Genomic DNA, 62,617 nt, shown 5'->3' on the forward strand with positions numbered 1-62,617 from the left:
TTGTACTTCAAGAAATGCACGGAAACGTTGCCATCAAGCACGTTGCATAAAAACAGGATTTTCAAATAATTTTGATTTTGTTATTGATACAGTGGCTATAGAAAATCGCATATCATTTTTGATACAGGTGGCATTATAGGGTTAAAGATGAATAAGTATGTTTTAGGGCTGGGCGATATATCGAATATTAACGATATAATCGCGATGATTTTGCTGACAATTAAACATTATCGTGTATATCATGATGATTATAAAATGCTTTCTATTTAACCATTTAGATTCATAAAGAGCATCAATAGACTAATTTCACAATCCAGTCATAATAAAAGCTCCGGGTGAAAGTGACGTGTCATAATAAAAGCTCCGGGTGAAAGTGACGTGTCAAAATAAAAGCTCTGGGTGAAAGTGATGTGTCAAAATAAAAGCTCCGGGTGAAAGTGATGTGTCAAAATAAAAGCGGCGTGTGAAAGTGACGTGTCAGAATAAAAGCTCCGGGTGAAAGTGACGTGTCAAAATAAAAGCTCCAAGTGGAAGTGACGTGTCATAATAAAAGCTCCGGGTGAAAGTGACGTGTCAAAATAAAAGCTCCGGGTGAAAGTGATGTGTCAAAATAAAAGCGGCGTGTGAAAGTGACGTGTCAAAATAAAAGCTCCGGGTGAAAATGACGTGTCAAAATAAAAGCGGCCTGTGAAAGTGACGTGGCAAAATAAAAGCGGCATGTGAAAGTGACGTGTCAAAATAAAAGCTCCGGGTGAAAGTGACGTGTCAAAATAAAAGCTCCAGATGAAAGTGACGTGTCAAAATAAAAGCGGCGTGTGAAAGTGACGTGTCAAAATAAAAGCTCCGGGTGAAAGTGACGTGTCAAAATAAAAGCGCCGTGTGAAAGTGACGTGTCAAAATAAAAGCGGCATGTGAAAGTGACGTGTCAAAATAAAAGCTCCGGGTGAAAGTGACGTGTCAAAATAAAAGCTCCAGATGAAAGTGACGTGTCCAAATAAAAGCTCCTAATGAAAGTGACGTGTCAAAATAAAAGCTCCGGGCGAAAGTGACGTGTCAAAATAAAAGCTTCGGGCGAAAGTGACGTGTCAAAATAAAAGCTCCAAGTGGAAGTGACGTGTCAAAATAAAAGCTCTGGGTGAAAATGACGTGTCCAAATAAAAGCTCCTAATGAAAGTGACAGTGACGTGTCAAAATAAAAGCTCCGGGCGAAAGTGACGTGTCAAAATAAAAGCTCCGGGCAAAAGTGACGTGTCAAAATAAAAGCTCCAAGTGGAAGTGACGTGTCAAAATAAAAGCTCCGGGTGAAAGTGACGTCAAAATAAAAGCGCCGTGTGAAAGTGACGTGTCAAAATAAAAGCTCCTGGTGAAAGTGACGTGTCATAATAAAAGCTCCGGTGAAAATGACATGTCAAAATGAAAGCTCCTGGTGAAAGTGACGTGTCATAATAAAAGCTCCGGGTGAAAATGATGTGTCAAAATAAAAGCTCCTAATGAAAGTGACGTGTCAAAATAAAAGCTCCGGGCGAAAGTGACGTGTCAAAATAAAAGCTCCAAGTGGAAGTGACGTGTCAAAATAAAAGCTCCGGGTGAAAGTGACGTGTCAAAATAAAAGCTCCAGGTGAAAGTGACATGTCAAAATAAAAGCTCGGCTGAAAGTGACGTGTCAAAATAAAAGCGCCGTGTGAAAGTGACGTGTCAAAATAAAAGCTCCGGGTGAAAGTGACGTGTCAAAATAAAAGCTCCGGATGAAAGTGACGTGTCAAAATAAAAGATCCGGGTGAAAGTGACGTGTCAAAATAAAAGCTCCGGGTGAAAGTGACGTGTCAAAATAAAAGCGCCGTGTGAAAGTGACGTGTCAGAATAAAAGCTCCTGGTGAAAGTGACGTGTCAAAATAAAAGATCCTGGTGTAAGTGGCGTGTCAGAATAAAAGCTCCTGGTGAAAGTGACGTGTCAAAATAAAAGCTCCTGGTGTAAGTGACGTGTCAGAATAAAAGCTCCAGATGAAAGTGACGTGTCAGAATAAAAGCTCCGGGTGAAAGTGACGTGTCAAAATAAAAGCTCCAGATGAAAGTGACGTGTCAGAATAAAAGCTCCAGATGAAAGTGACGTGTCAAAATAAAAGCTCCAGATGAAAGTGACGTGTCAGAATAAAAGCTCCTGGTGAAAGTGACGTGTCAAAATAAAAGCTCCAGATGAAAGTGACGTGTCAGAATAAAAGCTCCAGATGAAAGTGACGTGTCATAATAAAAGCTCCAGATGAAAGTGACGTGTCAAAATAAAAGCTCCGGGTGAAAGTGACGTGTCAAAATAAAAGCTCCAGATGAAAGTGACGTGTCAAAATAAAAGCTCCAGATGAAAGTGACGTGTCAAAATAAAAGCTCCAGATGAAAGTGACGTGTCAGAATAAAAGCTCCGGATGAAAGTGACGTGTCAAAATAAAAGCTCCTGGTGAAAGTGACGTGTCAGAATAAAAGCTCCAGATGAAAGTGACGTGTCAGAATAAAAGCTCCAGATGAAAGTGACGTGTCAGAATAAAAGCTCCAGATGAAAGTGACGTGTCAAAATAAAAGCTCCAGATGAAAGTGACGTGTCAGAATAAAAGCTCCAGATGAAAGTGACGTGTCAGAATAAAAGCTCCACCTTGATCATTCACAAAAAAATATATTTAGGTTAATAATGCTTTTTTTTAAGCTACTACGTATAATTTTATGTAAAATAAAATTGTGCATATCAATGAAAATTCTCCCTTGTGTTAATTTAGTGCCTTTATTATTTTAAAATAGATTTTATTCAGTGCCTATTAATAAATGGATGCAATGGCTGTTTGGAGGAAATTATGGTCCATCTGATTTAAAGAAAAAAAATTAATCACTTTTGAGCCATTTCAGAGCAAATACATAATTATTGAGAGATATTATTGAAAATCGATTTTTTTTTTGCCACATCGCCCGTCGATGCTGTTACATGTTTATGTCATTTTGCACATTATCGTCAACATAAACATGTTATTTTTGTCGACTTATATTGTCTGTCATGTCAAACTGACTATAATGAATGATTGTGGCATGATGAAATATTGACAAAAATTGGTGTGAAAATTAACACCGCATGAAATGCTTTACTAAAGATACACACACACACACACACACACACACTAAGCTCATCTCCCTAGGGCACTAGAGAGGGATGTTTTAAGGGATTTTAGAGCGGTACATATCTCTCTGTCTCTGTGGTATCAAGGTGCCCACTCCCGTTTTCAGATGCTTTTGAATTACACGGCTTTCCTTCTTATCTGCACAACTCACATTAGCGAGTCCAACAGGCTTACACACCGAGTCTTTGTCTAACACACACGTGACACACACGTTACTGCCCCGAGTCTTATGAGAGATCTGAGAGAAATCAAATGCCGCTTGCAGCCCATTTTATGTGTGATGTCATCCAAAAAGTAAAGCCGTTTTGATGAAGACTATGTGGAATAATGTGCACTTATGAAAAGTTAAAAATACAGCCAGGACAGGATATTTAAAAAAGTCACTTTGGATGTCATGTGCAATGAATGTTTTATCAGGCATCTGTGGGCAAACATTAGTAAGTAATCACAACTAACATCAAAACGGTTACATGCACACTTTCATCACTTCTCATGTTCTCTTCTCATTCCCACATGTGCATCACACTCGTCGCCTGTGTCTCTCCTCCTCCTCCTCCATCCCTCCTTCATCTCTCCCTCTGGCCTGCTGCACTCCTCCGCTGCTCCTCTTTCTCTCTCCGCTGACGATTCTTACAGAGTGGAAGTGAATCAGCGGCCATGATGAGTGTTTCTCTGACTTCAGTAGATGTGTTTCTCTCTCTTCTCAGTTTAATATGAATCCTTCTGTCCTCGGAGAAACCACAGACCCTGTGAACTGATCTAGTTTCGCAATGTTCATGTGCCGGAAAACAAATGTGCAAATCAACTAAATCTGTCAGGAAATGTTGTATTTCATATTTTGAATTGCTATAATGTTTTATACATGTATGCTGTATTGTTTAAATTATATAGTGCATTGAAACAGTACAATTGTGCGTTTACTGAATGTAATCATTGTGCCTGGACAGGATGATTTGACTGATGTATTATAGTGGGAATGAGATTTTCCATATCTAATTGCAGAGGATCAATACGGCATAATATTGATTAAAAAAAATCAATATTTGCATGTTTATTTTAAAGAAATATTCTGGGTTCAATACAAATTGAGCTCAATCGTTCATCTGTTTCTTTAAAAAAAATAAAAATAATCGTTTTTTGTAAATAAGGTTACTTACAATGGAAGTCAATGGGGCCAATTTTTGGAGGGTTTAAAGGCAAAAATGTGAAGCTTATAATTTTATAAAAGCACTTAAATTAATTCTTCTGTTACAACTTGTGTATTATTTGAGCTGTAAAATAGTTTAAATCAACATTTTTACAGTTATTTTATAGGTTTAGTGATTATAGCATTACGTCGTCATGGCAACAAGTTGTAAAATCGGATATAACTTTCCACAGATGTGGTTAGTAAGTGATATTATCACAGTAAAATCATGTTAACACACGTATTGTTTATATCTTGTGTCTATACGTTTGAAACCGTGAGTGTTTTAACGTTTACCGTTTGGCCCCCATTGACTTCCATTGTAAGTGCCTCACTGTAACACAGATTTGTGCTATTTAAAAAAAAAAAAGAAAGGAGGGATGAGTCAAAATAAATGTTTGTGGTAATCACCATTATGCAAAAAATGCTGTTGATTGAGCTCAACTTGTATTGAACCCGGAATATTCCTTAAAAAAATGACAGTGATGCACTTACAATGGAAGTCAATGGGGCCAGTGTGTAAACATTAAAATACACACCGTTTTAAAAGTAAATTTAAACCACAAGACATAAACAATATGCGTGTTAACATGATTATAATGTGATAAACACATCCTAACCTTTTCTGTGTAAAGTAATATCCAATTTTACAACTCCGTTGCCATGACGACGTAACACCGGTAAACCCTATAAACGATTTTATCACACCAAAATCACGTAAAACAAATTAGATCACACTAAAATCACATATAATGTATAGTCTTGTGACTATTTCTTTTGAAATGGGGGAATATTTGAACGTTTGTCGACTGGCCCCATTGACTTCCATTGTAAATGTTTTATTGTAAAAGCAATTTTTTTTTTACCGAACTTGCACTGAACTAAGATAATTCCTTTAATGCTCCTAAACTAGTCTTACTTTCCTTTATACAAAATAAAATTTTTACTCTTCAGAGCAACTTTTGTGCAATAATATTTGACATTTTGGTGTGTTTCAGCTCTCTTTAATCTGATCCCGGTGGGTTTGCGAGTCGTGGCGATACAGGGCGTGAAAGCGGGACTTTATGTTGCCATGAACGGAGAGGGTTTCCTTTACTCAACGGTAAGAGAGAACTTGTATCTGTGTGTGAATACATGCATATGTACCTGCGAATGAGTGCTTTGTGTGATTATAGTGTCTGTTTTGTTTCTTTCCTCTGTAGCGTTTGTCAGGGTATGTACAATTATGCAATTTTGATGTAGTGTATGTGTATTTCGTTGCGTGTGTTTGTTTTGGATGGCAGGACGGACTGTGTTACAGTTGTGATATTGTGTGTTTTCTTGTGTTTTCAGAGGGTGCTAGATGTTATGGTATTGTAGTGTGTTATTATTGTGTGTGAGGAGCTGTGCTTTTGTGTTTTGTTGTGTTTACAGCAGGACAGTGATGCACAAAACAACACAATCAAAAATGAGGATTTCAGGAGACCAAAAACCTTTCAAAGGTTTCAAAATCTAGCGAGCTGCCTATCTAGACAGCATAGACACGGTTTCAAAGCATGCTCATTAAGGTAGGCAGCAACATCATGCTGCCTTTTCTAAATGTCCCAAATAATCAGTTAACTGTGTTTTACGTGTCCTAAACTTTCCTGGACTGTTCTGTCATTTTTGACCGATTTCAGTTTTGTTTTCTGAATAAAACTAATTTCCTTAATCTGAGTGGTTCAAGAATTTGTGACTTTTCCTAGATCTGCAATCCTCAAATGCAGAACTCACACAAACAGAAGTGAGGGGTTGAGACCATAATACACCCTAAATGTAGAACATGCACACACAACCTCACAAACACATACACACACACAAACAGACACACACACAAACAGACACACTCACACACACACACACATACATACACACACACAAACATACACATACACACACACACAGACACATACAGACATACACACACTCACACAAACAGACACAGACACACACACACACAAACATACACACACACACACATACACACACACAAACATACACACACACACACAAATAGACACAGACACACACACACACACACACAAACATACACACGCGCACACACACAAACAGACACACACACACACAAACAGACACACACACACACATACACACACACACAAATAGACACAGACACACACACACACACAAACATACACACGCGCACACACACAAACATACACACACACACACAAACAGACACACACACACACATACACACACACACAAATAGACACAGACACACACACACACAAACAGATACAGACACACACACACACACACAAACATACACACGCGCACACACACAAACAGACACACACACACATACACACACACAAACATACACACACACACACAAATAGACACAGACACACACAAACATACACACACACAGACACACACACACACAGACACATACACACACAAACAGACACACACACACAAACATACACATACACACACACACCCACATACATATATGTACATACACATACACACACACACACACATACATATATGTACATACACATACACACACACACACACATACACACACATACACACACTCACACACACACATACGCACACTAACTCACACGCACACACACACACTCACACACACACATACACACACTAACTCACACGCACGCACTCACACACACACATACGCACACTAACTCACACGCACGCACTCACACACACACATACGCACACTAACTCACACGCACGCACTCACACGCACTCACACACACACATACGCACACTAACTCACACGCACGCACTCACACACACACACACATACGCACACTAACTCACACGCACTCACACACACACACACACACACACACACACACACACACACACACACACACACACACACACACACACACACACACAGAGATCAAAGAAATGCTTATTCTATGTCTTCTTTTTATAACTCCATGTTCATGTTGGACTGTGAACATCATGTGACATTATTGCAGAAACTGACACTTCCAAACGATTTAAAAAGCTTTGAAAAATAATAGTGTCATAAATGTCTAAATATAAATCCAAACTTTTGATAATTTAATCTTAGGCAAACAGACCACACAGTCTCTGCAGCATCTACTGTTGTTATTATTATTATTATTATTATTATTATTATTATTATTATGACATGATTTTCAAGTCATGTAATCGTTTTTATCAGATATCAGATTTATAAATGCAGTGGACAACAAGGCAGCACACTAGGTTTTGAAACTGACCTTTTTGTCAGAAGACGTTATTCATGTCTACATTCATGATTCACACACTTGTTGAGGTATCGCCCCTGAACTTCAAATGAGAACAAGCAAGCAGTGTAAACTGCCGGCCGGTAGGGAACTCATCTGCCCCCTGGCAGCGGCTCTACCGCTCCGGACGTTCAGCAGCTAGCCCCTCATGGACGGCGGCTGTTCCTCTGACCCAGCCGCGTTTTGGCAGGTGGTAGAGAACTCCTCCGCCCCTGGCAGCGGCCCCACCGCTCCAGGCGTCCGGCATTGAGCCCCTCGCGGACGGCAGCCGTTCCTCCGCATCCAGGCGGCCGGTAGTAACTCCTCCGTCCCCCGGCGGATGGCTACAGCTGCAGCTGCTCCTTTGGGGTGGATGGTAGTGGCGAGGACTCTACGACGGTGCATCTCTCCTCCTTCCCGGGCGTTCGGCAACAATGTAACAGGGTTCAATGGAAAGGAGGAGGCGGAGCATCAAAGTAATACACACAAACATAAACGCATACAGGGCAGCTGCCTGTAGCTCTCTCTCTCCCGAACTGCCACATCTCGTTGCACTTATCCCTCTCCTCGGCCTATTAGCCCGACTGGGAGCCTGGTGTGCGTGCATAGTCATGGCCAAGCCCCGCCCCGCCCTGCCCCGCCCCGCCCTCCTCCTTGTCATGCATTTTGAAATACCTATGGAGAAAATGTATGGAAAACGGCAGTTTGATCTTTGTATGACTTATAAAGCTTGAACTTGCCCCAAAAATCCACATTAGTGAAAGTTTAGATTTTAGTGTGATGTAGCATTACACGTGTGTGTGTGTGTGTGTGTGTGTGTGTGTGTGTGTGTGTGTGTGTGTCAAGATCAGATGTTGGGAATGTTGTTCTATCTTTGGGGGTGAGAAAGTGTTAATTAACACACTTTATGTGTGACTGTGAACTGCTACAAATGTGTGACAGTGTTTATGTGTTCATGTCTTTGTGTGTATTCCTGTGTATGTGCGTAATGAATGCATGATAAGGTGTATACGTTAGGAACAATTGACGACTGAATGTTTAATTATTGTAAATGAATGCACATGCATGTGTGATGTGAAGCACACACTGATATTGCTCAGTGTATTTCAACAGGAGCTACATCAAGATTAATTCAACAATGCCAAAGAACATTTATTTGTACTTGTTTGTTTTTTGGGGGGATTTTCTCCCCAATTTGGAATTTACATTTACATTTATGTATTTGGCGGACGCTTTTATCCAAAGCGACTTACAGTGCACTTATTACAGGGACAATCCCCCCGCAGCAACCTGGAGTTAAGTGTCTTACTCAAGGGCCCAATGGTGGTGACTGTGGGGATCGAACCAGCGACCTTCTGATTACCAGTTCAGTGCTTTAGCCCACTATGCCACCAACACTCCTATTCCCAATGCGCTCCAAGTCCAAGGAGGACGAATCTCAGTTGCCTCCGCGTCTGAGACCGTCAATCCGCGCATCTCATCACGTGACTTGTTGAGCACGTTACCATGGAGACGTAGCATGTGTGGAGGCTCCACGGCATCCACGCACAACTTTTATTGTTTTGATCTGAATTTTTTATTTTAATCTTATACTGTCGCTCTCTTTAAAACTTTTGGCCTGTCGTGTGTTCAACAGATCCATGTTTAATCGGTGCAAATCGATTCACTTTCAACACGAATATTCAAACCCCATATATATAAATATATTCAACTGTTACTTACTGCACTCTTTCGTCTGCGATATTGCTGTAAAATATTTCTATATATTTTGACAATCCACTAATTGTGCTGAAAGAGAGATGTGTGTGTGTGTGTGTGTGTGTGTATGTGTGTGTGTATGTGTGTGTGTGTGTGTGTGTGTGGGTTCTGCTCTGGTTAATGACAGTTTACCCTTCTCCACCTGTTCATACTGAAAACTCTAAAAAGAAACTAGGACAAAGACTCTATAAACACACACACGCACACACACACACACACACACTCACACACACACACACACACACACACACACACACACACACACACACACACACACTCACACACACACACACACACACACCTGTTAATGTGTTTTAAAGGAATTATTTCTGCCATTATTTCCTCACTTTCAGCCCATGAGACGTTCTTTCTTCTGTGTAATGATCTGAAGATTGATCAAATGGACTACATTATATTATTACTGTACTTTTATGGTGTTGTTGTACATTTAGGAGCTTGACACAAGTATAGATCGTATTTCCGCCTAACATCTCCTTTTGTGTTCCACAGACAAAACAAAGGAGAGTTTTAATTTCGGGGGGAATTATCCCTTCAACACTGAACACAGTCATGACATAACTCTCTCTCTCTCTCTCTCTCTCTCTCTCTCTCTCTCTCTCTGCAGGACGTGTTCACAGCGGAGTGTAAGTTTAAGGAGAGTGTGTTTGAGAATTATTATGTGATCTACTCGTCCACGCTGTACCGTCAGCACGAGAGCGGACGCGCCTGGTTCCTTGGGCTCAATAAAGAAGGAATAATTATGAAGGGGAACCGGGTCAAGAAAACTAAACCGTGTTCACACTTTGTACCCAGACCCATTGAAGGTGAGGACACACAAACAAACACACAAACTAGCATTTATATGATTAGTTCTGTTCACATTATGTTACTATATATTAAAGCAATACATTATGGTGATGTTTTCATAGTTTATCATTGTAATCAAGTCTTGTTTCGACGCATTTGAAGCTGTGTGTGTGTATTTAAACATTTAGCCCAGTGCGGTATCTTGCCCCATAAACGTCCATAACAAACTGAAGGAGTCCACAGAGCTCCACTTCTATTGAACCCAGGGCTGGACTGGGAAGAGTAATGGTGAGGGGGTGTTCGCTGTCCTTTTCTGCATACCGTGGCGCCGTTTTGTGGTCCGCTCTGTATAACGCGACGGCTCATTTTAGCTGAGCGTGGCCCATTCAGCACGTTTCGCGGCTGACCCACCGGCCCGCTCGGTTCTCCCGATGACAATTACGCTCCTGATGTGCATCGGCCCACCGGGAAAATTCCCGGTATTACCAGTCCAGCCCTGATTGAACCTGAAACGTTCCTTCCGTAAAATCATTACCGCTGCTCCCTATAAGCAGACTACGCAGTCTACGTAGGGCACCATCTTACCCTAGGTGGGTACCAGAAAGTCCACCGGCTGCCCTTACTCACACGTTATATGTTATTCAAGGACCCGAAAACAGTTGCGGAACACAGATGATCGCTTCACGCTACCCTAGTTTTAAAAAACACTGTCTCGCTGTCCTTTTCTGCATAACGCGGCGGCTCATTTTTGCTTATCACGTCCCATTCGGCACGTTTCGACGGCCGACCCTCCAGCCTGCTCGGTTCTCCCGCTGGTCAGTCCGCCCCTGATCGGCCCTAAAGTCGGGAAAATGACCGGTGTGCCAGATTGCCAGTCCAGCCCTGTGTGAGGCTCTTTCTCAGCTAATATTTAGATATTCGATTAATCGCGATTAACCTGATTGCTTAATCAGCATGCCATGCAATTAATTCTATTACATATTTTAATCCATTGACAGCCCTAATTTTCTCTCTCTCTCTCTCTCTCTCTCTCTGTCTGTCTCTCTCAATCTCTCTCTCTCTCTCTCGTTCAGTGTGTATGTATAAGGAACCGTCGCTGCATGAAATCGACGAGAAGCAGAGATCGAGGAAAAACTCAGGAACTCCAACTATGGGCGTCAAAAAAGAGCTGAACCAAGACTCTACTGATCACGAAGGATCATAACCACACACACACACACACACACACACACACACACACACACTGACCTGTAAATGTACACACACTCGCACACACACACACACAGTGACCCCTGGAGCTGAATGCTTTCTTACACCCGAACAAACAACAACAACAACTTCAGCATCAACAAACATCAATCGAAAACAAAATAAAAGAAGTAACATGAAAAAAAAAAAGATGAATTCTTGCCTGTGAAAATATTTTAGGAATATTTGAAAACCAGGACATGATTTTACATTTTATGCAAAGTCGGGCAAGAGTTTGTTCACGCAAGGTTGTCACGGAGACACGTGAGGGTGATTCTGTTGGGAGTCCGAGCTTTAAGCCATGCCAATATTTACACATTGATTTATGAATGCCAAAAGCACTTTCACTCACCGCTATATGTCGCGCACCTCATGAATATTGAATGTTCTCATTGATTGTGTCCTCCAATCATTGCTCTGGTTTTTTATTCAAGGTGGGGGGGGGGGGGTCATTTGAATTCTGCTCTCTGATTGGCTGAATGTGGTTGTGCTCTGCTGATAGGCTCTGACCGTCATGTGACATGACTGGAATGGAAAAGTGCATCATAAATCACCACGTAGGTTTGCTTAATCTCATTCAACTGTAAGAAATGCATTAAAGGGGTCTTACACTTTTAGTCAAGGTTTCGTCATAAACATCATGATTTAATTTATAATTCGCGAATCAAGCGAGCGTTTTTTTGCTACTGTACCTTTAAGACGATATGTAAATGCCTTTCGTTCTGATCTGTGATTGGGTAAGTTACTCAAAAAAGTAATCCAATCCAAATTACAAATTATATCTCTAAAATGTAATTAGATTACTTTTAAAGTTAGTTACTTTTTAAAACACTTTTTGTAGAAACGTTTTATTTTTATTTTTTTTTCATTTAAAAAATCCCAAATGATGTCTCTATTTTCTTGTTGTATCTTGTCGCACTCAAGTCAAACCCGTTAGGGGGCGCACGCCCGTCAGCTGACACAGATACGCAAACAAAAAGCAGAAATCTGTGTTACAGTCAGACACTTACAATGGAAGTTTTTATATGATTTGATGACCAAAAATGACCATAAAACAAACTTTTATTTGGCTCAAATAAGACACAAGTTTTAACAGAATAATACGGATAAGGGACAGTTCACCCAACAATGAAAATTCATCATTTACTCACTCTCATGCTGTCCCAGATGTGTACGACTTCCTTTCTTCAGCAGAACCCATTTGAAGAAAAACAGAAGACTATCTCAGCTCAGAAGGTCCTTATAATGGAAGTGGATGGTAACCCGATTTTTGATGCTCCAAAAAGCAAAAACAATAAGCATTAACGACATCCATATGACCTCAGTGGTTAAATGAATGTCTTATAAAGCTATATGATCAATATTTAGGCACTTTTTAACTATAAATAATCGCTTAAGCAGCGCTATGCGTGTTCACGAAAGGGCTTGCGGTCACATGGTCTCTCATGTAACGTATTGTCGTTGGCATGATCAATTGAGAAGTGACGCATGCGTGACACTCCCAGAAGAGCGGCGCTGTTTACAACTGAGTAGGAGGAACGCTGTACAGACCGAATGCTGTAAACAAAGATGTCAGAAGATACTGATTTAAGAGGATCCACTTCCATTATAAGGACCTTCTGAGCTGAGATATTTTTCTGTTTTTCTTCAAATGTGTTCTGCTGAAGAAAGGAAGTCATACAAGTCTGGGATGGCATGAGTGTGAGTAAGTGATGAGGGAATTTTCATTTTTGGGTGGACTGTCCCTTTAATTCAAGTGCTTTAATTAAATTATAAGCGTCAAATTTCTGCCTTTAAACACTCCAAAAATTGTCCCCATTGACTTCCATTGTAAGTGCCTCACTGCCTTTTTTGAAGAAAGAGAGGAACGAGTCGAAATTAATATTTGTGGTAATCAACATCATGCCACAAATCAGTTGAGCTTAACTCAGATATTCCTTTAAGTAACTAACTTTTTGAAAGTGAGTAAATGTAATCCGATTACAAGAATTTAAATTCAAACTCTTATTTAAGAAGAGTAATATATCAAGAATATATGTTCCATGATATGACCCCTTTAACGCTGCCCTGGTGGAGAGATTACGGCAGAATGGCGTCACACAGGATGTGATGTCACACAGGAAGTGATGAAACCTCCGAGATGCGTTCAGTAGACGGAAGCGTCCGCTTTTCGTTTCAGTGCTTCTACTTAGTATGCATGTGGAACAACAATCCTTACCTTTTTCCTCGAGAGATTTGGGTGTTTTTATCCTGCCAAAAGCACAGACTGCCCTCTGAGTTACTAAACTGGACTAAACCACTTTAAACCAGCACACACAACGTGTGTTTGGAGAGAATACACTGCCCATGCAGCAGAAAAACAGCTTTCCTTCACTCATTAATACACACACGCACGCTCAGGCTGATTTCTGAATGGAATACTAGCATACCGTGCAGTTTAGACAGTATTAAAAAGTGTGTTTAAATAATAGTACACCACATTGTTGTGTTTGTGTGACCTCAATACATATGCATGTTTAATGCAGCGAGTGGCATCCAGAAATAAATACGTTTATTTGTTTTATTATCCATTTCTGTGCAAAAATGGCTTAACATTCGAGCCAATAAGTTGGCACATTTTCAGGTATTCCATGCATACTATAGTCTGCATAAATAGTATGATTAGTATGCTAGTATGCTATTCCAAATGCAGCCACATCCAGTAATCAGGAAACTGTCCAACAGTAGGTTTGATTCTGATTGGCCAATGAAGTCCAAGTTCCTTCCCCTTTAAATTGCGAGCTACCTGTTCATTGGCCAGATCCATCGATATAAAGGCCAATCAGCTGTCGCTGGACACTGAAGGCGGAGTTTCTGAGAAGTCTTCCATTAGTAGAGCTGCACCAGCATCATCAAGAGAGGTCAAAGGTCAGGGTTCTAAAGTCAAGAGGGCACACTGGGGTACAAGTAAAGATGTCAGCCTGTATTTCATAAACGATGATTTGATTATTGATTAATGCCATGCTGAAACGATCTTATGCTGATCTGGGAAGTTCATTTTTGTTTGCTAATGTTTGCACTTTAATTCTGAACACATATTCATTATGTAGAGTTCTGAATAAAGCATTCAACCTGCCACAGGAGGAAAATATCATTCAGAATAATAATAATAATAATAATAATAATAATAATAAAAGAAAGATTAAACTCTGGTCTGTTTCCAGGTTTTTTATGCAACCCAGCACAAACACACAATCTATATTTAAACTGTTCTAAAAACCTAGTAAGCGGCCTTATAAGGCAACATCCTGTTTATTATAGACCTGACGAGAAATGTGACGCTCTACAAAGATGAAGCTTTTGAAAGATATGTGTAGAGTTTGTGAATGCATAAAGCAGCATGCTGTTGTGTTAATGCTCGTATAAAGTCACACACTTTTTAGGAGAGGATCACCACAATAATAAAGGTTATGACTACAACCACAAACCATGGATAATAAATGTGCATAAACATTATACAGCATTATAGATTAGATTAGATTCACCTTGTAATTGTGCCAAGTACAGGTTCAGAGCCAATAAAACAGAAGCATTCAACTAGCAATATAGATATACAGTATATGTACAATATATATTTAAATACTGCTGCTTACCGGACGTGATGATTTACAGTTGAAAAGTACTTAAATATTGATGTTTTTCACACTGAAAGTGATCGTATGGCTTTATAAGACATTCATTTAACCAGTGGAGTCGTGTGGATGATGTTTATGCCGACTGTTTTTGCTTTTTAGAGCATCAAATATCGTGTTACCATCCACTTCCATTATAAGGACCTTCTGAGCTGAGATATTGTTCTGTTTTTCTTCAAATGTGTTCTGCTGAAGAAAGAAAGTCATTCAAGTCTGGGATGGCATGAGAGTGAGTAAATGATGAGAGAATTGTCATTTTGGGGTGTACTGTCCCTTTAATTCAAGTGTCACATTTCTGTAAAGATAGAATATGCTTCATGTCTTTCTGTCTGTCTGTCTGTGTGTCTATCTCTCTGTCTGTGTGTCTGTCTATCTCTCTATCTGTCTGTGTGTGTCTATCTGTCTGTCTGTCTATCTATCTGTATATCTGTCTTTCTCTCTGTCTACCTATCTGTCTATCTCTCCGTGGAGCGGAAGGGGGCGGGGCCGGGTCGGAATATCGCGCGCCCGGTCCCCAATCGGCCTGATGAGGCGCGCGAGGGATAAAGGCGGCCGGTGACGATGGTTCGAGAGAGAGATAATTACGGGCATGTCCGTCGTGTGTGTGTGTGTGTGTGTGTGTGTGTGTGTGTGTGTGTGTGTGTGTGTGTGTGTGTGTGTGTGTGCGTGTGTGCGTGTGTGCGTGTGTGCGTGTGTGCGTGTGTGTGTGTGTGTGTGTGTGTGTGCGCTTTTGGTTTAAGTTTCCATTAAATATTATTTATGTTGACAAGCCGGTTCTCGCCTCCTCCTTGCCCATCCTTTAACTGTGTTACACTCTCTGTCTGTCTGTGTGTGTGTGTGTGTGTGTGTCTATCTATCTGTTTATCTGTATATCTGTCTTTCTGTCTGCCTATCTCTCTGTATATCCATCTGTCTGCCTGTCTATCTCTCTTGTCTGTGTCTGTGTGTGTGTCTGTCTATCTATCTGTATATCTGTCTTTCTGTTTGTCTATCTATCTGTATACAATATATCTGTCTGTCTGCCTGTCTATCTGTCTGTGTGTGTGTGTGTGTCTATCTGTCTGTCTGTCTATCTCTCTGTGTGTCAGTCTATCTGTCTGTGTGTGTCTGTCTGTCTGTCTCTCTGTGTGTGTGTCTATCTATCTGTTTATCTGTCTTTCTGTCTGCCTATCTCTCTGTGTATCCATCTGTCTGCCTGTCTATCTATCTCTCTGTCTGTGTGTGTCTGTCTATATGTATATCTGTCTTTCTGTTTGTCTGTCTGTCTATCTGTATATCTGTCTGCCTGTCTATCTATCTCTCTGTGTGTGTGTGTGTGTGTCTGTCTATCTATCTATCTATCTATCTATCTATACACAGTATATCTATCTGTCTGTCTTTCTGTTTGTCTATCTGTACACAGTATATCTATCTATCTACAGTATATCTATCTGTCTGTCTATCTGTATATCTGTCTTTCTGTCTGCCTGTCTATCTCTCTGTCTGTGTGTGTGTGTGTGTGTGTGTGTGTGTGTGTGTGTGTGTGTGTGTGTGTGTGTGTGTGTGTGCGTGTGTGTGTGTGTGTGTCTCTATCTGTCCGTCTGCCTGTCTGTATGACTGTTGCACTCTTGGTTTGGGATGCCTTTATGCACTTTATGTTTTGTAATTCTATAAACAAAATTCAAGTCCCCTCCATTTGAGGGGGAAGTGGAAGGTCATCTTCACGCTTTATGGTTTATAATTCGCGAGGGCTTTAGGATGAGACGCTAAAAGGATTAACAACGAGGTAAAAGTGCTTGTAAATGTGCAAGACCAGCAGATTTTGTGCTGACACGACACACGTTCACCATGTGTGTCAGACAGCAGGGGGCGCCGCAACATCAGCGCTTTAATGTGGAGAACTGGATCGGTCAGTAGTGTGACGCAACAGCAACACAGCACATGGTACAACCACATTAACCCAGATTGAAATGATAAAACGCAGTATAATAGAATAAAACCGAATAGAATAGAATATGCTATATTTGTATGAGACAAATAAATACAAGATTGCCTCAAATACTGACTTTAGGATGGATTATGCAGTAAGATCAGTGCACCATAGATCATTTCTTTTGAATAGTCCCTATAAATTGCTTTATTTTATTCTATGCAAAAGCAGATCAAATCATGACATTATTAAGTGAGTGTATCTTCCTTAAAACAATGTATTTAATCCAACTAAAGGCAAAGTATTACAGTTAGTGCAATGTGTTAGCTCAGCACAAGTATTTCTGTGCCCTTCTATTTATAAATAAACCACTATTAAGAAACTAAAAAGATTATGATATTCTTTATCACACATAAACACACATGTAACTGTACACACTATTAATTAAAGTTCCCAGCAGTCACAGGAAAATCTCAGGGATTTAGTGGATGCAAATATCAATTAAATAAATAGTACTGGGTTGATTTACAAATGTGACTCATATCCATAACTGTAAATCACACACACACAAACATTATAACCAGTGTATCACAATTCTCTCTCTCTTTCACACATACACAAACACAATATGACTAATACAAATCAAACGCTGTACCAAATATATCTGAATTATCTGCAGATTCGCATGACAGTCCTTATTGAATTAAACAGAGCTGTGTAATAGAATAGAAATGCATAATGATTAGAAGAGAACAACTGTGTACTAGAACATAACTGTAATAGAATAGATCAGAACTGTGTAGAATAGAATAGAATTAAACAGAAGTGTGCAATAGAATAGAACTGTATAGTGGTTAGAAGAGAACATAACTGTGTACTAGAATAGAACTGTAATAGAATAGATCAGAACTGTGTAGAATAGAATAGAATTAAACAGAAGTGTGCAATAGAATAGAACTGTAATAGAATAGATCATAACTGTGTACTAGAATAGTACTGTAATAGAATAGATCAGAACTGTGTAGAATAGAATAGAATTAAACAGAAGTGAGCAATAGAATAGAACTGTAATAGAATAGATCATAACTGTGTACTAGAATAGACCTGTAATAGAATAGATCAGAACTGTGTGAAATAGAATAGAATTAAACAGAAGTGGGCAATAGAATAGAACTATAATAGAATAGATCATAACTGTGTACTAGAATAGAACTGTAATAGAATAGATCAGAACTGTGTACTAGAATAGACCTGTAATAGAATAGATCAGAACTGTGTGGAATAGAATAGAATTAAACAGAAGTGTGCAATAGAATAGGACTGTATAATGGTTAGAAGAGAACATAACTGTGTACTAGAATAGACCTGTAATAGAATAGATAAGAACTGTGTGGAATAGAATATAATTAAACAGAACTGTGCAATAGAATAGGACTGTATAGTGGTTAGAAGAGAACATAAATGTGTACTAGAATAGACCTGTAATAGAATAGATAAGAACTGTGTGGAATAGAATATAATTAAACAGAAGTGTGTACTAGAATAGAACTGAAATAGAATAGATCAGAACTGTGTAGAATAGAATAGAATAGAATTAAACAGAATTGTGCAATAGAATAGGACTGTATAGTGGTTAGAAGAGAACATAACTGTGTACTAGAATAGACCTGTAATAGAATAGATAAGAACTGTGTGGAATAGAATAGAATTCAACAGAAGTGAGCAATAGAATAGGACTGTATAGTGGTTCGAAGAGAACATAACTGTGTACTAGAATAGACCTGTAATAGAATAGATCAGAACTGTGTAGAATAGAATAGAATTCAACAGAAGTGAGCAATAGAATAGGACTGTATAGTGGTTAGAAGAGAACATAACTGTGTACTAGAATAGACCTGTAATAGAATAGATCAGAACTGTGTAGAATAGAATAGAATTCAACAGAAGTGAGCAATAGAATAGGACTGTATAGTGGTTAGAAGAGAACATAACTGTGTACTAGAATAGAACTGAAATAGAATAGATCAGAACTGTGTAGAATAGAATAGAATAGAATTAAACAGAAGTGTGCAATAGAATAGGACTGTATAGTGGTTAGAAGAGAACATAACTGTGTACTAGAATAGACCTGTAATAGAATAGATCATAACTGTGTGGAATAGAATATAATTAAACAGAAGTGTGCAATAGAATAGGACTGTATAGTGGTTAGAAGAGAACATAACTGTGTACTAGAATAGACCTGTAATAGAATAGATCATAACTGTGTGGAATAGAATATAATTAAACAGAAGTGTGCAATAGAATAGGACTGTATAATGGTTAGAAGAGAACATAACTGTGTACTAGAATAGAACTGTAATAGAATAGATCAGAACTGTGTAGAATAGAATAGAATTCAACAGAAGTGAGCAATAGAATAGGTCTGTATAGTGGTTAGAAGAGAACATAACTGTGTACTAGAATAGACCTGTAATAGAATAGATCATAACTGTGTAGAATAGAATAGAATTCAACAGAAGTGTGCAATAGAATAGGACTGTATAATGGTTAGAAGAGAACATAACTGTGTACCATAATAGACCTGTAATTGAATAGATAAGAACTGTGTAGAATAGAATAGAATTAAACAGAAGTGTGCAATAGAATAGAACTGTATAACGGTTAGAAGAGAACATAACTGTGTACTAGAATAGAACTGAAATAGAATAGATCAGGACTGTGTAGAATAGAATAGAATTAAACAGAAGTGTGCAATAGAATAGAACTGTATAATGGTTAGAAGAGAACATAACTGTGTAGTTGAATAGACCTGTGATAGAATAGATAAGCACTGTGTAGAATAGAATAGAATTACACAGAAGTTTGCAATAGAATAGAACTGTATAGTGGTTAGAAGAGAACATAACTGTGTACTAGAATAGACCTGTAATAGAATAGATAAGAACTGTGTAGAATAGAATAGAATTAAATAGAAGTGTGCAATAGAATAGGACTGTATAGTGGTTAGAAGAGAACATAACTGTGTACTAGAATAGAACTGTAATAGAATAGATCAGAACTGTGTAGAATAGAATAGAATTCAACAGAAGTGAGCAATAGAATAGAACTGTATAGTGGTTAGAAGAGAACATAACTGTGTACTAGAATAGACCTGTAATAGAATAGATCAGAACTGTGTAGAATAGAATAGAATTAAACAGAATTGGGCAATAGAATAGGTCTGTATAGTGGTTAGAAGAGAACATAACTGTGTACTAGAATAGACCTGTAATAGAATAGATCAGAACTGTGTAGAATAGAATAGAATTAAACAGAAGTGAGCAATAGAATAGGTCTGTATAGTGGTTAGAAGAGAACATAACTGTGTACTAGAATAGACCTGTAATAGAATAGATCAGAACTGTGTAGAATAGAATAGAATTAAACAGAAGTGTGTACTAGAATAGGACTGTATAGTGGTTAGAAGAGAACATAACTGTGTACTAGAATAGACCTGTAATAGAATAGATCAGAACTGTGTAGAATAGAATAGAATTAAACAGAAGTGAGCAATAGAATAGGACTGTATAGTGGTTAGAAGAGAACATAACTGTGTACTAGAATAGAACTGAAATAGAATAGATCAGAACTGTGTAGAATAGAATAGAATAGAATTAAACAGAAGTGAGCAATAGAATAGGACTGTATAGTGGTTAGAAGAGAACATAACTGTGTACTAGAATAGACCTGTAATAGAATAGATCAGAACTGTGTAGAATAGAATAGAGTAGAATTAAACAGAAGTGGGCAATAGTATAGAATTTAAAATAATACATTTAGGAATTAACAGAAAATAATGATGCAACATATTCACAATAATCTTTGAAAGACCTGCATGAATGTATTTTTGAAAGAAGCAACTGGATGAATAGATGAAGACGGGTGATGTGGATGTAAGGTGTAGTTGTGGCAGGATGAGGTTTGCCGCACAGTGTTTTCCGTAGGTGGAGTCTGACTGCTCGTAGATCAGCGCGGGTGTTTCCGTTCACATGAAAAGAACGGAAACGTTGAACACGCGCTGAACTCCGCGTTGAAAACAGTTGGAGTATATGGCAGAGCCGGAACACGTCTTCAGAACGCAACGCGGCGGTGGGGGTTGTGTCTTTATTGTTTAATCTGCACTTATTGACGCATGTGAGGTTTATTTAGAGGTGCCCGACCTAGGCAGCATTTTAGGGCGTCACCAGAGGCGGCGGCAGCTGATTTTGCCGGGGCTTCAGTCCCGAATGTATTTTGAAATGTTGACTGACAGTGAAACCGGACAATAGCCTATGTAAACCCCCGTAATCATAAATTGCCTTATGTCATTGTGCTTTGGCTTTGCACATACTGCATACAGCCTGTAAAAATAGACATAGGGCTTAAAAATAATCTAGCCTATAGAATAAGTTCCTTTGCTGTCGGTAGCCTATGGGCTCCTCCATTTCTTCCTCTCTGTTGAATATGCAGCAGGTAGGGGAGGAGCTTGCACAGTCGTTGACATCAACTAACGTTACTTAGTGGCGAGTTAACAGCAGTTAGCAGGAAAGACAGCAAAAATGAAGCAAATGAGGCTTTGGGGATTTTTCCGAAATAAATCAGTGGGTAGCCAGGAACATATGGAGCCAAATCAATCTCATTAATAATTCACGCGTACACAGTACGAGTGTATCCATGAATCTGAATGTGCAAATCGTCATTCACGTGTGTGAATCCTCTCGGATTTGTGTGTGTGTGTGTTTGAGACTTTCCTGGCAGAGCTCTCTTCCCACGTGGGTCTGTCGTACGCTTTAGCCAATCAGATGCGAGCTTAACCAATCATATCATAAGCCACTGATTCTGCGCACCTTTTGCGCAATATGGATTATTTAGAACGGAAATGAAGCCTTTACATCAGTAATCCAGCATGGCGAACGGGAAGCACGGGTAAGTGAAGTAAAATGTTTTTGGACAATCATGTATTGTGACTGAAAACATAATGAGGACAGAATTGATACTATTATTGAATAAATAAAATAGGCAACTTACTAATACTGAGTAGAAAATGTCAAAAATCTGAATATGTATGTGTGACTCTAATAATAAAAACAACAACAACAACAATAATAATAATAATAATAATAATAGCAGCACAAAAAAAAATTACTTCCCGTTCTTCGTTCGCCATGCTGGATTAATGATGTATTTTACGCGTGGATACTTTTATTTTGCGCATGTGAATAGCTTTTTGTGAATATATATATTTTTATATATTCTTTTTGTGATTATTTTTTTTTTTGTGTACGTGAATTAGGTTTCATGCATGTGAAATTGTCTACGCATGTGTGAATAATTTTTTATGCGTGAATTATTAATGAGATTGATTTGGCTCCACTTGTTAGCTCCTTGTTAGCGCATCCGACTCTTACACCGGAAGCTGCGTGCACACTGCCAGCGACATCGCGCGCGACAACGACAGCGACTCCATACCATTCATTTTCAATGAGTGTCAAGCGACTTCCGGCGACACTGTTGCGACCGTTGGCGACTAGATGTGGGCGTGTCCAGCGACGCAACAAAGTTGAGACAAGTTCAACTTTATTCAAATGAAGAGCGACTAACGGAAGCGACAGCAAATAGGAGAGAAGACGGGAGAGCTCACGTGATCCTTCTCTCTCTCTCTCTCGCTCAGCTCCTGCAGTAACGGAAAGATGGAGTTTCCAGTGCTCTATGATATGTCTCTTCCCACGTACAAGGACATTTTTAAGAAAAATACTGCGTGGAAAGGTGTATCTGAGATCGCGGGGATTTTGTGGACCCAGACAGACCGGCATTTGCATTTCCGCCGCAGATAAACAGCCGCTATGGCAAACAGCACGCCTTGTTTCTCATTCATCTTTGATATAAAGCATTTTATGTACCGATTCCATTTATATTTAGTCTTTTCCCTCCAAAATGTTTGCTTTTAGTGGCAAGAAAAGAGATTCGCTGTCAACATCCGTGAATGTCATTTATAAACGTTACTAGGCAACCAGTAGTGGGAACGCCCACTAGCGACTTCACCGCCAGCCACTGGCGACCTGGCAGTGTGTACGCACCTGGAGACGTCGGTTCGAATCCCGTTCGGTACTTTTCTTGTTTATCAGGTGTTGTTTTCTCTAAGAATAGCCAATAAGCATTAACATAAAATGTATGTGTGACTTGTTTTGTGATATTAGTTTGTAGTAAATATACACTTTGATTTGATTAAATGGTTTTGTAGAGAGTAGCAAAGATGAGCAACAGACTGAGGAGCCAGAATCAGGCATGGAAACTGCTAACAATTAATCAGTCACTTTACTTTAGCAGTTGTAGCACTTGATGAATTAGTTGTTTGAAGCTGATTGCAATAAGTTATGTGCTGTATCTGTTCTTTTGCATCACAGATGATTCAGGGAGGAGAGAGGATGTTGAGGATAGTACTAGAGTGGAAGATTTAGGAACTGTAGAAACAGGCCCAGCCAGAGCAAAACTCAAAGAATACCCTCTTCACCAGCTTTGGACTACAGGGAAGTGGTTGCTAGTATGTTGCTAGTAAAATTGTCTGGGCTAAGCCCCGGATGTCCTTCAATGCTGGAAACGCCTCTGGGCGTCACACGCGAATGCAGCGTTGATGCACGCGCGTTTCGAAGGCGCAAAACGAGCGTGACGCCTAATAAAGTGGCTGCTCAAAAAGTGTCGCTGCCTTTCTAGGCACCTCACTAGGTTTTGCGACATATCCCGTGTTTACCTGTCTCGTTCATCTATTCTACCGTCGGAAATACGGATTCATATTTATTTAATTCTTTGCATGCGAGGTTAATTTTTACCTCGTTTAAATCGTTTTATTTCAAAAGATTTAATCCGTTCTCTTTTTTTTTATCTTGTGGTGTAAGAACATATTAGCCGCGAGTCTCGCGCATACATTGCGTTTATAAGAAGAACGCTGAGTATTTTACACCTGAGCGCGAGACTCACAGGTGAAATATGCGCTCGAGTGTGTCGCGCTGATTGGATGAGAGTCCCGCCGGTTTGCTTTATCGATTGACGGTGACGCACGGAGGAGCCCGATAAATCATCCTGCCGTCCCGGCTGAGAGAGAGAGAGAGAGAGAGGGTTCGTGTTCTTGACTAAGTTTGTGGTTCTGTTACAGCACCCCTCGGCAACCCGGACGGAAGCGAGAGAACCGAATAAATCGCACCTGCCCCGGGACAATGTAAGTAAAACAGCCACGACTCGTTTAACATCATTCCTTCCGCATGAGCTGTACTCTTTCACGCCTAACGATCATTTTGTATGTGATTTTCAGTATAGTTTACTTTAAACAAACGTGTTATTATGACACTGTAACCCATTTACAATGTTTATAGATGTGACTATATAGATCAGAGGGGCTGGAAGCACCATATAGACATCAAGGAGGACACGTCGGGATTTTTAAATGACCAATTCTTACATTTGGTAGCACTTCTTGAGTCCTGATCTTAGATATTTGGTTGCATTCAGTCTATAGAATGATTTATGGTTTTGCATTATGTGTTTTAGACCAATGGGAAATATACCTAGTCATTACAATGATGAAAAAAGCCACAAAGGGACAAAAATAATGTCTTAAATTAAAATGCATAAGGGTTTCAATGAGGGTTTGCTGATAGCATATATAATGAGCAAAATGCTGATAAAGAAATAACTAATACTAGGCCACAGTGATATAAAAACAAGTGTGTGTGTTTGTTCTCAATGTCTAATTGGCCATTTACTCTCTACCAATAGATTATTTGATCAGGTCTTTGGCCCTCTGTGGCCCCTCTCGTCCCCTGCCCAGCGCAGTCTCTCTCTCTCTGGACGACCGTGGCATCGATCATTCCCTTATAATCCCATTTTTCCCCAAATACTGCTCCGGGAGCATGTAAGAACAATTGTGCCATGACCCGTTTAACATCACACAACGTCCACTTGGGGTGATGGATCTGTATTGCAAAATGATCACTGTGTGTGTGTGTGTGTGTGTGTGTGTGTGTATGTGTGTGTAAATCACAATATCACTATTAAAATAGGGGTGCATATTCAGTCATTTCACTTCCTTTGTTTGAATAGATTTATGCCATTTTTGCTCTGACCCTGGGACAGCTTCTAAAATAAAAAAACTGGTAGTTTATTAAGAAATACTCCAGGTAAGGGGGCCTGAGTAGCTCAGTGGTAAAAGACGCTGGCTACCACCCCAGGAGGCGCGAGTTTGAATCCCAGGGCATGCTGGGTGACTCCAGTCAGGTCTCCTTAGCAACCAAATTGGCCCGGTTGCTAGGGAAGGTAGAGTCGCTGAGTGACTCCAGTCAGGTCTCCTTAGCAACCAAATTGGCCCGGTTGCTAGGGAGGGTAGAGTCACATGGGGTAACCTCCTCGTGGTCGCCATAATGTGGTTCGTTCTCGGTGGGGCGCGTGGTGAGCGTGGATGTTGCAGTGGATGGCATGAAGCCTCCACATGCGCTATGTCTCCATGGCAACGCGCTCAACAAGCCACGTGATAAGATGCACGTTTGACAGTCTCAGACGCAGAGGCAACTGAGATTCGTCCTCCACCACTTGGATTGAGGCGAGTAACCGCGCCACCACAAGGACTTAGAGCGCATTGGGAATTGGGCATTCCAAATTGGGAGAAAAATGTCCTCAATATGACTTTCCATCTTGTTAGAATGGAAATTAATTGGTTTGTTTCACTCACAGATATCTATATGTTCAACATTATATGCACAGATATACAATTTTGACTGATACTAGGGATGTGACGATATATCGAATTTCGATATGTCACGAATCAAAAATGAAAAATGACGAGCCATATCGTGGCATAACTCAATATTTCGAAATTTGCAACATTGTTTCCTGTCCATGTGATCATACATGAAATGACCCGTCAAACATCATAATCTCTCTATCGCTTGATTTTACATCTACTGCGCTTTATTCTAAACTGTTTACAGAGTTCACACAAGGTCCTCTAAGTGCTTGAATTTAGCTTTTAAAAAATGTTAGTACTGAAATACCTGGAACATCGCCTCTTATTGATGAAAAGTGCTTGAGTTTAAAGCGGATCGTTATCTCCGTGTGATGTGTGTCCATCAAACTTTCATTGAATAATGTGTTTTAATATCCTTTCTGTTCTTTACAGTCAGATAAAAAGTAAAAAGAAATATTAATTGCAATCTCACACAGCATGGATGCACTAAAGAAACAGAGAGATTCTCGTTAATGTTCGCAGGTGCTCGTTGAACTCTTAAAGTGACAGTAACCATTTTAGCATTTCTTATACAAACCAATGTAAACTCAATGTTATTACTTGTAAATTCTACACATTATTTCAAACAGTGATAGCTCATATCAGTACTGCCACTCCCTATAAGCAGACGATGCAGTCTGCGTAGGGCACCAGCTCCCTAGGGGGGCACCATCTTACCCTAGGAGGGCACCAGAGATTCCACCGGCTGCCCTTACTCGCACGTTAGACGTTATTCAAGGACCCGAAAGCAGTTGTGGTACACAGATGATCGCTTCACGCTCATATCACGCTTCAAGTGGCCTCGAATAAAATGCACTAGTCATATGAACTAATTTAATTGTGTTTTATGGTTCTTTTATGTCTTTTTTTTAGTTTGACAGTAATGAACAAGACTAACACACAGTATCAGATTTGGATCAGGCTCTTCGTACCGATACCCGATCCATCTAAAAGCTTCAGTATCGGATCCGGTATCGGATCGGTGCATCCCTAGTTATTATATCGAATTGTGAACCTCATTTCATATATAGAACTGAATCGTGAAATAACCGCATCTTCCCATCCCTAACCGATACCGAATTTAACCAAAAACTATAGGCCGATATTCACCTTCTTTAGTCGGGTGAGGGATACCATCCAAAACACTTTCAAATCTAGCAGACTTTTACTTCTGAGACATCGGTATGACATCTATTAATGCTGCATGATTGATTGAATTAAGATTGAAATCATAATATGGCCTTGTGCAATTACTAAACTTTAAAAGGCTGCATTTCTGTTTTCAACGCTTCAGTCAGTGCTGTGTGAGCAAGTGGCACCCTCTAGCGGTCTGAATGGCATTATCCATTATATATTTTACTACTACTGTAATACAGATTTTAAAGGAGACCTATTATGCACCTTTTTAAAAGATGTAATATAAGTCTCAGGTTTCCCCAGAATGTGTCTGTGAAGTTTCAGCTCATAATACCCCACGGATCAATTATTATACCATGTTATAAACGCCTCTTTTTGGGTGGAATCAAAAACAAGCTGATTTAGTGTGTGTCTCTTTAAATGCAAATGAGCTGGTGCTCCCCGCCCACTTTCAGGAAGAGGGCTGTGCCTTTACAGCCCCTGCTTCGGTTACTACAGCAACAGCAAATCAGAACCAATATGATTGAGAGCGTAATCCCCTTTAAAAGTCGGTTTGGTTTAAAGTTTTATTTTGAATTGATGTGGTTGACATTTCCGTGGAACTGCAATAGTATGAATTTGTCATGTTCAATCATATACCGTACATACATGCAAAATGAGAGTTCTGTTTTTATGGCCTTGTGCATTTACTAAACTTTAAAAGGCTGCATTTCTGTTTTCAACTCTTCAGTCAGTGCTGTGTGAGCAAGCGGCGCCCTCTAGCGGTCTGAATGGCATTATCCATTATATATTTTACTACTACTGTAATACAGATTTTAAAGGAGACCTATTATGCCCCTTTTTAAAAGATGTAATATAAGTCTCAGGTTTCCCCAGAATGTGTCTGTGAAGTTTCAGCTCATAATACCCCACGGATCATCTATTATACCATGTTGTAAACGCCTCTTTTGGGTGGAATGAAAAACACGCTGATTTCGTGTGTGTCTCTTTAAATGCAAATGAGCTACTGCTCCCCGCCCACTTTCAGGAAGAGGGCTGTGCCTTTGCAGCTCCTGCTTCGGTTACTACAGCAACAGCAAATCAGAACCAATATGATTGAGAGCGTAATCCCCTTTAAAAGCCGGTTTCATTTTCTTGCCATTGTGTAAATAATCAAGTTATATAAATTCTAAACACCTGAGATTGACCAGAGCATATTTCTGAACATCTGCTAAACCCTTATAGAAATGCTTCCTTTAATTAACACAAGCATATACATTTTTGAAGTTACAGAGTGTGTGTTCTCAGTACACTTAAGTGACTAATTGGCCATTTACTCTCTGCCGATAGATTATTTGATTGGGTCTTTGGCCTTCTGCGGGCCGTCTCGTCTCCTGCCCATCTCTGTGTCTCTCACTGGACGACGACGGCATCGATCATTCCCTTATAATCCGATTTCCCCTCAAACAAATACTGAAGTGTTTCTGGAGTAGCTTAGATTGAAGACACTACTTACCCTTTTAAGTAATTTACTGATTCATTCAAACTTGTGTGAATCGATGAAGTGGGTTTTGGAAGATGAGTTTAATGAATTCCCAAGATGCTCTAATTTCCCCCTAATGTATCTCAGGGAAATTAAAACGCACATTTGTGATGCTCAGATAAGCAGGATGGCGATTCTATCTGAACTGAAGCGTTTGGATATGATGTCGTTATTTTGGACTCATTGCACTAACTGCGCTAATTAGGTTTTCAATCATTTTATGTCGTCTCGCAGACTCTCCCGAGACTTTGAGTCTGTCTGCTGGAGTTCATAAGTGTGTGTGTTTGCTTATTTTCGTCTAGTCCATGATTCTACCTATTTTTGTTTAATTTAATTTAATGTTTAAGTATAAGGAATTTGGCCAGTGAAGATATTCCAGCTCGTTTTGTGCAACATTATTGTACTTTATAGATTCATTTTCATTTTTAACTCTACGGTATCTTAATCTTAAAGGGGCAATATCATGAGACATCAGGTCATTTTTTATATACTATGAAAGCATACTCTAAAGCACACTCAGATTTCCAGATTCTTTTAGGTATATTTTAGTTATAAAGTCCATTTTGCGTTCATATGAAATAAAATCTGTTTTAGCAAATGCTGTTAATTATGGTACTTCTAACTTTCGCACATAATAATTTTACATCGTTTATTTTATCATTATTTTGCTAACGTTTAAGCTTTTTAAAAATGTCGAAATTCCAGTATGACGTCTTGAAATTGCATATAATGTGTATATAGTTACATCCATCCATCCATCTTCAACCGCTTATCCAAAGTCGGGTCGCGGGGGCAGCTGCTCCAGTAGGGGGCCCCAAACTTCCCTATCCCGAGCCACATTAACCAGCTCTGACTGGGGGACCCCGAGGCGTTCCCAGGCCAGTGAGGAGATGTAATCTCTCCACCTAGTCCTGGGTCTTCCCCGAGGCCTCCTCCCAGCTGGACGTGCCTGAAACACCTCCCTAGGGAGGCGGCCAGGGGGCATCCTTACCAGATGCCCAAACCACCTCAACTGACTCCTTTCAGTAGTGGCTCTACTCCGAGCTCCTCACGGATGACTGAGCTCCTCACCTATCTCTAAGGGAGAAGCCCGCCACCCTTCTGAGGAAGCCCATGTTTATCTAAATGCATATTTGTTACTATTATCATGTATTTACATTGGTATGCAGAACGAATGCTAAAATGGTCTCTTTAAAGGGATGAATGATCATTCAAAATGATAATTCTGTCATTGTTTACTCACCTCTGTGTTGACTTTCTTTATTTGAACACAAAGGGAGTGCTAAGGAATTAATGGAAAGGAGGAGGCGATAACCGGCTTAACAATATAAATAATATTTAATTAAATAGAAAGACACACACAAACATATACAGGTGTCGGGCAGCCGTAAATCTCTCTCTTGCACTGCAGTCTCCGGTCGGCCTTTATCGCTCTCAGAGGCTTGATTAGCCTGATAAGCCGCCCTGCCACATTCCTCCCTCGATCTCTCAGGTTGGGGAGCCCCCGGCATGACTTACACCCCCCTTACACGGCCCCGTCTGCCGGCAGGTCATCCCCGCCTTCCTGAATCTCGCCGTTCTCGGATACGCCGTAGCTTGGTCCTCGGCCACTCCTCCACCCTCTAATGGACGACAGCCGTGCCTCCTCGGACGGATCGGAGGCAGTCCTCCGGCCCCTGGTGGACGGAACACCCCGTCGTGTTTTTGGTGGATGGTAGGGGTCTCTCCCACCCCTGACAGCGGTAACCACTCCAGGCGGTTGGTTGGGAGCCCCTCCTCCCCTCGTGGTCGGCGGCCATTCCTCCACTTCCAGGCGGCCGGGCTCTTCCATCCTCCCGCGGACGGCCGCGGCTGCTCCTTTGGGGTGGATGGTAGCGGCAAGAACTTCACTACGGCGCATCCCTCCTCCTTCCTGGGTTTCGGCACCAGCCCTTAATCCCTCTCAGAGGCTTGATTAGCCTGATAAGGGGCCGGGTGTGTAGCATTATGACCCGGCCCCACCCTCCGCCCTGCCACAGGGAGAAATTGTGCTCAGTGATGTCATACAATGGCAGTTTATGGTGGCCACCTCTTCAAGATTCAAAACAACACAAAAGTATAATTCAGAAGTCTAATAAATTATTCTATGAGACTTGTGATTGTTATGATAAAATTTGGTGAGAAACAACCGCTCAAATCACTGACCGTTGATCTCCTGTGCGCGTGCGTTCATGCTGCTAGCAAGGTGAGGCGTTCACGCGGAAACTAGTTTTGTTTCGCTTCAATGGGACCACCAGCAATATTATACACAGAAAACACAACACAGCTGCACACAAACCAGAGAATAGAACGTCCTAAGAAGAGTTTGAAGGCGAAGAATTTATGCATTTCTATGCCCAGCCTTAGCATCAATGAAACAGTGAGATGGAGTAGACGTGAATGTCTGTCACCTCCATTCTGAACTAGTGAGTATTTGGGACAGACCTGGAGAGAGTGAGACTCCACAAAAACATTCAGTAGGTGTAACATTCTTGGTCAAAATCTAGTAATTTTTAACCAGCTCATGACATGCTGGATTTGATATACTGATATAAGAACGTTATTTGACCGGTGCCAGTTCACATTGGACTGGTTAGGACAAAAACTAGGACAAAAATGTACATTTTATCGAGTGTTGTTTGCTGTCAGGTTAGGACATGGTGTGACTGTGGCTGCCTGTAGCTTCCTCTTGATTTACGAGTACTCCATTTCAAAATAATAAGGCTGGGCATAGAAATGCATCAATTCTTGGACTACAAACTCTTCGGACATGTTTAGTAAGTTCTGTTCTCTGTTTTGTGAGCAAGTTAAGTTCTGTTGTCACTATCGCTGTGGAGGACCTGTTTTTAGATAAACAAAACAAGTTTTCACTCGAACGCACCAATCTCTCGTGTCCTATCGTGAACGCTCACAGGAGATCAACAGTCAGGGAACATTTTCACTAAATGATACATTCAATTTCGGTTTGTTTCTCACCAAATCTTATTGTATACTTTCATAACAATCATGAGTCTCATGGAATAACAAGAGACAATAGCTAACATGAGGGCTTAAATACAAACAAAAGGGTAACAACATAAGGCATCCAATGACAAGACAGAACTAATAAAATACGGACCAATAACAGAACAGAACTGATACAAGATGACAAGACTAATAAACTCATGAAACATGAGGAAAACAGGAAACTACACGACAAAGACACATGACCAGACAAGGTTCGGTGTCTAGTCATTTGAGATGTTTGACTTTCCTCCAAAACTCAGACGTATTCAAACAGGTCACGTAGCGTTTTGTGGTATGCAACGCGATATCGAGAGACGCCGGATTGAATAGCGCGATCCTGTCTCTGGACCACAAATTTCAAGAATGCAATATATCGACTACTGGACTCGCCTACACAGAGATAGTGCATGTGACACTCACGTGAAACGCAGACAGGGTTGGACTGGTAATTTGGCATACCGGGCATTTTCCCGGTAGGCCGATGCACTTTGGGGCCGATCAGGGGCGGACTGGCCATCGGGAGAACCAAGGAGTCGGAGTGGGTCGTCCACGAAACGTGCCGAATGGACCGCGCTAAGCTAACATGAGCCGGCGCATTATGCAGAACGGACCACAAAACGGCTCAACCAACCCCGCTCTTGGGCCAGTTGCTATGTTAAATCCCGGGCCGATTTCTATTCCCAGTCCAGCTGAACGCAGATGCACGTGAGAACACGAGAGTCCTATTTAGCATTTATGAAGCTCCAAATGCAAGATGGCTGTCATTGAATTTGTCGAAATGTTCAATGCCGGAAAAACCCTGTCCATGTTTCTTAAAGTAACAGTAGCAAAAAATAGCCTGTTAAGTCAGAGAGAGAATGGAAAACGGTTGTAAAAATGACATTTTGGCACAAAAATAAACTTGACTTACACTATAAGTGGAACTAATTAAATGCTACAAAACTGTATGACACGACCCCTTTAATAAATCATTAAATTAAAGGCTTTTCAAAGCCATTGATCTCTTGTTATGGATGCCTGTCAATGAACCCCTGAGAAATTTTATCATTGGATGAGTGAATAATTTTATATCCAGTTTGTGCTTTGGCTACGAGTCAGCAGAGATGTAGGCAGATGTGTGTGTGTGTGTGTGTGTGTAGTGTGTGTGTGTGTTTTGCCATTACAGGGCAGTGATGTATGCTGCTGGAGTGACAGTAGGGAGACGGTTGGCATCCAACACTATCACTCTCTCTATCTGTCTTTCTCTCCCTCCATCTTCCCCCTTTCTTTTCTTTCGTAATCCATATATTCCATTAATATTCATCCTGGTCTGCCCCCGGTGCTCTTTAAACTGTCAGGTTGTAAAAACACCTTCAAGAATGTTTTATGGAGTCTAATAATAAACTGGACGAACATCTGATGAACTCAAGGCAAGAGCCAGCTAATATGATTGTATCTTGCTCTCTCTCTCTCTCCTCAGGATACTGTTGGTCTTCAGACTTCTCTGTCTTTGCATTTTGTCGATGGGCAGCTTTTCTGCGTCTGTTACTCAGGCCACCCTCCAATCAGGTGAGAGTCATGTCTGATTAAGAGGTTGTGATTGGTCAACCTGTGGAAGGTCATTATGCCAGTGATGGATGATTCCTCTATCGCCCGCTCACCTGGAGACTATATCCATCCTGCCAATCTTTCACTAACCAATCAAATCTCACATTTTAATAATTGATCCAATCAGCAGCTTCACATTAGGACTTTCCACCAATTGTCAGGGGTATCTCCAGAGGTCTGTCTGTATCTCCTTCATGGGCTTTTATGGCTTTAATATTATAGTGCTGGATTTAATCCACAGAAAATAGTGCTGAATGCTGCAAATGAATCAAGAAATTAGTGAATGAATCAGATGATGATGTTTATAGGTTTGATGGAAAAACACTAAACACTTTACAGTGCAGTATTGAAGCACAAAAACCTGCATTTTATTCACTAAGTACCTGTAAACCAGTTTAATAGCACGCAACCATTCAGAATCCTCCAAAATGAGGTCTTAAGGCAAACAAGGTTTTACAATCACCCTTAACAAAGTCTGAAGACAATCACTGTTTTGTATACTCCAAAATGAGTTCTGAAGTTAACTTTTGTTTTATGAATCCATCTATGCGAGTTATGAAGATAATTAAGGTTTTACAAATCCTACAAAATAAGGTCCAAATTATAACAGATGTTTTATGAATCCTGCAAGACATGGTGCAAATTGTATCAGGTGTTTTACAAATCTTCCAAAACAAAGTCCAAATTATAACTAATGTTTTACGAATCCTCCAAAACGAGGTCTAAATTATAACTAATGTTTTACGAATCCTCCAAAACGAGGTCTAAATTATAACTAATGTTTCTGAATCCTCCAAAACGAGGTCCAAATTATAACTAATGTTTCTGAATCCTCCAAAGCGAGGTCTAAATTATAACTAATGTTTTACTGAATCCTCCAAAACGAGGTCCAAATTATAACTAATGTTTCACGAATCCTCCAAAGCGAGGTCTGAATTATAACTAGTGTTTCTGAATCCTCCAAACGAGGTCCAAATTATAACTGAGGTGTTTCTAATCCTCCAAAACGAGGTCCAAATTATAACTGAGGTGTTTTACTGAATCCTCCAAAACGAGGTCCAAATTATAACTAATGTTTTACTGAATCCTCCAAAGCGAGGTCTAAATTATAACTAATGTTTTACTGAATCCTCCAAAAGCGAGGTCTAAATTATAACTAATGTTTCTGAATCCTCCAAAGCGAGGTCTAAATTATAACTAATGTTTCTGAATCCTCCAAAACGAGGTCTAAATTATAACTAATGTTTCTGAATCCTCCAAAGCGAGGTCTAAATTATAACTAATGTTTTACTGAATCCTCCAAAGCGAGGTCTAAATTATAACTGAGGTGTTTTACTGAATCCTCCAAAACGAGGTCCAAATTATAACTGAGGTGTTACTGAATCCTCCAAAAGCGAGGTCCAAATTATAACTGAGGTGTTTTACTGAATCCTCCAAAGCGAGGTCTAAATTATAACTAATGTTTTACTGAATCCTCCAAAGCGAGGTCTAAATTATAACTAATGTTTACTGAATCCTCCAAAGCGAGGTCCAAATTATAACTGAGGTGTTTTACTGAATCCTCCAAAGCGAGGTCTAAATTATAACTAATGTTTCTGAATCCTCCAAAGCGAGGTCTAAATTATAACTAATGTTTTACGAATCCTCCAAAACGAGGTCTAAATTATAACTAATGTTTTACGAATCCTCCAAAACGAGGTCTAAATTATAACTAATGTTTTACGAATCCTCCAAAACGAGGTCTAAATTATAACTAATGTTTTACGAATCCTCCAAAACGAGGTCTAAATTATAACTGAGGTGTTTTACGAATCCTCCAAAACGAGGTCCAAATTATAACTGAGGTGTTACGAATCCTCCAAAACGAGGTCCAAATTATAACTGAGGTGTTACGAATCCTCCAAAACGAGGTCCAAATTATAACTGAGGTGTTACGAATCCTCCAAAACGAGGTCCAAATTATAACTGAGGTGTTACGAATCCTCCAAAACGAGGTCTAAATTATAACTAATGTTTTACGAATCCTCCAAAACGAGGTCTAAATTATAACTAATGTTTTACGAATCCTCCAAAACGAGGTCCAAATTATAACTGAGGTGTTACTGAATCCTCCAAAAGCGAGGTCCAAATTATAACTGAGGTGTTTACTGAATCCTCCAAAACGAGGTCTAAATTATAACTAATGTTTTACGAATCCTCCAAAACGAGGTCTAAATTATAACTAATGTTTTACGAATCCTCCAAAACGAGGTCCAAATTATAACTGAGGTGTTTTACGAATCCTCCAAAACGAGGTCCAAATTATAACTGAGGTGTTACTGAATCCTCCAAAACGAGGTCCAAATTATAACTGAGGTGTTACTGAATCCTCCAAAGCGAGGTCCAAATTATAACTGAGGTGTTTTACTGAATCCTCCAAAACGAGGTACAAATTATAACTGAGGTGTTTTACTGAATCCTCCAAAGCGAGGTCCAAATTATAACTGAGGTGTTTTACTGAATCCTCCAAAAGCGAGGTCCAAATTATAACTGAGGTGTTTTACGAATCCTCCAAAACGAGGTCCAAATTATAACTGAGGTGTTTTACGAATCCTCCAAAACGAGGTCCAAATTATAACTGAGGTGTTACGAATCCTCCAAAACGAGGTCCAAATTATAACTGAGGTGTTACGAATCCTCCAAAACGAGGTCTAAATTATAACTAATGTTTTACGAATCCTCCAAAACGAGGTCTAAATTATAACTGAGGTGTTTTACGAATCCTCCAAAACGAGGTCCAAATTATAACTGAGGTGTTACTGAATCCTCCAAAGCGAGGTCCAAATTATAACTGAGGTGTTACTGAATCCTCCAAAACGAGGTCCAAATTATAACTGAGGTGTTACTGAATCCTCCAAAACGAGGTCTAAATTATAACTAATGTTTTACGAATCCTCCAAAACGAGGTCTAAATTATAACTAATGTTTTACGAATCCTCCAAAACGAGGTCTAAATTATAACTAATGTTTTACGAATCCTCCAAAACGAGGTACAAATTATAACTGAGGTGTTTTACGAATCCTCCAAAACGAGGTCCAAATTATAACTGAGGTGTTTTACGAATCCTCCAAAACGAGGTCCAAATTATAACTGAGGTGTTACTGAATCCTCCAAAGCGAGGTCCAAATTATAACTGAGGTGTTACTGAATCCTCCAAAGCGAGGTCTAAATTATAACTAATGTTTTACTGAATCCTCCAAAACGAGGTCCAAATTATAACTAATGTTTTACTTAATCCTCCAAAGCGAGGTCCAAATTATAACTGAGGTGTTACTGAATCCTCCAAAACGAGGTCCAAATTATAACTGAGGTGTTACGAATCCTCCAAAACGAGGTCCAAATTATAACTGAGGTGTTTTACGAATCCTCCAAAACGAGGTCTAAATTATAACTAATGTTTTACGAATCCTCCAAAACGAGGTCCAAATTATAACTGAGGTGTTTTACGAATCCTCCAAAACGAGGTCCAAATTATAACTGAGGTGTTACGAATCCTCCAAAACGAGGTCCAAATTATAACTGAGGTGTTACGAATCCTCCAAAACGAGGTCCAAATTATAACTGAGGTGTTTTACGAATCCTCCAAAACGAGGTACAAATTATAACTGAGGTGTTTTACGAATCCTCCAAAACGAGGTCCAAATTATAACTGAGGTGTTACGAATCCTCCAAAACGAGGTCCAAATTATAACTGAGGTGTTTTACGAATCCTCCAAAACGAGGTCCAAATTATAACTGAGGTGTTTTACGAATCCTCCAAAACGAGGTCCAAATTATAACTGAGGTGTTTTACGAATCCTCCAAAACGAGGTCCAAATTATAACTGAGGTGTTACGAATCCTCCAAAACGAGGTCCAAATTATAACTGAGGTGTTACGAATCCTCCAAAACGAGGTCCAAATTATAACTGAGGTGTTACAAATCCTCCAAAACGAGGTCCAAATTATAACTGAGGTGTTACGAATCCTCCAAAACGAGGTCCAAATTATAACTGAGGTGTTTTACGAATCCTCCAAAACGAGGTCCAAATTATAACTGAGGTGTTTTACGAATCCTCCAAAACGAGGTCTAAATTATAACTAATGTTTTACGAATCCTCCAAAACGAGGTCCAAATTATAACTAATGTTTTACGAATCCTCCAAAACGAGGTCTAAATTATAACTAATGTTTTACGAATCCTCCAAAACGAGGTCCAAATTATAACTAATGTTTTACGAATCCTCCAAAACGAGGTCCGAATTATAACTAATGTTTTACGAATCCTCCAAAACGAGGTCCGAATTATAACTAATGTTTTACGAATTCTCCAAAACGAGGTCCGAATTATAACTAATGTTTTACGAATCCTCCAAAACGAGGTCCGAATTGTAACTAATGTTTTACGAATCCTCCAAAACGAGGTCCAAATTATAACTAATGTTTTACGAATCCTCCAAAACGAGGTCCAAATTATAACTAATGTTTTACGAATCCTCCAAAACGAGGTCCAAATTATAACTAATGTTTTACGAATCCTCCAAAACGAGGTCCAAATTATAACTAATGTTTTACGAATCCTCCAAAACAAGGTCCAAATTATAACTAATGTTTTACGAATCCTCCAAAACGAGGTCCAAATTATAACTAATGTTTTACGAATCCTCCAAAACGAGGTCCGAATTATAACTAATGTTTTACGAATCCTCCAAAACGAGGTCCGAATTATAACTAATGTTTTACGAATCCTCCAAAACGAGGTCCGAATTATAACTAATGTTTTACGAATCCTCCAAAACGAGGTCCGAATTATAACTAATGTTTTACGAATCCTCCAAAACGAGGTCCAAATTATAACTAATGTTTTACGAATCCTCCAAAACGAGGTCCAAATTATAACTGAGGTGTTACGAATCCTCCAAAACGAGGTCCAAATTATAACTAATGTTTTACGAATCCTCCAAAACGAGGTCCAAATTATAACTAATGTTTTACGAATCCTCCAAAACGAGGTCCAAATTATAACTGAGGTGTTACTGAATCCTCCAAAACGAGGTCCAAATTATAACTAATGTTTTACGAATCCTCCAAAACGAGGTCCAAATTATAACTAATGTTTTACGAATCCTCCAAAACGAGGTCCAAATTATAACTGAGGTGTTACGAATCCTCCAAAACGAGGTCCAAATTATAACTGAGGTGTTTTACGAATCCTCCAAAACGAGGTCCAAATTATAACTGAGGTGTTACGAATCCTCCAAAACGAGGTCCAAATTATAACTGAGGTGTTACGAATCCTCCAAAACGAGGTCCAAATTATAACTGAGGTGTTTTACGAATCCTCCAAAACGAGGTCCAAATTATAACTGAGGTGTTACGAATCCTCCAAAACGAGGTCCAAATTATAACTGAGGTGTTACGAATCCTCCAAAACGAGGTCCAAATTATAACTAATGTTTTACGAATCCTCCAAAACGAGGTCTGAATTATAACTGAGGTGTTTTACGAATCCTCCAAAACGAGGTCCAAATTATAACTGAGGTGTTTTACGAATCCTCCAAAACGAGGTCCAAATTATAACTAATGTTTTACGAATCCTCCAAAACGAGGTCTGAATTATAACTGAGGTGTTTTACGAATCCTCCAAAACGAGGTCCAAATTATAACTGAGGTGTTTTACGAATCCTCCAAAACGAGGTCCAAATTATAACTGAGGTGTTACGAATCCTCCAAAATGAGGTCTGAATTATAACTGAGGTGTTTTACGAATCTTCCAAAACGAGGTCCAAATTATAACTGTTTTTTGAAAAAGTTTTATTAATCATCCAAAATTAAAACATCTAAAGATAACCAAGACAACAAACCAGATGAAGGCATTTCATTAGACAGGATGTTACGCAAACATGACGCCTTCCTATCTCAGTTTAATTCCGGCGAAGGCAACATTTTTCAGCTTTCAGACACAGCCATAGTGTGAATGTGGGCAGGAGGCAGCTGTATTGTATGTGCTGTTACATGTCATAATATTTCATGCAGGTGGGTGGGTGTATGTGCACATGTGTGTAAAGTGCAGACATGGGATTATGGGCTGGTTCTACCTCTGGAAACAGGGGTTAATTAAAAACGTTTCCCGCTGCGGTACAGGAAACGGATTGTTCCAGAAGGGGTCATTTATAATGTTCTGCGGGTATGTATGCGTGTGTGCGTTTGTACTAAGACATTCCTAATAGGAAGACTAATCCCCTCCCAGTCGGAAAGTGACAGACCAATTACACACACACACACCGCTGCACCTCACACCCCCACCTCCGCCCGGCCCACCAATCTTTCTGTCCGTCCCATAGAGAGTTCCAGGCATCACCTGCCTGTGTGTGAATGTGTGTGTCAGGTTTTGTCTACATTGTATGTGACCAAACGTCCCTCCTCTGACAATGTGTGGAGCAGCCAAAGGTTCCTACGAGGAAAACTGCTTAAAAATGTTACTAAACTTTAATTTACTGTATTACAACCATTGCATTTATAAGATGTCCTCCTCACTAATAAACGTGTATATAGAGAAAACGGGGGCTAGTTGTCACGTTCTACTCCAGTGAATATTTCTCAGGGTGGGTTTATTTTTTAAAGTCAATTTCTACAGAGCCACATACCTTGAAGTCTTGGCTACAAAAATATCCATTGACCTTTTTTAACAATATTGCCATGGAAAAAAAGATACCGTTCATTAAACGCACATTGACCTTTTTTGCCCCAATTGCGGGCATATTGTCACACTATATGGGGCAAGTTGTCCCAGCAGATCGAGCTATAAAACCAGGGGTGTAGGTTTCATGTGAACATAGTGGGGTGAAGGGTTAACGTTTGTCTTTAAATCTACACTTGCATTAAACAGCTGTTTTATTGGCTTTTCAGCTAAATATAAAAAGTAAAACAATTATAACGCATTAAAATGATTCATGAAATGACAAAAATGGAAAAGGTAACACACAAAAATCTCCCAAAAATATAGTTTTGGCCAACAAATATTGTGTATATTTTAAACAGGTGTGACAACCTAAAAAAACGTCCTGACTTCCATGCAAAATACCTTTGTCCTAAGAACACGTTTCGGTAAAAATGTGCCTTTATAATATAGCTGACCCTCGTCTTAATGTATGTGTTACGATCTCCTGTTGTCGCCACTGTGTTCTCTGTTTCTCTAGTCACGTTCATGTCACGTTTCCATGTGGTCTGCCCCGTTTTTCCTGTTTCACCCTCGCCAGTCACGTTCCTTGTCACTCTTCCTTGTTATCCGTCCCGTGTTTTCTGTTTCACCGAACACGCTCCCTGTCATGTCTTCCTTGTTGTCCGCCTGTGTTTCACTGTCTCTGTTAAAACTACACTTCCCTTCTTCCTCACTCCTCATCACCGCTGTCACAGCGTTATTGTCCGCACCTGTCACTTATTTTGTTATCACTGTGTCTGTCTACTTAAACCTCGTCGTTTCCTCTCTCCTTTGTCGATCGTTGACGTTTCATGTTCATGTCGCACTCTCCCTGACGCTTGTTTATGTTTCTATGTTTGCTCCGTACCCTCTCTTCCGTGTTTCCCAGGTTTCGTGGTGTTCGTGTTTTAGTTTCGGTTTTGTCCCCCCGTGGATGTTTTCATTTGTGTCTATCTGTTTATGTTTATTTCTACCTAATAAAAGACCGCGTTTGGATCCACACCTCCTGTCTGCCTTCTCCTGACTTCACATTCGTTACAGTATGCCAGTGTGGCTTCAATATGTTCGCTTGTTTACCCAAGAGCTATATAAAAAAATATTTCCTGAGCCTATGTCCTCTCTAAAGAAAGATTTTTACTTAAAAAAAAAAAAAAAATTCTCTCTTTTTCTCCCCAAGAAAAGAATTTATGTTTATAATTGTTTTTTAGCTTGCTAGCTATCAGCATGCTGTACCAGTTATTTGTGGTTGTTTGATGACATTCACCACCAGGAATATTGATGCTGCTAGTGATATTGTGCTTTTTATATAAAAAAAAAAAAAAACATTTATTAGACAAAAAAAAAAATATGGCACTTTTTCACGGCACGTTACGGTTCGACTCGACTCGCTTTACTTTTCTGAGCTTGCATTTCCACTGCTGTTTAGTGCCGCCTCAACGTGGGCGGGATTATAGGCTGATCGTCATAGTTGTGCCACCTCTACTGCCGTGACATCATCTTAAACATGACACAAACATTACTGACCATAAACAATAACACGAGCGCTAGCTGTTAGCTGCTAGCTCATTGTGCTGCATAAAGCAGTTGTTGCATGGTGATTTTACACAAGTGTAACAGTTAAATTGGTTGTTTTAGAAGCTTCCAGTAGCTGCTCAACTAAATAAAGTGAAGCTTTCAAGCCGAGTATAGAGTTAACGTAACAAAACGTACCATCCTCCATCATGGCTGCGTCCAGGGCGCTCTTCGTCCCATTGCTCGCCGGTCTAGATAGCATCCATTTGGTCGAACCACTTCCACTTTTCTTTGATGGTTCTGTAGTCACTTTTACGTGTTTTTTTTACTTTTCCCTTCACTGTTGGGAGGTCCGGTGGTAGCCTTGTGTCCCAACATCCGAGACACTTCCTGAAAGACTTTTTCATTTTGCATCATTTCGTTCGTCGCTGTCATGTTTATTCTGTTGGTTCCTGTTTTTCATGTCTCTTATTTTGAAAAGTTAATGTCATGTTTTGTTCCTGTTTCCTTGTCGTGATCTTCCTGTTTCCCTCCATGTTCATGTGTCTTGTTTTCATTGGTTCATTGTTTGATTACTTTGTTATCAGTTCTAGTTTGTCATTGGTTATAGTTTATTGTCTCGTTATCTTGTTTAGAGTTCTGTTTGTTCATTGGCTTATGTTTACCCATGTCCATGTATTTAAGCCCTCATGTTTGCCATTGTCTCTTGTCTAGTATTGTTGTATGTATATGTAGCCATGTGTAAGTCTAGTTTAAGTTTAGTTCATTTGTTGAGTTAGGGTTTCAAGATTTTAAATAAACTGCACTTGGGTTCTTCAATTCACGTCATCGTCATCGTGTCATCATCATTGCCATTGCCAGCTACAATAGTTACAGTCGCTAACGAGTGGACCGTCTGCACCTCATTTATTCACCGCTGCGTGATTTTGCGCACAGCCATTTATTTTTTAACAATTTGAAAGTCGCGTGAACAAATGATACTGCTATCGCTGTAGCTAACTTTAAAACTAGCGGTTTGATGTCCCGTGTCGCAAATCCAGTGATCTGCAGGGTTTTGACATCACATTTAGTGTCGGCTCGGCTCGCTTGGAACTTCGACCGAGGTGGAACTAAAAAAAGTACCAGGTGCCAGGAACTATCCACAGTGGAAAACCCCCAAAAAGCGAGCAGAGTCGCATCAAGTCGAGTTGTACCATGCAGTGGAAAAGCCCCAATAGACTCAGGAAGGCACTAGTGAACCTAGTGACTATTCAGGGCTTCCATAGGGGTTGAAGTAGTTGTTTGAAACCAAAATACAATACCACTGTTTGTGCAACTGGACCTCAAACTCCGCTGTGTGTTTATGCATACAATGCGTGTGTGTGTGTGTGTGTGTTCGCTGAGTGAGTTATATGCAGTGTAAGTCTGATTCGGGACGGTAATTTATTTAAATTGAGTTTGACATTAGCACGGTCAGCATTTTACCACAAAACTCAAACAATCACCTTATCTTTCATTATTTTACTGAAATTGTGTTTGTGTTTGTGTGTAGTATGTATGTGTGTGTGTGAGAGAGAGCGAGAGGACGATACAGAAGCTCTTAGATATTAAATTTTTTTATCGACGCATCAGTTGCTGATGTGTGAATTTTAAGCTGTAATTGATTCAGCCTTTTTAATGTTTTAGCTTTTACACCATGTTCACATCATTAATTTTGATTGCTCAATTACCGAATATTGATTGCACGCAAGAATGTGTGTGTTTGAGGGTATAAGCGTGCGTGCACTCAGAAAATGTGTGTTTGAGTTTTTAATGTATGTGCTCAGAGGTTGCACTGTCATAGCTCTGTCGACATAATTGCATTCTCTTCGTTATGTTTAATTTAAGAATCAAATGTATCTCCTAAATTCCTTTGTAGACTAAGAAAATAACGATGATTCTGATTGTGATTCTGTATGTATTCAATGTTTCAGATGTGCAGTGTTATGACTGGGGCGTGTGGAGTGGGGGATCGGTGCGTGTGTATGATGGAGAGGTGGCGTGGCTGTACTGTCCTCTCTTCTCTTATCCGACGCTCTACATCTACAGTCAGATTCAGAACAGCAGTCTGTCACTGTTGTGGTACAGACACACACACACACACGAGCTGGAGCAGCCCATCAACCTCAAACTACAAACACTGCATAAAGACCGAGAATATCTGTGGATTCAACCGGCCACAGAGCAGGACGCTGGACAGTACATCTGCATGCTCCGGTAAACACACATACACTCAAATATATATATGTAAATATATACAAATGTATGCTATATCGCACACATTGCTAACTGGTGCTTAAAAGTAAGCATACAGCTGTGCAATATCCTTAATATCCTTTTTAGAAAAATGGGGGCTGTTTGTGTTCACAATCACAATATACAGTGGCAAGAAAAAGTATGTGAACCCTTCAGAATTGGCTGGTTTTCGGCAATAATTGCTCATATCTCATTCTCATCTTCATCAAAGTCACAAGTGTTGTCCCAGTAAACATTCACAGTGCTGTGGAATAAGTATGTGAACCCCTAGGCTAAACAAAAGAGTCAGGAGTTGGCAAACCTGGCGTCCAATTAATGAAACGAGATTGGAGGTGTGGGTTAGAGCTACTTTGACTTGTAAAAAGCACTCAAACATTTCGAGTTTGCTATTCACAAGGAGCATCTGATGATGTGGACCATACCTCACACAAAAGATTTCAGAAGACCTACGATCAAGAACTGTTGATGTGCATAAAGCTGGAAAGGGTTAAAAAGTTATACCGAAGAGCTTAGATATGCATTTGTCCACAGTTAGACAAACTATCTATATATGGAGACGATTTAGTACTATAGGTACTCTCTCTAGAAGTGGCCGTCCAGCCAAGATGATTTAGTACTATATGTACTCTCTCTAGAAGTGACCGTCCAACCAAGATAATTTAGTACTATAGGTACTCTCTCTAGTAGTGGCCGTCCAGCCAAGATGATTTAGTACTATAGGTACTCTCTCTAGAAGACACCGTCCAGCCAAGATAATTTAGTACTGTAGGTACTCTCTCTAGAAGTGGCTGTCCAGCCAAGATGATTTAGTACTCTAGGTACTCTCTATAGAAGTGGCCATCCAGCCAAGATGATTTAGTACTATAGGTACTCTCTCTAGAAGTGGCCGTCCAGCCAAGATGATTTAGTACTGTAGGTACTCTCTCTAGAAGTGGCCGTCCAGCCAAGATGATTTAGTACTATAGGTACTCTCCCTAGAAGTGGCCGTCCAGCCAAGATGATTTAGTACTATAGGTACACTCTCTAGAAGTGGCCGTCCAGCCAAGATGATTTAGTACACTGCAAAAAATGATTTTCTAGACAAGTATTTTTGTCTTGTATTCCTGTCAAATTATCTAAACTTTCTTAAAACACGATTTATTTACTTGTCAAGCAAAATGGGATAAGATATTAAGTCTTGTTTTAAGATAAATCTGACTAAATTTAGTGAACTTTAGACTCAAAACAAGAAAAAAAATCTGCCAATGTGGTAAGCAAAATAAACTTAATTTAAAAGGAAAACAAGTTTATTTTGCTTATCCCATTGGCAGATTTTTTCTTGTTTTGAGTCTAAAGTTCACTAAATTTAGTTAGATTTATCTTAAAACAAGACTTAATATCTTATCCCATTTTGCTTGACAAGTAAATAAATCGTGTTTAAGAAAGTTTAGATAATTTGACAGGAATACAAGACAAAAATACTTGTCTAGAAAATCATTTTTTGCAGTGTACTATAGGTACTCTCTCTAGAAGTGGCCGTCCAGCCAAGATGATTTAGTACTATAGGTACTCTCTCTAGAAGTGGCCGTCCAGCCAAGATGATTTAGTACTATAGGTACTCTCTCTAGAAGTGGCCGTCCAGCCAAGATGATTTAGTACTATAGGTACTCTCTCTAGAAGTGGCCGTCCAGCCAAGATGATTTAGTACTATAGGTACTCTCTCTAGAAGTGGCCGTCCAGCCAAGATGATTTAGTACTATAGGTACTCTCTCTAGAAGTGGCCATCCAGCCAAGATGATTTAGTACTATAGGTACTCTCTCTAGAAGTGGACGTCCAGCCAAGATGATTTAGTAATATAGGTACTCTCTATAGAGTGGCCATCCAGCCAAGATGATTTAGTACTAAAGGTACTCTCTCTAGAAGTGGCCGTCCAGGCAAAATGATTTAGTACTATAGGTACTCTCTCTAGAAGTGGCCGTCCAGCCAAGATGATTTAGTACTATAGGTACTCTCTCTAGAAGTGGCCGTCCAGCCAAGATGATTTAGTACTATAGGTACTCTCTCTAGAAGTGGCCGTCCAGCCAAGATGATTTAGTACTATAGGTACTCTCTCTAGAAGTGGCCGTCCAGGCAAGATGATTTAGTACTATAGGTACTCTCTCTAGAAGTGGCCGTCCAGCCAAGATGATTTAGTACTATAGGTACTCTCTCTAGAAGTGGCCGTCCAGCCAAGATGATTTAGTACTATAGGTACTCTCTCTAGAAGTGGCCGTCCAGCCAAGATGATTTAGTACTATAGGTACTCTCTCTAGAAGTGGCCGTCCGGCCAAGATGACTCAAAGGGCTTAAGGACAATTTCAATATAAAATACTAATTATTTAAATTGTCCTATTAATTCCACACTTAACATTTTTCTCTGGTTTTTATGCAAAAAAAAAAAAAAAGATATAGCGACCTTTATATATTTTAGTCGGTGTCCTTGGCATTAAAATGTAAAAAATAAAAACAACTTTTCTGAACGATTTGACGATTCAAGTCGAATTTTGATTCCTAAACGTTTGCGAAGATATTAACGATAAAGTAAAAGTGCTTGTTATAGTGCCATCTAGGATCAGATGGTTGTGGGAGGGATTTGGGACCACCCTGACAAATTTGCTGTCTGTAGACACTTTTAGGGCAGAAGAATTATGATAATAGTTGTAATTATGCTAATAATAATAGTAAGAAGACAATCAGTACAAATACAATACAAATAGTTCACCTTCCGTTTTTGGACCCCTAATGAAATCATTCTGTAGATAAAATGCTCATATTGTGTGTATTTGTCTGTGGCAGCAACATTTCATCATGTGTAAAGATCGGTGTGGAGCTGGAGGTGATTCATCGGGATGGAGAGTGTGACATTAAAGCTCAACCACACCTGAACATATCTATACCGTTCCAAATTGAACGCACCCTCACCTGTCCTGACCTGCACACACTCACGCTGCCCAACAGCACACACTCCGTCACCTGGTACCATGTGAGTATCTGTGTGTGTGTGTGTTTGTGTGTGTGTGTGTGTGTGTGTGTGTTTGTGTGTGTCCTAATTGGCCGATCTTAATGATCTACATGAATAATGCAAATGTATAAGCTCAGTGAGGTAAGCAGGGGCTATATCATGAACCACTTTAAAAACAAAAAACAGGACCTTGTATTGAATTTTGTGATGCCCTCCTCCTTGTCACAGTCACTTTACAGGAGTGTGAAAGTGGCTAGTGTTTTTTTTATCTACATTCATAAACAAGAAGTTTCATCCACCGTCTTTCATATTCTCTCTCCGCAGTGGTGCAGGACTGATGCATTTTTGTTTAAAATGGACAGAGAGCTGAAAGGTGATGACGTTGTGATCTACAGGATGCTGGATCCCTACGCTGGTGTCTACACATGTGTGGTTTCATACCAGATGAACGGACGCTTGCTCAATTTCACACGCACAATAAACGTCACAGCTGTTGGTAAAGCGATAACTTCTCTTCTCACCTCATCTCGTTTTGCTCTTCTCTTACAATTGCTAATTTGATCCGAAGCAACTCTGGTGCATTTTTTTGCGGAGACCTGGGTGGAGTCACTCAGCACGCCCTGGATTCTAACTCGCGACTCCAGGGTATTTTTAATTCCCCATTGGCGTATAGGACTTTTTATTATTTTGATTTCTCTGTCAATAAGAAGTGCTACCAGTGGGGCTACCGGAGCACATTACTGGATCATCATAAACACACTTTCTCTGTCTCTTTGTCTCCTGTAGTTCCTGATATTGGCAATAAAGAGCCCTTTATTTTGAATCCTGCTAAAGATCAGATCTACTCCGTCACTCTGGGTGAGTGTGACTGAGTTATTTCTTGTTTCTTTACATGCTTGTTGTTAGGTGAAATGTTTCCATGGGAATTTTGGATGCTGGGTAGACCCTGAGAGACTCTAAAAATGGTGTAAAAGTACACTCAACCAGGGGTTAAATTGGTATTTTGGAGGTGGGGTAACCCTAAAAGTTGTTATTCTGCTAGTTATGCTGATTATGTCATTTGTATTGAAAGTTTTTATATTAAATGTAGGATTATCGGGGCCTGGGTAGCTCAGCGTGTATTGACGCTGACTATCACACCTGGAGTCGCAAGTGACTCCAGCCGGGTCTCCTTAGCAACCAAATTGGCCCGGTTGCTAGGGAGGGTAGAGTCACATGGGGTAACCTACTCGTGGTCGCTATAATGTGGTTCTTGCTCTCGGGGGGCACGTGGTATGTTGTACATGGATGCCGCGGAGAATAGAGCGAAGCCTCCACATGTGCTCCGTCTCCATGGTAACGCTCTCAACAAGCCACGTGATAAGATGCACGGATTGACGGTCTTAGAGGCGGAGCTAACTGAGATTCGTCCTCTGCCACCCGGATTGAAGTGAGTCACTACTCCACCACGAGGACTAAAGGCCATTTTTAAAATTATAGTGATTTTTAGCGAAATGCCTCAATGCTAGACATCCTATATTTACTGTACATTATCATGTCGAGAATCAATGGGTTCATCCAAAAGCTGAATATGTTGCTTTAAGAGGCTTTATATGGAGTTAGGATGAAAATAAGGTGCATTTCAAACTGTTCTGAGACCAGTGCAGACAGACAGCACACTGGAGGTTAAGTCTTTTACTAAATAGGGAGCAAGGGAGCATCCTATAGGTCTCTATGCAGTCCTGTGGAGGAATGGGTCAGGAGAAGTGAGAGGGTGTGGGACAGCGCTCATGTCAGGCTTCAAAGTGCCATCCGGGTTCAACGTATTCAGGCCAACCATAGGAGGCGTCCCCACCTGTGCCAGCTCGACCAACGTTGGCAAATTGAACTTGAACGTTATTTTGAGCAAGCATACTCTATAAAAGGAGACGCAATGTGTGAAATGGATGAAACAAAAACTGGACCGGATCATACAAGAAATGGAATCAATTGACAAACAAGCTGATAGTTCTTTGTTTCCTTTTTTGAATACAAAAGTTCCGTAACGGAACCGGAACGGATCCGGCCCTAATATTAGCCCGTGCACACAACTGTAGCTGACACTGTGAACTGTTTTGAGGGGAAGAAATTGCATATTAAAACTCTTGCAATTCTTGTGTTGACGTTTCAGGTAGACGGGCGGAACTGTCCTGTCGAGTAAAGCTGCCTCACCTATATGATGAAAAGCAAGAGATTTGGTGGACTATTGATAACAGAACTGTGGAACAACTCGCCGACTCACGATTCACCTCACCGGAGGCCGAGTACAGACCGCCATATACATCTCTCACTTTCTCTGGCTGTCTCTAGTGTGTTTCGTTGAATGTGTGTGTGATTGTGCTTTCAGGATTGTGTCTGATTATTACGGCGATCAGATAAAACAGAGGTTCCTGTACGTCATGGATTTCTCAGCTGATGACCTGAAGAGAGAGTTTCAATGCTCTACCAGAAACAGTCGCGGCTTCAACACCAGTAGAGCTGTACTCAAGGCAGAATGTAAACACACACACACACACACACACACATCACACACACACAAATGCACACACACACACAAATGCACACACACACACACATGCACACACACACACACACACAAATGCACACACACAAACGCACACAAACAAACGCACACACACACACAAATGCACACACACACACACAAATGCACACACACACACAAATGCACACACACACACAGCTTTATATATATTACAGTAATAGCTTTACTCACATGGTACAAAATAGCCCTACATTGCCAAAGCATTTGTAAAAATAGATGTAAACATGAGTTAAAATAAAATCAGCCATTTTTTTTATTATTTACCCACATTTTAAAGGGATAGTTCACCCTACAATCTAAAAATTATCTCATCATTTACTCACCCTCATGCCATCCCAGGCATGTAAGACTTTCTTTCTTCTGCAGAACACAAGTGAAGATTTTTAGAAGAATATCTCAGCTCTGTAGGTCCATACTTGAAGCTCCAAAAAGCACGTAAATTAAGCATAAAAGTGGATTAATCCATGTCTTCTGAAACGACCTAACCATTTTAGGTGAGAAAAGACTAGGGATACACCGATACGACCACGAGGAGGTTACCCCATGTGACTCTACCCTCCCTAGCAACTTTAAAACCCTTCAGCTTTTATTTTGACGGTCTGAACACTCCAGGAAGTCCTGTAAGTGTCTGTATGTAGGCTAGTTTGCTTCTTGTTCAAATTCTGGTTAAATGCTCCTCTTGTGCCGTTCTAAACGCAATGATCATTGAACCGAACCTTTGAGCATCTACATCTGAGATGTTGTTCGTGACTAGCGCTGAAATATGAAAATAGCCGCGAGCTCTGAGGGCTGAAAATAGCCGTGACCGCCTCACCAGCCTGCGCGTGTTATGTATGTGTGTCAACAGAGCAGCAGCATTCACTGCAACGCACTGCGCATGCATACTGTATATTTACTAATTAAACGCAGCCTTTTACATTTCACAAAGCTGATAGTGGCTTTAAGAGGCTTTGAATAAAATGCACGAGTCATATGGACTACTTTAATGGTGCTTTTATGACATTTATGGAGCTTACATTAACACGACTAACACACAGTATCAGATTTGGATCAGGCTCATCAGACCGATACCCGATCCGTCTAAAAACATCAGGTATCAAATTGGTAACAATTTATAAATATATACCAAAATATAACTATATTTTTCACTATCGCCGGTAATCTTGACATCAGCAGTCACCTTGGAGCTCATGATTTCAAGCTTGATTACAATTCCTAGTGCTAGACGCATGCGCAGAGCGCTAGATGGCGCTAGGAAGTGTCATTGAGCTTGAAATCATGATCGTCAAGGAGACTGCTGATGTCAAGATGACCGGTAATCGTGAAAAAGGAGTTATATTTTGGTTTATTCTCACCCGAAATCAATTTGATCGCTTCAGAAGACATGGATTTAACCACTGGAGTCGTATGGATTACTTTTATGCTGCCTTTATGTGCTTTTTGGTGCTTCAAAGTTCTGGCCACCATTCACTTCCATTGTATGGACCGACAGAGCTGAGATATACTTCTAAAAAAATGTGTTTGTGTTCTGCTGAAGAAAGGAAGTCGTACACATCTGGGATGGCATGAGGGTGAGTAAATGATGAGAGAATTTTCATTTTTGGGTGAACTATTCCTTTAAGCAATTAATGCATTTTACACACATTTTAAGAACTGGGTACCTCAGTGGTAAAGATGCTGGCCACCACCTCTGAAGTTCGCTAGTTCGAATACCAGGGCGTGCTGAGTGACTCCAGCAGGGTCTCCTTAGCAACCAAATTTGCCTGGTTGCTAGGGAGGGTAGAGTCACATGGGATAACCTCCTCGTGGTCGCTATAATGTGGTTCTCGCTCTCGGTGGGGCGTGTGGTGAGTTGTGCGTGGATGCCGTGGAGAATAATGTGAAGCCTCCACACATGCTACGTCTCCGCGGTAACGCTCTCAACCAGTCACTTGATAAGATGTGCGGATTGACGGTCTCAGATGCAGAGGCAACTGAGATTCGTCCTCCGCCACACGGATTGAGACGAGTCGCTACGCCATCACGAGGACTTGGAGCGCATTGGGAATTGGGCGTTCCAAATTGGGAGAAAAAGGGGATTTTTTTCACATAGTTTATAGGGAGGTTTCACCAGATTTAGCCCTAATATTGTTCTTGTGTGTATGTACAATCTTTTTTTTATGTGTGTGTGTGTAGTGTATGTCCCCACTCTGGAGTTGGGTTGTGGGTTAGGTGTGACTCTCGCCCTCATGTTGATGATGTTTGTCATCTATCACGTGTTCTGGCTTGAACTTCTGCTGCTGTACCGCTCCTGGTTTGGCACTGATGAGAGCTTCACAGGTGAGAAATCTGCACTTTTCCATCCAATCCATGGCTATCAAGCTCCAAAAATGAATGAAAAACACCACGCAAGTATCCTAAAAGCAGTTCATATGACTCATGCACTATATTCCAAGTCTTCTGAAGCCATACGCCCACATTTATTGGAGTTATTGGGCCAAATCAAGTCATAACCATCTCTTTCTGTCTGTCTATCTTCAGATGATAAGAAGTATGACGTGTACATCTCGTACGCCCGGAACAGCGAGGAGGAAGAGTTTGTGCTGTCCACGTTGCGTCGAGTTCTGGAGACAGAATTCGGTTACTCTGTCTGTATATTCGACCGAGACAGTCTCCCAGGAGGGAGTGAGTACAACAGATGTGTGTTTGCATCAGTGTCAGAAATTAACCTCTACAATAATGGGCAACATTTGATATTCATGACTGAATCAGGGCTGGACTGGTAATCTGGGATACCGGGCATTTTCCCGGTGGGCCGACGCACTTTGGGGCCGATCAGGGGCGGACTGGCCATCGGGAGAACCGAGGGGGCTGGTCGATCGTCCGCGAAACGTGCCGAATGGGCCGCGATAAACTCATATGAGCCACCGCGTTACGCAGTACGGACCGCAGTACGGCGCCGCGATATGCAGATAAAGGACAGCGAACACCCCCCGTTCAACAACTATTGAGAATAACAAGAACCATAATAAGTTGACTTTACTCAATTTAATTGAGTAATGGCTTCTCCAAAACTTGTGTGTTTAAGTTCACTTAACTTGGTGATCATATAGAATGAACTTAACTATTTAAGTTAACTCAGGTTTGCTATTTATATGTTGTTGTTTCTACTTAACAGGGTCCAACTTGACCAAACGGGACACAAATCACCCTAAAGATGACATCACAAGTAACAGCTAAAGAATACTACAAAATAGCTAAAACCTCTATTAATTCTTAATAATAACTATTTAAATGCCCCCTTATGTTCCCTTTGACCACGCAAATGTAAATAAATTATTCAAGTGCAAGGAATTATGGGTATTCCTCAAAGCCTCCGTTTTGCACTCAATAGTTTTAGTTATAAACACTTAAAATCGTATACATCTGTTCTTAGAGGAACATATATATTTGAGTTATAAGCCTAAAACTTGACATTTATAGCGACATGACAAGCGATTTTAGCCGCTACACCCCCTCTTTCCAAAACCAGCACTCCAAAGACACCAAATTAGCTTTATTGAGACCACGGCTGGGTCGACACACTTTGGGGCTGATCAGTGGCGGATTGGCAATCAGAAGAAACGAGCGGGCCAGTGGGTCGGCCGCGAAACGGACCGAATGGGCCGCGATAAGCTAAAATTAGGCTCCGCGTTACGCAGAACGAACCACAAAACGGCGCCGTGATATGCAGAATAGAATAGCGAACACCCCCCGATGCTATGTAAGATCCCGGGCGATTTCTCTTCCCAGTCCAGCCATGATTGAGACCAACATCATGCCGAAACGGATGTTAAAACAACAGCTGCAAAATAGCGCCCCCCGCTGACGACTCTTACGAACAACATGGCATAAAAATGGCATTACGCCTCAATAATTCGCTGCAACTACAATACAATGAGAACAGGCAAAATCGCATACAGCCACTTTTATTGTTGTTATTATAATGGAATCATAATCATTAATATTATTGTTATTAAACTAATTCAGCAAATAGGGTGCAAATTCATAAATTTGACATAAATAGGAAGGGTTTTGCATGTTTGGAAAATTTATTATTATGCTGGCGTGTTTAATTGCATCTTATTTTAACGGATCCGAAAAATCTGCATTCACAGATTGAACTGGTTGCATCCGCCAAAGGGGGGCGCTATATCGCGGACGTTTTTTTTTTACGTTTAAATTTAAACTTAAGTCAGGCATATGAGGTATCATTTGAAAGCTTAGAATCTGACCTTTTCAGGGATAACCATCACTTCTGCATGTATGTTCCTTAAATTAACAAAATGAGGCCTCAAAATATTTGCTTTGAAAATTAGCACCCCCTAGAGGTAACGGGGTAGATATATTCATATGAAGTTCTTCACGTAGCACCTAACTAGACAAGTCATATATCAAATGAAAGCTCTCATTCTCAGGAATGTGCCTGTATAGGTTATTTTGTTTCCCTAATACCACAGTTCAAAAGATTTTCAAAAGAATCACAAAGTGAAATATGATTTCTGTAATTCGTCAAATACAACGTCTCTTTTATGCTCTGATAACTGCTGCTTTAAGCCCCAAAATAGCCAAAAACTTTATATCTGCTTTTACATACAAAATTAGCCATTTCTTACTTGTCGGTGAGCTTGCTTGGCTGAATAATCCAATGTTATATCTGAGATGTCCAGAACAAAATATGCCATTAAGAAGGAAAAGCATTTTAAAGAAATATTTGTTCGACTATTGATGATACAGTGTTATATATCATTGCAAAGGGGAGGATCTCAGCTTTCTAATGACACCCAGATTGAGCTTGTAGTCCACTCAGAGGCCGAGATATTCAGTGCAATAACGAGGGAAAATTAGACTGAATGTCTATGGACGAGCACATCTGTGAGGGCTAAAATGTTATTTTTGCCCTAAGATCTGGTTCATTTCTGACCCTGGTGTGCATGTTTGTGCATGTTTGTGCATGTTTCTGTGTGTGTGACTGTATTAACGTGTATCTGTGTGTGTGTAGCTATAACAGATGATACACTGAGGTTTGTGGGTCAGAGTCGCAGGCTGGTGGTTGTTGTCAGTCCGAGTAGTGCCGTCCGCGGGACGCAGGCCCTGCTCGAGCTGCAGGCCGGGTTAACCAGCATGCTGCATGGTGGCAGTCTCAGAGTGGTTCTGATCCAGTTTAAACCGGTTCGGCGGAAGAGCTGGGTCAAAGAGCTGCGGCGTGCCCGGCTGGCACTGACCCTCATACGCTGGCAGGGAGAGAAATCGGCTCCGATCTCCTCACGATTCTGGAAACATCTACAACTGGAGCTGCCCATGAGGAGAAACACACACACACCACTGACAGAGAATACACACAACACTGACACGCAACTCACAGATATCACACACACACGCAACTCACATTAACATAAGACATTAACTCAAATGCACCCGACACACACACACACACACACACACAAAACACACATCGTGGAAAAGAGTAGCTTATAGATGCTTATTCTTCAAGTGCGTTACAGTACAGACATATTTACAGAGTGAACTGCAATTTGTTAAACGTTAAAAAAGGTATTTTTTTGCAAAAGATGACAATATTTATTGCATCATAATAATAAGAGAATTTTTGAAGACTCATGCCGTTTTGTTTACTTATTATTATTCTTTTTATTTATTCATTTAGTGACGAAGATTGCTTGCAAGGGAGGTGTGTTCAAAAGCATTTGTCAGTACTTAAAAAGAAAAGTATCGTATTACTTAATCACTTTTCAGGTATCCGTTGTATTATGGTGTAATTATAAGAGTAACATACGTTAAACTTGTTACTTTTGAAAGTGCAATGATTATAAAATGTGTCATTTGTTATCGCTAACTCTGGTAATGTAAAGTTTTGTAATGTCACTGCAGCTGGAGACAAGTACATCTGGCTGCAGCCTGGAAAGGGGCGGGGCAACGCATGGGGCGGGGTACTCTCATTGGCTCGCTCGTCTTTCATGTGTGTACATGATAGGAAATGCGGCAGTAGTCGGTGTAAGCGAAATAACTTTTATACTTTTGATTATGGCTCGTAAGTGTTATGAAATTGTGTTGTACCAAACGGGTCATTGCAAACAAATGTAGCAGGACTGAGTGGCATGGACTGATGAACATTCAAATCTGTAAACCCAAAGTTTGCACCGATGCATTTTCACGTCAGTTTCTGGCTTTATAAATCTCAATTTGTTCACCAGTTTTAACACAAGATAAAATCCGTAGAATTTAGGATTGAATATTACATACAAGTAGGCACTAAAATCAAATTGTCTGGCTAAACTGTTCAACAGCTCTCAAATGGTGTAAAGTAACTTTTGTACTTTAATTTATTTTCACAGTACAACCACAAAACAGCACTTAAAACCTCTCAAATCGGCACTTACAACCTCACAAATGGGCACTCACAACCTCTCAAATTGGCACATACAAGCTCTCAAATGGGCACTTACAAGCTCTCAAATGGGCACTTACAAGCTCTCAAATGGGCACTTACAAGCTCTCAAATGGGCACATACAACCTCTCAAATGGGCACATACAACCTCTCAAATGGGCACATACAACCTCTCAAATGGGCACTTACAACCTCTCAAATGGGCACTTACAAGCTCTCAAATGGGCACTCACAACCTCTCAAATGGGCACTTACAACCTCTCAAATGGGCACTTACAACCTCTCAAATGGGCACTTACAACCTCTCAAAAGGGCACTTACAACCTCTCAAATGGGCACTCACAACCTCTCAAATGGGCACTTACAACCTCTCAAATGGGCACTTACAAGCTCTCAAATGGGCACTTATAACCTCTCAAATGGGCACATACAACCTCTCAAATGGGCACTTACAACCTCACAAATTGGCACTTACAACCTCTCAAATGGGCACTTACAACCTCTCAAATGGGCACTCACAAGCTCTCAAATGGGCACTTACAACCTCTCAAATGGGCACTTACAACCTCTCAAATGGGCACTTACAACCTCACAAATTGGCACTCACAACCTCTCAAATTGGCACTCACAACCTCTCAAATGGGCACTTACAACCTCTCAAATGGGCACTTACAACCTCTCAAATGGGCACTCACAACCTCTCAAATGGGCACTTACAACCTCTCAAATTGGCACTCACAACCTCTCAAATGGGCACTCACAACCTCTCAAATGGGCACTTACAAGCTCTCAAATGGGCACTTACAACCTCACAAATTGGCACTCACAACCTCTCAAATTGGCACTCACAACCTCTCAAATGGGCACTTACAACCTCTCAAATGGGCACTTACAACCTCTCAAATGGGCACTCACAACCTCTCAAATGGGCACTTACAACCTCTCAAATGGGCACTCACAACCTCTCAAATGGGCACTCACAACCTCTCAAATGGGCACTTACAAGCTCTCAAATGGGCACTTACAACCTCACAAATGGGCACTCACAACCTCTCAAATCTGGCACTGCACCTTTAAATCTTCACACTTTCACTTTTGCGAAAACCCTGTTGCAAAACTCACTTGCGCGCTCACATGAGAGCAGGACCGGTGTTCAGCTGGGGATGCGGCAATGAAGGCATTTTATTGGTTAATGCCTAGCCAATGATTGCCACCGGTGTGGATCGTGTTAACTGCGGATGTGAAGAATTTCACTTGCTTTTTCGGCAGATTCGTTCAATGTGAATTTCCAAGGAGCAAAGAAAAGACGTTTTAAGACATTATAAAGTGTTGGTAATATTATTAACCCGCTATGTTTCATTGATGTCTATTCTAATGAATTTTACACAGTTTAAGAGCGGTTTCACAGGGTAACATCTGGTGTCCCATGTGGGACACTGGTTTGAATGGGAACTTGTCAGAGCAGTAAATCGCAAGTTTTTACTGCAAATTCACATTGAACGAATCTGCTGAAAAGGTTTACTTTAATATCAACACATCAACAATGACCAAATCTTCTACCATGTATGCCTATGAAAGATGATCGATCCAATGAGAGTCAGTTGGGTGGAGTGGCACATGTAGCCCCGTCCCGTTCTGCGGGCTGCAGACAGGTCCTTCTCGCTGTAGGTGTGTAACCGTACATCCGCCACAAGAGAGCAGAGACCTGCTGGAAATAATGCTGACCAGACACCAGATATGTTTTTGTTCCTTATGTCATTAATTAGGGGTCACAGATGCTGCGTAGACACCTATTGTATATATTCGGGTTTTCTTTTTATTCTCTTTCTGGCTGGGAGTCAATGGCAGCCCATAGAAAACTTTGGAGGAAAGTTGTGAAATTTGGCACACTGATAGAGGATAGTCTTAAAGGGAACTGTCCCAAATTTGGGGTCTCTAACGCAAACCCTCTAGAGCCACCAACTGTTCAAAGTTAAGTTGTGACACACGTTTCGGCCTGTAACTTCTAGGCCTCATCTGATTCCTTGGGTCATGCTGAGTCCCAATAAGTCCCACATACATTTGGTAATAGCGCCACCTACTGGTCAAATGTTATAATGAGCTGCATTGTAATATAAGCATGTCTACTTTATATGTTTTTATACCACTTTTCTTATAATCAGTGATCAGACTTCATTACATGCCGTTAGTGTGCTTGGGCCCGTAAATGCTGCTTGTCACTATGTAACACACATCAAGATCTGCTCATTATACATCTCATTTTATTATCTGTATGTTTTATTTGCAATGTTTTTATTGTTATTGTCATTCATCACTGTTTTGAATCTTTTCTGATCATGCCATGTACAGTATGCACCATGTACTCTCATTGTATATTTTTTTAAATACAAGCTTTACATTTAAGTTACATCCAATTTCATCATTTCATTTTTTATTTATTTTCAATCCTGTTTTAATTACTCACTGAGTCTATGGAAATTACTATATTGCTATCTGAAGTTTAGAGAAACAGATTTAAAGCAGGAAACCTTCATATTTCATTGATTTAATCGGAATATAAACACTTTAAGTCTTACAGTAAGACTAATACGCACAGTTTTGCATTGCACATACAGATATACACATATGCAGTATTTATCAGTTCAAACACTTACAGTTGTGAGTCCAGACAACTCATTTAATACTGCAGCAAAGATCCCCTCGACAACACCTGGAGGGAGTTGAAGTCTGTGCTAATTTCAAACACACCTTGAAATGTTTGCATGAGTACGGAAGCCCTGAAAAAAAATGTGTCTCATTTCCTTCCTGGATTCAAAATCATTTTTTTTCTCTCTCTCTTTAAAAAAAAAAAAAAAAAAAAATGAATGCAGTACCAACCTTGGCCACCAGGTGCCGCTATCAGTAAACGTATAATCTTATGCTTTTAATGCTTTCTCTGTTGCTTTATGTCATGTGCAGACTTTGATGGTGGAATGTAGTATATATTAATATAACGATTTCTCTACGCATTTGAAACACACGGAAAATGTGTTTAATGTGATCAGGGCTGGACTGGTAATCTGGCATACCGGGCATTTTCCCGGTGGGCCGACGCACTTTTGGGGCGATCAGGGGCGTACTCATAGAACAGAGCGGGCCTGTGGTACGTGAATGGGCTGTGATAAGCGACAATGAGCCGCCGCATTATGCAGAACGGATCACAAAACGGTGCCGCGATATACAGAAAAGGACAGCGAGCACGTGCACACCCACCCACCAGCCGCTCAACGGTTAGGCCAGTTGCCATGTAAAATCCCGGGCCGATTTCTCTTCCCAGTCCAGCCCTGAATGTGATACAATTATATTTAAAAACTTAGTTTCTGCATACCGCATTACTTTTTTTGAAGAGAAGGAAAACTAAATTTAAGACTTCGGCTCAGGAAGGAATGTTTTTTATTCCACCTTGCGGTTCAGGGCTTCCGTATGTGAGTGATCAGTGATTGGAGGAAGTAAGAAATCGTAGCCAATCACAGACTGTCTTTCTTCATTGTGTGGAGTCGAGAGATGACAGTCAGCATTTGTTCAGGGCTATGTTTGCAATACAAAACTACTCCTATATTTTTGCAGCATGTGTACATTGTTTTATTTGCATGCAGTACTTGTATGATCTATGCATTTAGCCAAAAATGTGCGTTAAACCACCAGAGCCCACTGTGTGATATTGCATCCTATAGTGCAATCCGACTCTGCATTTCCAAAGTGTCGACTTCAATCAGACTCCCAAAAGCTGAGACAGTTTTCCACATACTATTAAAATAAATACTCTGCCGTAAACAGTATTTGCAGCGGATGCAATAAGCAGCATGCTAGTTCTTTCATTGCAGTGATAAAAGAGTGATTGCACACTCCGAGTATTTTCCCATTTATTTTCTCCATTTGAAATAAAATAGATCAAATATAAATCACAGAAGACATCATTACTCCCATGTTAACATTAGCTAACATTGCCTAGCTAGCATCATAAACTCACTACAGCGCTGCATGCAGCGACTGTTCTGATTGGAGAGTCGTGCTTAAGGATTATGGGTAATGTAGTTCACTACTACGAGTCTCAAACACGCAGACAGTCTCAGAGATCATGGTAGGTCTTTTTTTATATATGTTTATATTACATTATCGCATGATGAGATGGCATTTTTACTTCATGAACCATTCTGTTACGCTCCATTTGTTGGAATGAAGTTAAAAGCGCTGTTCTGGCATCTAATGTTTGTTTTTGTCTCTCTCAGATCTGTTGGAGTCGGTGCTCAGGTGTATGCAGGCGTGCCGTAGATTACTGGTGGTCTTGAGTTCCGACTGTTTGTGCGAGAAGAGCGTCAGTCTGCTGGAATGTCGCCTGTGTTTGTACCTGCTTCACACTTCTCGCACTCCCGTCATCACAGTCAGGCGCCACACGCTCAGCGCCCCCTGCAGCGACATCATGGAACTGCGCAACAACTCCACCAGCATCCGCTGGCACGGAGCGCGCTCAGAGCGAACAAACTCACGGTTCTGGAAGCTCCTGCGGTTGGCTCTGCCCCTACGACCTCTCTCGCTTGGGAAGAGACTCATCGATAGCACTTCCTCGCATTCGGACTTGGCGTCCGTGGCCACACGTTACAAACAAGTGCAGTCGATATCGCTCAGACACAACCGCCGCAGTAAAGCGCTGGAGGTCAGCAGAGGTAACAGGGGTTGGGTCGGGATGAGGCATTTGGGTGTACGGGAGAGAAGGGGGTGGGGCTGTGAGCAGAATGGGCGTGGCTGTGCCATCTGTGTGAGTTTTGAGGAGAGTCACAGAATTTGGGGCGGAGTCATTGCACCTCAGTGGAACACACACCTGCACCAACCCGTGGCCAATGGAAGGATACCTCATGTCACACACAGCTCAAATACTGAGCCTGGAAACGACCCTGGCAACGACCTCTGCCCCTGCGAACCGATCAACAACAACCAGAATAATGAACTGCAAACAACACATTGTTGACGCACACAAATGGCTTGAGAAATAACACAACTGAATTTAAATCTGTAGACTGTACACACACACACACACACACACACACACACACACACACACACACATACTTCACAATTTAAAATTATCATGAGTTATGCAACTATTTATCAGCAATGCAATAAACTAAATTCAACTTAACTCGACTTTTGACCTGTTTATGCTAAGTTTTATTTTTAAAGGGATAGTTCTCCCAAGAATGGTAATTATTTACTCACCCTCATGTCATACTTGTATGTTTTTCATTCTTGTGTGGGACACGAACTGAGATGTTTGGCAGAATGTCTTGACAGTTCTTTTCCATAATGGGGACGGGGGATGGTCAGACCATAAATTATCTTTGACCTCATGCGACCTATGCACATGCGTGGACGTTGTATTTTGGCAAATGCATAATTTAAATTAATTGAATCCGATCTCAGTTCAGGAGACTCGGGGCTGTCATTAAAGGGTTAAACTTTCAACGCACAATTTGTTTTAATTTGAAACCTGTTTGAGTCAAAAGATTAGTCTCTAGTTTCATCCGATATGCCATTTTTTTTAACATTTGAGTGATTTATCGTAAAACGGCGCGCTGCTAAACACAATGTACACTAATGCGTATTTTAGCACATTTCTTCTTTAGAAATCCTATATTTACTGTACATTATCACATTGGGTTCATCCAAAAGCTGAAAATGTGTCTTTCAGAGGCTTTATATGGAGTTAGGATGAAAATAAGGTGCATTTCAAACTGTTCTGAGATCAGTGCAGACAGACAGCACACTGGAGGTTAATTCTTTTACTAAATAGGGAGCAAGGGAGCATCCTATAGCTCACAACTGTTCTGAGACCAGTGCAGACAGACAGCACACTGGAGGTTAAGTCATGCACTAAATAGGGAGCAAGGGAGCATCCTATATCTCTCCTATAACTGTTCTGAGACCAGTGCAGACAGACAGCACACTTGAGATTAAGTCATGCACTAAATAGGGAGCAAGGGAGCATCCTATAGCTCTCCTATAACTGTTCTGAGACCAGTGCAGACAGACAGCACACTGGAGATTAAGTCATGCACTCAATAGGGAACAACGGAGCATCCTATAGCTCTCTATGCATTCAAGTGCGTTCGCTCCCTGCAGTTTCAGGCTGCAGATGATGTTTGGATCACTCAACATGTTTGACACACACGGGACAATGATTGGGCTTGTTTAACCAGTTTAACCTTTAACCAGTTCGGTAGAATAACAGGATGTTGTCAAGCCAACATAATAATGACATAAGTTTTCGGTCTATCCCATTAGCAAAAATGTGATCATTATTCAGTGCATGCTTTTGTTTTGGTTTTGAACAACATTAGGGGGTTCGTAAATGATGACAGAATGCAGAGGTGGGTAGTAATGCATTACATTTACTCCATTACATTTACTTGAGTAACTTAAAAAAGTACTTTTAGAGTAGGTTTAAAAGTGGGTACTTTTTACACTCACTCAAGTATATATGTGTGCTTTCGTTTTCATTGTTGATGGGTTTTCGAGCGAGGGGATCACCAAACTTGATCGCGCAACCTTATAGCCCAGGGCCCCCCTCCGGGCAGTCAAGGGCCCCTGGGCACTGCTCGGTAATCCATCCCTGCCCGCATGTCATGAGCAGTATTTATGCATTCACCCCACTCCGTTGCGGGGGTACTATAAACTATTGCAGCTACTTCAGGTGGATTAAATGTATAAATCCATGTAAACATCCAAGTTAAGTATAAATAAATGCCTTTTGCTCTGCCAGTTGCTAATCGACAACTGGAGCGCGAACAGACAGCATTTCTGCGCATGGACAGCGAGGTGCACGGGGTGCATGCATGTGAGGTGTGCATGCGCGAGGTGAACGTATGGTGAAGAGAGGTCTGTGTTCGAAATCGTTCACTCGTTCACTATTTCCTAAATAGTGAATGGCAGTTAGTGCACTATATCTCAGCAGTGAGTGAGCGATAATGAGTGAACTCGGACATTGACGTATACACTGAGCGTCAGAGCTCTGGGGCT

At 40.5% G+C, this 62,617-nt stretch overlaps 2 protein-coding genes across 5 annotated transcripts in view; both read left to right on the forward strand.

Moving 5' to 3' along the window:
• fgf12b (fibroblast growth factor 12b) overlaps positions 1 to 14,614 on the forward strand; it is a 59,569-nt gene extending 44,955 nt beyond the window's left edge. For all 3 annotated transcript variants that reach the window (XM_052106684.1, XM_052106683.1, XM_052106682.1), the window contains exons 3-5: positions 5,340 to 5,443; positions 10,000 to 10,198; positions 11,255 to 14,614. In XM_052106684.1, coding sequence (XP_051962644.1) covers positions 5,340 to 5,443; positions 10,000 to 10,198; positions 11,255 to 11,385 — 434 coding nt within the window. In that variant the 3' untranslated portion in view covers positions 11,386 to 14,614. The remainder of the gene's footprint in view (positions 1 to 5,339; positions 5,444 to 9,999; positions 10,199 to 11,254) is intronic.
• A 9,092-nt stretch (positions 14,615 to 23,706) lies between these two features.
• On the forward strand, positions 23,707 to 60,711 carry LOC127629578 (interleukin-1 receptor accessory protein). 2 transcript variants are annotated; one of them, XM_052106675.1, is made up of 11 exons: positions 23,707 to 24,243; positions 32,946 to 33,034; positions 43,256 to 43,538; positions 46,393 to 46,579; positions 46,883 to 47,054; positions 47,345 to 47,416; positions 48,708 to 48,840; positions 48,924 to 49,072; positions 51,315 to 51,458; positions 51,660 to 51,803; positions 59,833 to 60,711. In XM_052106675.1, coding segments are annotated over exons 1-11 (2,112 nt in total). In that variant the 5' UTR covers positions 23,707 to 24,241; the 3' UTR covers positions 60,570 to 60,711. The 2 variants fall into 2 exon arrangements, with proteins under 2 accessions (XP_051962635.1, XP_051962636.1); XM_052106676.1 differs by lacking the exon at positions 59,833 to 60,711 and adding an exon at positions 54,160 to 55,073.
• The last annotated feature ends 1,906 nt before the right edge of the window (positions 60,712 to 62,617 follow it).

Source organism: Xyrauchen texanus, chromosome 36 (genome assembly GCF_025860055.1).
Source record: "Xyrauchen texanus isolate HMW12.3.18 chromosome 36, RBS_HiC_50CHRs, whole genome shotgun sequence".
NCBI lineage: Eukaryota > Metazoa > Chordata > Actinopteri > Cypriniformes > Catostomidae > Xyrauchen > Xyrauchen texanus.

Bases quoted from the DNA above. Each gene is read 5' to 3' on its own strand.
- LOC127629578 (XM_052106675.1), top strand. The intron at 33,035-43,255 runs GTGAGAGTCATG...TCAATGTTTCAG, and splicing joins TCAGGCCACCCTCCAATCAG to ATGTGCAGTGTTATGACTGG. The intron at 47,417-48,707 runs GTGAGTGTGACT...TTGACGTTTCAG, and splicing joins GATCTACTCCGTCACTCTGG to GTAGACGGGCGGAACTGTCC.